The sequence below is a fragment of the Sceloporus occidentalis genome, unplaced genomic scaffold, assembly GCF_023333645.1.
Source record: "Sceloporus occidentalis isolate IW3139 unplaced genomic scaffold, rSceOcc1.0.p SCAF_137, whole genome shotgun sequence".
NCBI classification, from domain to species: Eukaryota; Metazoa; Chordata; class Lepidosauria; order Squamata; family Phrynosomatidae; genus Sceloporus; species Sceloporus occidentalis.
The window spans coordinates 1,777,563-1,849,651 of record NW_028317117.1 but is presented as its reverse complement, the minus strand read 5'-3'; the positions used below and the strand labels follow the sequence as shown (position 1 = coordinate 1,849,651).

The window sequence follows — 72,089 nt, the reverse complement described above, 5'->3', positions numbered from 1 at the left end:
GGGCTCCTTGCCATCTTGCATGCCCACCTTTGGTCTTACATCCTCAACAAAAAGTTGCCCCTATCTGCTCTACAAGCGCTTGACTGTCAATGTCTGTCTTCTTCTAGCTGATGTACCGGTCAGTATAATAAAAACCGCGAGATCCAGGTCTTGGAATCCATAGCTGCTCCATGTATGCGAGGCTGTGACCTTGGCCTTACAGCCAACAGACATGGCGGATCCAGGGGCCACTTAGATTCCGGCCATTGGCCATCTGGATAGGAGAGAATGCCTCCAAACCGACCTGTTGTGTTTGTTTTTGTACATCCCTCATGGTTCAGCTGCCCCGTGACTCCACGGGCAGTGTTATTAATGCAAATAACTCGATTCACTGCAAAATTGGACACAAGTGTTATATTTTTGTCAGCCTGCCTACCGAGGTTCATAATTCTCTCATTTCCCTTTCTTGGCAGTGCCGCGTATCTGTCGGTGCTGGTGACTCCATCTGTCAGCAAAGGCACATGAGGCATAAAATTGTTGATTTTGTGTCCTAGCTTTTTATTTTTATTTTTTAGATAAGCTGATAAATCTTCTAATTTGTTTTTATTGTTTTAGCCAGCAATGTCCTGCTACATTTTGCCCGATGAACTAAAATTTCTCAGCCAACATTCCTTATGGAAGTTATTCCAACCCTTCAAGAAATTTTATCTTTGGAGAAACTGTAAATTGTATCCTGGCCATGAAAAATAATAAAAAAAAAAAGGCAATAATGAAAGCCTTCTGGATAAATATAAATTTCAATCTTATAGCATTCAAATATTTAGTGTTGAATCTGATAACTTTTGATAAAGTGATAAAGTAATGTGTTTAGAACATTAGAAGGTTTCTTCTTTTTCTTCCTGTAGAAGAGACCTTGGAAGAAGGGAGTGGGGAGTGACAGCCGGTTAAAAAGAAGATCGCTGGTCTTCCCAACAGACACGCTAAGACTATGGAATGCTGTGCCAAGTGGTACTCGGCCACCATGATTGTTAATAGATCTTTATGACAGCATTATGGCTTAACTGTATGTGTAATTTAAGCTGACCTTGTCCGAAAGAGCTCCTTATGGCTTCACATTCATATAGATTTGTTTTTATTTTTCCAACTCCTATTCTTACTGTGTAAATACTTTTAAGTTAATATTGATTAGCTGATCATGGGGATATTAATCATGAATATAACAGAACGCATTATAACATCAATACCAATTAACTCGGCTGCTGTCTGCTAAAGAATTAGCAATTGGAGTTTTAATTCAAAATCAATTGGAAGCGAACGGTATTTCCAGTGGCATAAGGAGATTTTGTTGAGAAGGTATAGGGTTTGAAATCTAATTAAACAATCCAGAGATCTTATTATACTGCAATAGCATAAATGAGGGAAACACGTGGCCCAAAAAGTGATTATTCTAAATCAGAGACGAAAATAACGGCGGAAGAATGACATGTAAAGAATAAAAATGTAAAGTTCTAAACATTATTGGAATGTGGAGAAAGAGGTGCAGAAACGCTTCTTGCTTTAAACTTGCAGTATTCTTGCTGCTTAGATGACTTCTGCAAAAGGGCGGAGCCACTTGGAGGAACGCTTCTCCCCTGTTCCTCCAATCGGGGGAGAGGGTCAGCATGGAGGCTCCACCCTTTTTGTGTAAGTACTTGGATAAGGGAGCTGATACAGTGGAGAAGATGAAGAAAGAAGACTGAAGAACGAGAAGAGGCAAGGGAAAAAAAGAGCTGTAGAAGACGGGGACATGGAAGCGGTCGGGGCAGATGGTAGGGGGTCACGTTTAGAGCGAGAGAGCATCTGAGTGAGCAAGTGTGAGAGCAACGGAGTGTCAATGAAAATTCAAAGCTCTCTGCTTCATTTTCATTTGTTCTGTTGAGGGTTCTCATTGAATATAATGGGTGTGGGTACTGTAGATGTCAAAGAGAAAAGTTACATAAAAACATAGAACTTGATGGCAGATAAGACCCATCCTGTCCATCAGCATAGCACTGAAAACGCTTCTATCCTTAAGTGGATACCTGGGAACTTTCCATGGAGAGACTACCCGGAGCTCTCCCTCGTCTTGAGGAGTGGTTTTGTGACGGGACAGGGTTATCCCCAGACAGTCATTAGTTGGGGAGTGAGAGTTGCCAAACAGCCCCCCCCCATCTGTGCCCGGAGAAATAAAATGAACCAGAGACCCTGGAAGGCAGAGCTTCAACCGAGGACTCTAAACAAATGCAACAAAACAAATTGTTTTTAAGTCACCTTCTGCCTCCACTCCGCTTTCATTATACCACAATTTGAAATCTCTTTTGCTGAAAATGTTTTGGAAGCTATGCCCTGATTCTATTGCCACAAAACGGGTTCAATGACGCTTTGAAGAGGTTTGTGGATCAAAATGACGGGATATTCAAGACAATTGTCATCTATTTAGCAATAAAATTCGTGCTGTGGTATAAATCCACGTTTAATCAAACTCATGGGAATCGGCGAATGATGCTTTCTGGTGCAAATTGTTTTGGCTCTGTTAAAACTGCAAGGTGGTTTTACTGATTCCCAATAATCCAGCGCACACACAACTGATGCCATTCAGAAAACGCCTATCTGCGGCCTAAATATTGGGGATTCCGTTATGCTATAAAGCCATATATTGCTTCTTAAAGTACCCCAAGTTTGGTGAGTCTAGTCTAAATCCACCTCATTTTAACCCAAAAGACTCTTCAGCAAATTAAAGCCTTCTCTGGATACATTGATGAGGCTCCTGTGTGTCGGAGGAGACTGTTCCACCCTAACCTTTAGTCAGAACCTGAAAATATGCACAACACAAAAAATATACAGAGGAGCACACAAAAAAAAGTGTAAAAGGCATACACATTCAGATTCCTGGGTTGCTGCTAAAATAATAATGACCAATAAGTACATAAAACAAAGCAAGAATTCCACGCATGTCCAGCACATATCTAAGGTATAAATATTTGGAATTTGTTACTCAGAAAAGTGATGCAAGGTCTGTCAAGGTCAACCAATGTTAGGTAATCCAAAAGAGGCAATGGAGGGCTACCACCTTCTGGTCCGGGGGCAGATACATCAGAGTGGTCTTCCGACCCCTTGAAAAACCCCCGCCGCGACATACATACTAGCACACACCCTAACTCCAAAACAGGAATTTAACTTGGATCAACATCAGCTAAACGTCAAAATTATTTCACTTGGCAATGCCTTAACAATCCTATAAACTAACTAAAAAGAAACCATCTCCATTGTTTAACATCTTTTTTTTTTTTTTCTCTTCTAACCATAAAGGATGCTTCCTCTTTACACTTCTATGGATGAAAGGATCGCCAAACAGCGTCATGTCCTTGAATTTCCTGATATATGCTAATCACATCCCCATGTAGGGATCTTCTCTCTAACATAAGTAAGCTTGGAAAGTCTCTCTCCGTACCTTTAATTTTGTTCAAGTTCCATGGTGTCTTTTTTTTAATTTTTATATGAACTGGTCCCCAAATTACCTATATTATAGATGTGGTCTTACCAATCGTATTAAGGCATATTTATTACCGACAAGTACTCTCAGATCCTTCTCTGTTCAGGATTTACCTGTTAAGCAGTTATTTACCGTATCATTTGCATGTTTTTATTCCTTCCTCAAGTGCATAACCTTACATTTCCCTATGCTGAAATGCACCTGTCGGTTTAGTGTCTGGTCTCCTATTTCATCTAAATCCCTTTTCAGGGAGATGACATTCAGTTCTTATTTGCATACCTTACATAATATGTATATGTGTGTTTGTGTATATAATGTACGTGTGTTTGTGTATATAAGATATATGTGTGTGTGTATATAAGATATATATATATATGTACGTGTGTTTGTGTTTAGAGTCAGTATATATAATTTATACAGACTGACTCTTTAGGAACGCACTTACATACACCGTACTCTATACATACACATACATACACACGCACTCCCTCCCCTACTTACCTTGCTACGTCCCGTCTCCCATGCAACTTGTGCTTGGTGCAAGCTGCTGCTGTCTTTCTACATACATACACACACACAATAACGTACTTACACCAACATTACATTACCTACGCACACGAAGTAGAAATATATATTTTTTTTTTTTCCTTTTAAGGAACTCGGCCTCTATGGTTTTAGGCTGACTATCTTTATTCTTCACCTCCTGCTGCCTCCTAACCTCTGGCTGAACCAGAACAATATCTGTAGTTTAGCGTGTCCTGCAACATAAAGACGAGTCAATTGAGCAATTTCTTCAGCTTTCCGAAACTGCTTTCGCAGCCTTTCCCTTATGCCTGTCAGCAGGAAACTAACTGGGCAGACTGCCACCATCATCCCCGGCACGTACGGGAAAACCGACATGACTGCCGCAGGGTCCCGATCTCTGAAGGGAGGCATAGACTTTACGGTGGCATCTGGTTCTTTGCTTTTTTTTTTTTTTTTAGCTAAATGATAAAATAGTATTTTATTAACTTTTATTTTAAGCGGAAGCAATGTCTAGAAACGGGAATGAAGTCAACCAAGTGCCTACAGATGTACGTCATTGATGTTATAGATCAGCTCTTACAAAGCAAGCGTTAATGAAAACATATGTATTTTTTTGTTTATTTTCTTTAGTTTTTTGTGTTTTTTTTAATTTAAAGATCTAGAAAAATATTAGTATACTGATAATCATTTTTGCATTCTCTTTCCCTCCATATATACCCAAAAAGATGAGTATTACGGGTTGTGCTAATACCTATTGTATTGGCGATCTATGGATCTATGGCCGGGAGGGCGAGGGAACGGTGCAAATTCCTCAAACAGGGGCAAGTCTGAGGGGTAGATGCTTTGGGGTCAGGTAATATAATGGTATGTGGCACGTTCCATGTATTCTAAGTTCGTGTGGTTGCTGGGGCACTTGGCTTTAGTTGTCCCAGGGACCAAAAAATCTCCCTGTGATCTTCTTACAAGCATTGGACATTCTCAGGGTTTTCTTCGTGCCGATGCTATTATGTTCGCAATAACCTTGCTTCTGTATCCTTTCGATTTAAATGCTCTTTAGATGTTATTACCCTCCGTGGTATCCGGGGTTGTCGGGTGCTATCGGATAGCCTGGCTGCGGATAATGTTTTTGTTTTAATGCAGGTTGGTTGGAAACTGGAGCTCTGAATTTAGCCGCATCTTTCCGCGGGTTTCCTGTGTACGGATGAGCGGAGACGGCCGTTTGCCGCTCTCGTGTTCTGTAGACGTTTAATTGATGGGTGAAATTATTTTTTTTTCCCGGAGTCTGAGTTGCCCACCTTTTTCCTGTACGGTTAATAAGTAATTTCTGCAGCAATACTATTTATATCGTATGCCACGACGTGTATCAGAAAATCTCCATCCTAACTCTGCTCTAAGAATGAATAGCTTGGGCCGATTGTGGTTCACCGGCTCCATGAAGGCACCCGCCTCTGTGTGTACTACAATCAGTTTTGTATTCTGGCCTAGGGAGCGCTGCCATATATATATTGTATAGCAGGGGCGTCCAAGTTTTTTCTGCAGTGGGCCACTTTATCAGAATTGTATACATGCGCGGGCGGCACTCATTTTTCACTGTGAGAAAATATGGCCTTTAATAAAATATGCAGATTAAAATAAAGTAAATGACACAAAACCTTTACTCTTCCTCTCACTGATTTCTGGGCCTAGAAAGTTTTGTGACTACAAATGCAGGATTCTGTATAAGTAAAAATAAAATAGTTCTATTTATTTTAGCGATGCACTAAAATGAAAATTCTGGACCAAAACCGAAAATTCAGGGTTCACTTAGCCGAAACTGAAAATGACCCCCCACACACGTTTAATAAAAGTAAGTTACACACCAAAATTGTACAAAAAATTATATATTATGATTGTTAACAGCAATCTCAGGCATACCTAGATTCCAGCATGTACTGGTTGGCTGGGCATTGTACCGGTATTTTTTGTCCAATTTTAGTGTGTAACCACGCTTTTATTAAAAGTGGACAAAAAAAATCAACAATATGACTTGGCATGATAGGAGTGTGATTGCTAACAGCAAACACACTCTTTTTATACCCAGCCAACCAGTAAATGCTGGAACCTAGGCATGATGGGACTGTGATTGCTGTTAGCAGATTGCTGTTAGCTGTTAGCAGTCACACTCCTATCATCCCAAGTCAGCCAGTACATGCTGGTACAGGGTGGCTGTAAGTGCAGACCCCATACTGCTGGCAGCATCCATACACAAGGGGGCAGCTAGCCAGGTTTCAGCATATACTGGCTGACTTGGCATGATAGGAGTGGGATTGTTAACAGCAATCACAGTCCCATCATGCCTAGGTTCCAGCACTTACACATCTATGCTATCACACACACATTCATTCACAGATTCATTCCCTCAATCAGGCATACTCATTCAAACACACTCCCCCGCCCCCTTACCTGCACTACAGCTCTCTCAATGCCGATCACAGACTTCAGCAGGGGGCGCGGCCTCCTTCGTTCTCCCCACAGAGGAGGCAGGACTGGAGCAGAGAATAGACCCTCCCACAAGTAAGCAGCAGGGCTCTTGTGATCCTGGCTGCCGATCTCACGCGGGCCGCACCTCGAGGTCCCGCGGGCCGCATGTTGGACGCCCCTGTTGTATAGCATGTGGCTGTGTATAAGAGTGTGGTGTTAGCGTGTATGAGCGTATAGAGTGGTTACTGTATGCTGTTAGCGTGTGTGTGTATATCAGCATATGGTGTTAGCGTGACTGTGTGTAAGCGTACCTTGTTAGCGTGTAGGTGTTAATAAAAGTTGTTAGTGTTTGTAAACCTGTGTCTGTAACTGTATGGTGTTAGAGTGTAGAGCTGTTAGCATGAGTGTGTGTGTTAGTATTTGGTATCGGTGTTTGTATGTGGGTGAGTGTCAATGTATGGAGTGTATGGCATTAACAAGAGTGTATAAGTATTTTTGTTAGTGTGTGGATGCGCGTGGCAATGTATGGGCTTATCGTGAGACAGTGGGTGTCTGCATATTGTCTTGGCGTGCCAGCGGTTAATGGCCCCTGGAAGATGGGGAGAGAATGTATGCGTGCGCGGTGTCAGAGCGAGCGGGTGTTAGTATGCATGTTAGTATGTATGCTATAGGAGGGGACGTGGAAGAAATACTGCTCCCAGACCCCACTAACTCGAGGCTCCCCTAAGGAGTGCTTATGGGGAGGATCATCAGGTGAGGTAATGGGTGGGACAGTGGGTACCCAGGCTTTAAATATATATATTTGCAAGAACGTTGGTATATTGCCCAAGTAATATTGCTATTACTCATTAATAATGAATTACCATTATAATTCCCTCTATTTCCAAGCCGTGTTTTATCTTACTTCTCAATGCAAGTAGCTGCAGGAAAATTGCTCACACGCAAAATGATTGCTACGTTGGGTACAATTTTCATCGCCTTAATTATCGTGAATTAGTGCACAATATTTTTTGGTAATGTTGCAGTGAAGTTGGAAATCGGTAAGATACCTTTTATATAATGAATAACTTTTTTATTCTTTCATTCCCGTTTGAACTGACGTTAGTTCTGCCGCCGTATCTCACTCTGCAGACATACAGCATATTTATATTCCATTAATTAAATATACACATTTTTTATGATAAAAGTAACAATGTGAAAAAACAGTGGTTAAATACTTTAAATCAAAGACCAGGCTTGGTTTTAGAGCTTTCTTTATGATTTATCACAATATCTCCCAAAACACAATTTTAATAGGCCCTATTAAATACGCCAGCGCTGTACCCTGTAACGTAAGTTGGCGATGACACAAATCCGGTTGTCTCATTTTGTTCCAATAAACTTCCTTTATCTGCAGACCTGAGGGCGGCCATTGTCAGTCATGTGATATTTTAGGGGGACTCGTGGATCCAGAGCTTGAACTCGGCAGAGGGACTTTACATACACACCCAGACCCACTAAAACAACTAGGCGTGCACGCACTCACACTAACACATGCACACACACTAACACTAACATACTCACACATATCGTAACATACTTAGATGTTACAAGACCTTGCTCAACCCTGCCTCCTTGAAATTAGGAGCATAAATGGGTAGTTCTGGGGCTTGAAACTACCTCTTTACCCTACTCATGGAGCATGCTGATGTCTTTCTCTGAGGATGGGGCAATCGCCACGATGTTCCCCCTTGGATTCGCTTGTTTAAAGCTAAACACTTGAAGATAAAATGACCTCGTTGCTCCTTTAATTGAAAAATGTTTTATTTTTCATAAATTCCTGTGTCCATAAGCGTTCATGCCCATCAAATCTGAAACTATGCAAATGCAGCGTCTAAAGAAATTAAAATCTTGCTCTTTTGATATAGTTAACATCTCGCGGCTTTGCTTAATTCAACAGATAATCAGATTTTCCAGCGCAAACGGTCACAGTAGGATGTTTCAATTATAACATATATTGCTTTAAACATTCCGTTAGGAGTAAAAATTATTTCCCAAAGCAGTGGGAACTGTAGACACAAACTCATTCGGGTTTAATGGCGATGCAAATGAGAACGTCTAGAAGGACGTGACTCAAACGATGGCTGAGGTTAACGGCCCCGTCGACCTGACCTTGTAGAATGTGTTCTTAGATATTCATTTCAACTTATAGACCCTGCCTGTAGTTACACGGAAAAAAGTAAATTTAAATGCTTTCCGCTTTTTCTAACGATTTTTAGATCTAAACCCTAAAAAAAAAAAATTATAATAATAAAAAAATCAGTTATTGAAGCTGGAGGTGTATTTACCTCGGCTACTGTCCCAAGCCTGTCCCCTAGGCCGGTGACCCGCCACGGCTGCCCCCTCCATGGTCACCGTCCTTTCTGTGGAGAGCTGTGATATGACATCATACCCAAGTGCTCTGTGACCTAAAAGCACCCGGCAACTTTTAAGGCAGCCGGTTTCCGGTAGATGGGCCTCGCTTGTTTAGAGGCTCAAATGCAAATAACAACGAATCCACCAGCGTAAGGATATGAGTTATTTCCCTGTATGTTTATTTAGAATATAATTTATAACTTTATTTAGAACGTGAGGCAGTCGCAGAAGATTCTTGTGCCGTTTGCTTTGCAATATCGTATCTTTTTCGGTTAACGTGACAGATCTCTAATGGCTTTCTGTTCCGTCCCAGCCTTGTTTTCTTTAGCCTGTTCTGTATGCGCTCTTACTAATGTAATAAATCTTCCCAGCCGGCTCTGTACCGGAGCCGATAAACTCTCAAATCTGCTCTCGGTTCAGTTTCCCTCCGCGCGGCACTTCTCAGAAATAAGCAGATAAATAAGTACCAAAAAAAAAATACCTCTTTTGATTTAAGTTTCATACGTTTTATTATTTCCCTCTCATATCTGCCAAAAGTCGTTCTGTTTTGCGTAGATCAAGACAAAAAAAATAGCGAGTCAGAGGCTTATACGCTTATCACCAAAAGTGACCATCGCACCTCTATGAGTTTCTTGGGCACCCTGTTCCAAAACTGAGGGCATGAATATGTAGTTGGTCCCCCCTTTGCAGCTATAACGGCTTCCACTCTTCTGGGAAGGATTTCCACCAGATTTTGGGGTGATTCTGTGGTAATATTTGCCCGTTCATCCAGTAGAGCGGTTGTGAGGTCCGGCACTGATGTTGGACGAAACGCCCGGCTCGCAAACTCCGTTCCAGGTGTTCGGTGGGGTTGAGGTCAGGGCTCTGTGCGGCCGGCCAAGTTCTTCCACACCAAGGTTTGTGATGTCACTGATTATACTTTAGCAGGGCCTGAGGTCTGAGTGACAGCATGTCGTCATAAGACTCCCTTGGTGGAACTTTGAGACTATTTAACCCTTTGTACTTCAAAAACAGTGTATTTATCCATTCGGACACATGTATTTATGAAGTGGTCTTTGGAGAGGCAGAGGGTCAGGGACCTCGCTGAATTATTGAAGAATGCCGCGTCCTGCTGTACCTTGATCTGTAAAGTAATTCAGTTACTCCTGAATGGCATGATGTCCCCAGGGCTTCAACTATTCAATATTGTTTTAAGGTTTGTTTATTTTCGGTGAAACGTCCCGTCTTTAGAGATAATCCCATTGTGTCGACCTCACCATGAATCATTATTTTTTAGCATCTTAAGCGTCAGGAATTTGGGTTTAAATGGATAAATTAGCCGGGAAAAAAGCACTCCTCCCCACCCCATATTTTTTGTATCCATATCTCCCAAGTCTCCTGTGAATTCCAGCTTCTGTCCCACCACGAGCCGTCCCCCCAACACAGGTGTCCTAATTTGAAAACCAGAAATGCTAGGACACGTTTCTCCCATGTGCCCACTTTTCATAATAGGAGACATTACCTCCTTCGTTTCATGTAACAGATTAGACATATAGAGAAAAAATAATGCATATACTTGCTCCGGAAAAAAACGGGAATTCTTAATTGTATAGAAAGGATTTGAGTCGGACCCTCCTAAACTTTTTGTTTTTGAAAGTCCAGTTGTGTCTTGCATATTGTACAGCGTGTGGATTATAATGGTGATTGTGTAAATCAATAAATCATCATCATAATTAACTAGTAAATAACGAAAATATACCTCGGTATAATTAGACGTTACCGACGTAAACGGTGTTTCCCCAAATACATTGGACACTATATGGACAAAAGTATTGGGACACCTGACCATTACACCAACAGCCTTCTCTGAACTGTTTCCACAAAGCATTGTCCAAAATGCCCTAGTATGCTGAAGATCAGAGGACATGCCCAACCGGCCCACATTCCCTTCCGTTCTCAAAATCGGGGCGGTTCCTGGAATTCGGGACAGTTGGGAGGTATGCCGACAGCAAATGCAGGGGGTCAGCAATAGAGCGCAAGATGAGATTCACATCTGAGGCTGTAATGTCGGCTTTACAGACACAGGCCGGCGATATGGCTTTTATACATCATAAATTATACAAAAATAGAAAATGGGGGTCTTTTTTTCTGAAGAGCTTCTTTAACGTGTGGCGTCCTCTTCACTTGTATTGACTCATACGTTTTTACTTAATCTTATATAATTTAAAAGAAAAAAACTACAAAAGACATGAAAAAGCAACATAATTAATGTCGCTATTTATCACTATCCCTTTTTTTGTTATAATATAGGGTTTTAGTTACGCATCATCCATTAGATTTAGCAAGACAAGGTTTGTCAGACGTAATGCTAATTTTGCTGAAAACCAATTAGTCTTATCAAACAACCCGGAATTTGTAATTTAATGAAAATATGTTGCTAATTAAGCATTTGTGTTTATAGGGATTAACTTTTTTTTACAAAATACATAAAATTTAAAAAAAGCAATTTGTCTACATTAAAAGCGTGAATAAATGATTAATCATTCTATTTTAGCTCAAGATAAAATGACAACATTTACTTTTTTAATCCCTGTAGTTTGTAGCCAGGCATATAAGGGTAAATATTAAAAGTATGTAAAAATAAATGTGAATTTAACAGAATTATGTTGGCTTTTTAAGTAAACCCACAGATTGAAAACTGCCTATAAAATGGAATATTTACGTCCTAATGTAATGGTTTTTGAAAGGCTCTGTACCTTTAAACATGGCATAGTCATAGGATGCCACCTTTGCCCGAAATCTGGAAGTCTGAAGGATTAACCTGTGTTTGGGGGGTACCAAGAGGACTCTAAATTCCGTAATTCATAGTGCCTGCTGTAAAGTTTGGGGGAGAAGGGATAGAATGGTTTGGGCCCCTACATTCGATTAAAGGGGAATCTTAATGCGTTGGTGTACATAGACATTTTGGGCAATTTTATGCTTCCGGCTCTGTGGGAACACCTTTGGGGGAGGAATCGGAACACGGATTGCGAACCAAGCCTTCTCATCGCTACCTGACCTCACAAACGCTCTTTTGCCATCATATAGGTGTGATGGTAAGACCTGATTTTGATCATATAGTGTAGGTTTTAAAATGAACTTCTGTTTTTTTTGTTTAGAAAGATGAAAAAAATCTACTATACAATTTTTTATTCTGAAGTTTGCTCCCTTTTTTTCCTTTCACCACCCTTACAAACACAACAGAGAAAACTTACTGGGGAGGAATAATCAAGAAGATACTGCGAACAGGAAATTAAAATTGCTGCTCTTATAAACAAAGAGTGTATTTGGGGAACGTGACATTTCTTTCAGTATAATATCTACCTTGCCTATATATATATATATAAAGTGAAGTTTCCCCCTGCCGGCAAAATCATTGAACGAACCACGCGTACGCATCGAGAATCATAATTAATAAAACCATTTACGGTTTTGGAGTATGTGGAAGCTGGGAAATGTAATAAACTTTTACGTACAGCTAAAAATAAATGACAAGACTCTTCTTTTAAGTTATGTCTTCTCCAAGCCATTGATGCATTGTTCGCTTTTAACGCATGCATTATTAAAGGACTCTTAGTCTTGCTTGAAAGTAAGTATTAACTTAATAATGTACTAGATAAGGGACGTCCAACCTGCGGCCCTCCAGCTGCCGCAGGACTACATCTCCCATGCTCCCCAGCCAGCCCCTTAGCTGAAAGAGCATTGTGGGAGATGTAGTCCTGCAGCAGCTGGAGGGCCGCAGGTTGGACGCCCCTTATCTAGTACATTTGCCACCATTTAACCTACTGCTCTCTCTGGGGCATCTACTCCTCTCTATCTACACCTTCTCTCTTGGGAAACTAGTCTTTTTTTGGACTCCAGTGCCACCTCTATCCTGATAAGCGGATCTAGCCTTCATCTTCTGATCTCTTGCCTCCTACCTCACTCACGTTTTCGTATCTAAATGCAGTTACTATAAAATTAACTTGCCCGTCGCTTCGTTGAAACCTCCGATCTTGGCGGCACCCGCTCCTGTCTGGATACTCCGATTTAGCCCAGCCTGTGCAGAGTATTTTAGAAAAAACCCGGCAAGAGCCTAAATAAAACTTGACAAGGCATAAAGTCGCCAAAAGCGTGAATCGTTTTCACAGAGGCAAAGCAGATGAGCTCTTATATAGCGCTGTCTAGGAAGGTGAGATCTCGCATATTAATAACTACAGCCATACACGGTGAAGAAATATGACAAACTATGTGTGTGTAGATTATATATATATATAGATATAGATATATATAACCAATTAGTATCCCAGTTAGACAATTAAGTGGCTGGTTTTGTTAGCTGAAGCTATGAAAATATGATCACTCTGGATTTATATTCTCCAGAAAGATAGCAGGTTGGTCTCCATGGTTTTTTTTGATTGTGGAACCATTTCAGGGCTTATTTTACGAATAATTCTTGGTGTGATGACTTTGGTCCTCAGTGGTAGAAGATACAGTTACAACTGGTCTTCGAGTCCAATTACAAGAGAGTCTCGTAGAGATCGTATTACAACCAAGGAGCTTTCTAAAGAAGATCTACACACCAGCCACCTCCAACTTTACAATCAATGGTCGCTGTAGATGTCTTCAGGGCCGGACTGGCCCACCGGGATACCGGGAAATTTCCCGGTGGGCCGGAAGGTCCGTGGGCTGGGCGGCCGGCAGACTTACCATGAAGACAGCCGCTGAGCGGCTGCAAATGGCAATGAACGCCTCCCTCGGTGCCAGGGGCGGGCTGGGCAGGGGGGCAATTGCCCCCCAGGCTTCCCGAAATCTAACCAAAGCGGCCGCTGGGTGCTGATGCGGCCGGCCGGCATCAGCACCCAGCAGCCGTGTGCGATGGCCGTCTAGTGATGGGAGCAGTGTGAGGGGTGAAAGCTCCGCCCCCTCGCACTGACCTTTCACCCCTCACGCTGCTCCCATCACTATGCGGCCATCAGATTGCTGGGAATGTAATCTGAACGGCCGGTGCGTGCTGATGCCGCCGGCCGCCTCTGCTTTAATACTTTTTTTTTACTTTATATGGCAAGCCGATCCAGCTTACCATATAAATTAAAAAAAAAGTGTTAAAGTAGCTCCGGCCGGCGGCATCAGCACGCACCGGCCGTTTAGATTACATTCCCAGCAGTCTGATGGCTGCATAGTGATGGGAGCAGCGTGAGGTGGAAGCTCCGCCCCCACGCACTGAGACTGCTGCAGCACCGGATGTCAGGTCAGTGGCATCCTGTCAGCATAGAGGAGAACAGTGTGCAGCTACCAGGAAGTCAAGAGAAGTAGAAGGTGAGTAAATAATGTATTTTTTATACTGTATAATGTTTTTTGTATTTGTTAAAAACAAAAAAAATCGGCATGTGTGTGTATGTAAGTGTGTCCCCCTATATGCCACTCTGCCTCCAGAAATGCCTTATACCCCCCTATATGCCACTCTGTCCCATGATATGCCTTTTAACCCCCTATATGGCAGAGTGGCATATAGGGGGTTAGAAGGCATATCATGGGACAGAGTGGCATATATTATTTTTTATTTAATATGGCAAGCTGGATCGGCTTGCCATATAAAGTAAACAAAAATGTCCCATGATATGCCTTTTAACCTCCTATATGGCAGAGTGGCATATAGGGGGTTAGAAGGCATATCATGGGACAGAGTGGCATATAGGAGGGTTGAGGCATATCAGGGAGGCAGAGTGGCATATAGGGGGGTATAACACTTTTCTGGAGGCAGAGTGCCCCATGATATGCCTTTTAACCCCCTTTATGCAACTCTGCCTCCAGAAATGCCTTATACCCCCCTATATGCCACTCTGTCCCATGATATGCCTTTTAACCCCCTATATGCCAGAGTGGCATATAGGGGTATAAGGCATTTTTGGATGCAGAGTGACATATAGGGGGTCAACGGCATATCTGGAGGCAGAGTGGCATAAAGGGAGTTAAAAGGGATGTCATGAGGCAGAGGGGCATATAGGAGGGTATAAAGCATATTGGGGAGGCAGAGTGGCATATAGGGGGCATAAGGCTTTTCTGTAGGCAGAGTGCCCCATGATATGCCTTTTAACCCCCTTTATGCCACTCTGCCTCCAGAAATGCCTTATACCCCCCTATATGCCACTCTGTCCCATGATATGCCTTTTAACCCCCTATATGGCAGAGTGGCATATAGGGGGTTAGAAGGCATATCATGGGACAGAGTGGCATATAGGGGTATAAGGCATTTCTGGATGCAGAGTGAGGGTATAAAGAGAGGGTATAAAGCATATCAGGGAGGCAGAGTGGCATATAGTGGGGCATAAGGCTTTTCTGGAGGCAGAGTGCCCCATGATATGCCTTTTAACCCCCTATATGGCAGAGTGGCATATAGGGGGTTAGAAGGCATATCAGGGGGGCAGAGTGGCAAGCCTGGGGGCAGAGGTGCATAACTCGGGGGTAGGTTGTCAAATGAAAGGAAATAAAAACCAAATATGTCTCAATCATAGCTTTTATTAAATATGGAAAAAAATAGTCTACATGAATTAATAAAGAAATAAAAGTTTCTTACCAGAATATCGTGAAGAATAATGTGATCAGTGTTTTGTTCCACTAAATAAAATGGAACTCTTTCATCTAACAATGTTCGCAGTAGTAAATGTTTTGATCCTATTATGTGTAATGTATTTAATTTATTAGGGCCTTTTAACACTTTTGCTTTCTGGCATTTTAATACAAATAATGAGATAAAAAGAATTGCACATAGTGTGACTCGGGTGTGTATAAGGGGTGCGTGTGGGTAGAAGAGCTTCACCGTGAGATAAACTATATGGGGCTGGTCTCCAAATTTTTCCAGGGCTGCTTTTCAGTCCCAGTCCGGCCCTGGATGTCTTCCTTCTATAATAACCGATTGATATTGTGTACGGATACATGGCTGCTTATTCCATTAGTTGTAATCATGACAAAAAATCCACAAAAGGGATTACTGATTGGATAAAACTGGGCCTTTGACTTAAACAGAAATACAACCCTTGGCTTTTTAGAATGAGACATAGTCAATGTCCCACCACCACCCATCCAGCTGGTCCTCTATAGACCACTGTTGAATTCTAAAAAAATGTATGTAGTATCTTGAAAATATACCAAGCGTCATCCCCTAAGTACTTCTACCCTAAGTAAGAATAAACCAAACTCTTTACTACAGCAGATAGTAAACATAACATTTGGTGGCAGATAAGAACCATTCGGCGCATCTTGTCTGCCCATCGATATTTCACCTCTCCTCTGGGGTCTCTAGTTGGGTAGCCAACAAAACTATTCATGAGCAATGTAAACAGCTATATCTGTGTGTGTCCGTCCTTATAGAGCTTTTTTGTTGGGAGGACGGTGGTATCGTGACAATGTAACCTCAATGTAACAAAAAATAGGTTGTTATAATGACGTATCAAGACTACAGGTAGAAGACGGTATCAGATTTATCATCTCATCGTTTTATAAAAAGGTTCCGTAATGTAAATTGTATTTCAGAATTCTCTGCCAGTAAAATACCATAATATCTTACAGCTTTACATTTCATGTACAACGTAAACACATTACCAGGACGAGAGTAAGGAATATATATGGATATCCTGAAGCACAGTGTAATTAGAGCATTGCATGATTTCATGGACAACACTGTCCATCCACTGGTATTTGCTCGTACGTATTGGCCAACGTAATAACTGGATATCTGCAATTTAATATCTCAATCAAATGAAATTGTAGACAAACATCTTCCGCATAGCGCAATTATGCAAACGCAGAAGGCATTCAGGATGCCCTTTGAGGTCAGGGGAATTGCAGTACATTCCAGGGTCTTTTTGCGACCGATATATTCCAAAACGTGATCCAATGGTGGGGAACACGGCTTCAGAGACTAATCTAATGCCAAGAGATAAGCAGCAATAAAGCCCATTACATGTAACATTTTAACAAATAGTATCTACTCTTATCCTGGAAAAAACATGTTTTCCAGGTAGCAGCTCAAAGGATATGTTCTGCCTCTAACGTGATGCTCACCTAACACAATTCACAAACAAAACGTTTGATCCTTTCATTAAACCCATTGAAATAACTGAATTGGGATTTTCAGTATTATTATAGGAGGATCTTTTTTGGGACAGGCGGACAAGGGCGTCACTGGGTGCTTCTTGGACATCGGTGGTCAACTGGGCCAGTATGAAGTGAGCGGATATGTTTCGGGTTAAAAAGTAACCCCTGATTTAATGTGGGCATGTTTAACTAAGTTATGTCTGGATTCTATAACGTTCAAAGAGTTACGGCATAAGCTTTCTCGCGGCTGGTGAATTTTAGATCGGTAAGTCGGTCAATTTTTGGTCCCAGACACCACAACTCCTTAACGTATCAAAAATTGTTTAAAACATAGTCTCTTCCATCAGCCTCCATCGTGCCGTGAAAGCCCATCACGTGTTATCGCACCGTGACCGTAACATGTAATATTGCATCTCCCCGTCTAAAGTCCCAGCATTCAGGCATCACGCTTCTCTTGTTATAGTTTTTCCACCAGCTTGTGTTCTTCTGGGCCTTCTGCCACTTGTTTCTCCGGCTGCTTATTGTCTTTGTGACGTAGCACGCAATAAACGGCAATAAAAAATATCAGGGCTCCGATCTCAAAGAGGACCTGCAGCCCCATATACCTGGGGGCAAAAAAATGACTTCAAGTGAGAGAAGGACGTGGAATATATACAAAAAATATCTAACAATATTATTTTCTGATAGAAGAATTTCTAATGTTTGGGGCTTAAAGAATAATTAAAATCTAATACAAATGAATTATTTTTATAAAATGACAATGAATCTGTGCCTTTGATATGTACTTGTTACTAGGAAATACAGTAACTCCCTGATATTACCGTATTTGCTCGATTATAAGACGACCCTGATTATAAGACGACCCCCCAAAATCTGAATATTAACTTAGGAAAAAAAGAAAAAGCCTGAATATAAGACGACCCTAAAGGAAAAAAGTTTTACCAGTAAATGTTAATTCATGTAAACTATTTTTTTAAATAAAAGCTATGATTGAGAAAAATATTTTTTTTGTTTTTATTTCCTTGTATTTTCCAACCTGTCCCCCAGTTACGCACATCTGCCCCCAGGCTTGCCACACCAATATGGCACTGTGGCCCATGATATGCCTTTTAACCCTCTATATGCCACTGTGCCCCATGGTATGCCTTTTGACCCCCTATGTGCCACTCTGCCTCCAGAAATGCCTTATACCCCTATATCCCATTCTGGCATTTAGGGGGTTAAAATGCATATTATGGGGCAGAGTGGCATATAGGGAGGTATAAGGCATTCCAGGAGGCAGTGGCATTAAGGGAGTTAAAAGGCATTGTATAGAGCACTCTATAAGGCATTTCAGGAGGCAGAGTGCTCTATTAAATGCCCCCTTAACGCCACTCTGCCTCCTGAAATGCCTTATAACTCCCTATATGCCACTCTGCCCCATAATATGCCTTTTAACCCCCTAAGTGCCAGAGTGGCATATAGGGGTATAAGGCATTCCAGAAATGCCCTATGTCCCCCATTTAACACACACACACGCACACACACTTACCGGTGCTTCCAAATTCCTGCTGTATTGCCGGGGCAGCGGGTTGACGTCTCCTTCCGCTGCAGCCGGAAGGAGGTGGAGTTGGCAGCGGGGGGTTGTCTGCGTCCGTCGCGGATACCTTTCCCGGCTGTCAGAGATCAGAGTTCCGGCACCTGTGCGGGGAACTCTGATTTCTGACAGTCGGGGAAGGTATCCGCGACGGACGCAGACAACCCCCGCTGCTAGCCACACCTCCTTCCGGCTGCAGCGGACGTTGTCTACGCGGATCGCGTAGACGTCAACCCGCTGCCCCGGCAATACAGCAGGAAGCACCGGTAAGTAAGTGTGGGGGGGGGAGACAGGAGGATCCAGGTCCCCTGCAGCGGTGCGGGGGATCTGGATCTTAGTCTCATAATCAGACTCTATTTGAGGTCTGATTAGAAGACGACCCCGATTAGAAGACGAGGGGTATTTTTCAGAGCATTTGCTCTGAAAAAAACCTCGTCTTATAATCGAGCAAATACGGTAATCTGCATTATAAAGGGCCAATCGGCTTCTAGTACACGAAGGGTTAAACTGGCCTTGCATAATGAAGAATTTACCCCACAAATACGTATTATACGGCCAGTTCCTTGTTGCAGGATAAGCTGATTCCGGTTGGCACGTAATAATCAGACCTGGGAACTCATGATTCTCAGGGTTTTTGCCCCAATCCCAGGGTCTCGGGGGGAAAGGGCAGATTCTCGGGGGTCACACAGTCTGGAGCCGACCCCTTCCTTCCTATTCTACGCCCCTATTATCGTATATGACTCAAAGTTGGTGCTTTTGCTACCAGTATGTTGAAGGTGATATCCCTGCTTGAATGCAGGTGACTCAATTAAGCGTATCTTTAATGACAAGCCAAAGCTTCCATGTTCGGTATTTCAGCAATTTGGTGATATTAAAAAATATTACAGCATTTCTTTTTTTTTAAAAAACATTTTTATACTATGTTTTCAGGCAGCTCCATCTACATAAAACCCCTGATTCCTTATCATACTGTCTGTGCTAAACACTAGAACGGCTTGGTCTTAATCACCCAGGCAGACAACTCTGACTAATGAAAGTCAAGCCTATTTACATTGCTCCAAAACATGTAGAGAGACAAAAAGTTATTTTAAATAATTGTCGGAAATCAGAACAAGTTTGGACCTCACAGGTACCCCGAAAATCAGTGCCCGGGCTTAGTCTCCCCTACACCTCGGCTAACGCAGGAATCTTGTAACAGAATGTTACTTTCGCCGTAAATGTATTATCTTACGTTGTTCTTTTTTCCGTTCTAGAACATCGGGTTTAAATTAATGCATCTCGTGGGGTCCCCCGGGGGTAGTTTAAGTGGAAAGAAACCATCACTTTATTCCCAGATTGTAACAGATGAACGCGTCAGTGTTTTTCAGCGAGAGAGTCTCGGGCGATGGTTACCTCTGTCGTAGAAGATTATTGTCGTAATATAGACAGGCGGCCTTCCTCCCGCACTTCTTACCCCAGAGAACACACGTGCTGTCAATCATACTCCCGAACATCACTGGGCCCGGCAGCCACGCTGCAATGAGACATAAAATCAATGAATAGAAGACCACGATGACGTACTCTGGGAAGCCAACACTCAAAAACCCAAACTGCAGCCATCCGCAGAGTATTTCTCATTGGGGAATTTCTGTTGATAAAGTGACAGATCCGCTTTTTTCTTTCTGATTTTACTCTTGGTTTCCTAACACAAAATTGTGAATAGAATCTGATACAAAACACCTAACGCAGGGATTATACGTGGCCCGAGGAGTTAAGTCCTACATGTGCCATAAACCCTTTTTATATGCTATTATTTGGAAAATAAAATAAAAAAAAAAACCCCTACATCTGTCTTAAATTGATACTTTTTTCCCAGATTTTCCAGGCTGTTATAGCCTACTTAATTATCTATGTATTTAGAATGTGATGTCATCAAAGTTCCTGTTGGTGTAATGGTCAGGCGTCCCAATATTTTTGTCCATATAGTGTATGTATGTATACCGATCAGCCATAACATTGACCAAAATCAAAAGCAGTGGATTCCCTGGAAAGGGAAAACACATCGACAAGGTGCAGCTGGTGGGGTGGGTAGGCGCTGGTAGAGTCACTTTTGGTAAAATTGTGTATAACATCACCGCCTGCCTAATATTGTGTAGGTCCCCCTTTTGCCGCCATAACAGCCCTGACCCGTCGAGGCATGGGCTAGACCTCTGAAGGTGTGCTGTGGTATCTGGCACCAAGACGTTAGCAGCAGATCCTTTAAGTCCTGTAAGCTGCGAGGTGCGGCCCCCATGGATGCCTCCCGGTGCCGCGTGTTCTCCAGGTAAGCCACGCACCCGGCCATCCACGTGATGTAAGAGAAAACGTGATTCATCAGACCGACCACCTGCTTCCATTGCTCCGTGGTCCGGTTCTTCTGCTCGCGTGCCCATGGTAGGCGCTATCAGCAGCGGACGGGGGTCAGCATGGGCACCCTGACTTTGTATTTCTTTGAGATAGGTATCTCTGATAGAATCTTAACATTAACTGGCTGCTACGCAAGAGTTTCTTAACGAGCCTCAAAAAGAAAACTCCATTAAACCATCTTCAGGAAAACGTATTTTCAAAATGAAAAAAGGGCCAAAAACATCAATTATATATCAAGGGCATCAATCACCATGTCTTACTCACCAAGTATTCTGAGAAGCATAAACTGAATTCCAATTGCCAGGGACTTTTCTGTTGGATTTACGCTCCTTTAAAAGAAAAAAAAAATTTAAATCCTTAGCGCAGTTGGTGTGTAAAATTGCTTTGTATGTGATAGGGGGGGCATCTATTATATAGAGTAATGTTGGCCCAGGGGCCATAGTGTATGAAACTGATGTGCCGCTTGGCAATTAAGTGTTCGCAGAAAAAAAAATGTGTTTTTTAAAAAAAAAAAAAAAAAGGGTTTCTGGGATCTGCATTTAGTAACAAAAGTGCTAAATTCCACAGGGTAGGCGGAACAGCACCTTTAGTCTTGCGTAACGTGAATATTACCTGAGTATAAGCATGAAGGACGGTGTCTGCGAGGTGCTGGCGAGAGCCCCAGCAAGACATGAAAGTACCATGAACGGCAGGAATAGATGGTAACACGCGGTTCCGCACGACCCCGGAGTGGCGGTACCATCCCCTCCGGGCGACGACACACAGCTGCACTTTGTGTAATTCTGCCAAGAAAGCACGAGAACAGTCAACATTTTCTTTAAAAAAAAAAATAATTTTCAAAGAAAATGGAATGGAAAAAAACATTTTATTTTATATTTCGAATATTTCACAAACCCGTGATCCAAATTAAAGTAAAAAAAGTAAAGTATAGAATGCTCTATAATACCATCTCAAATATATGGCAGATTTAATATTTGATTATTTATATATATATATGTGTATATATTATATTTATTTATTGATCTGGCCCTGTATCAGTTGTAATTATAAATTGTCATTGTCCATCACTTGGCGCCACCCTTCGTTGAGGAGAAACTTACTGAGGCTGACCAATCAGAAGTAAGTTTTTTTTTGTTTTTTTTCTTATTAGTATCTGATAAAAATTTTAATCAAAAATATTCCGTGGAACATCTCCTTTAAGCGAAATATAAGGTTTCGTTTCAACTCGACTCACAAACATAACGTTTACTAAAGTACCAAGTAACCTCACAACATGTGAAACGTGTCGGCAAAAATATTCATACATAATATTTAAATTCTACTCTGACCATAGTAAAAAAAAAAATTGATCTAAATTTGCATCTTTAGCACGATATCGAAATGACGCCTCTATTCCTGGCTAGCTTGTCGGTGGCCGAAGATCTCCGGAGAGCTTCACCCTATTTAAAACACAAAAACGTTCTCCAAATGCAATGTTAAGGACCGGAGTGTAATTAATCCTTTTTGCACATTTATCCTTTTTTTTTTTTTTTTTGGTCCCCTGCGGTCTACATTATTTATAGCAAAATCTAATCTTTTCAGAAAATGTTGGAAACCAATTATTTCCAGTAATTGGAAACGTCTGTACTCTTGAAAGGTTGGTTCTAAGTAATCTACTTTTACCTACTGTTCTTCGACTTCAATAAAGAGAACGCTGGGAACGCCATAAGATTCTGATGCCGACAAAATCATTCAATTATTGATAAAGGTTCCAGTTAAGAATGGCTGTCCAAGAAAGATACATAGGATCTTTGTCAAATATGGAGTCGGGGGGGGGGGGGGGTGATATTAAAATGATTACAATTTTGAATTATAATTCGAATTCAGGTACATTGTCTACTATTTTAAAAAGAAAATCACGTTGTCTCCTCAATATCTCTTGTTAAATTCTGCATACGCTTGACAGATCTGATGCCCCTGATATGTATATAAAAAAAGGCATATGCTGGTTTTCAAATAATAATGATATTTAGAAATCATGGATGGATGATAGACGTATTTAGAAAAGGATCATACAGTCGTTGTGTCGGTACTTGGCAGAACCTTAAAAATTGGGCATAAACTTTAATTTTTATTTTTTATTTTTTTTTTCCTTGTTTTATATTTTATGGTATATATGTCCTATAAATATATTTGCACATGTCTGGACTTTATTAGCTCAACTGAGACTTTGTCAGCTATTGATACATGTTTTTTGTATTTTTTTTTTTTTTAAATGAAGATATTTGGGTTTGTTAACCCCTTAACGACAAAGTTTTTGCCATAGCCGGCGGTTTTGCAGCATCGACGGAAGCCCTCCCCACAAAAAAACGGCCGCTAAAACAGCTTAGGAAGCGTCTTGTCATTAAGGGGTTGAACTACTAAGAATTAACGTGTGTATATATATATATATATATATATATATATATATATATATATATAAATGATAATTCAAACAAAGGCATGTGTTATAAAATATTTTACTTTTTTTTATATATTTTAATGTCATCGGCTGGATTCAATTCCTAAGATAAATATACGAAAAGTAATTAAATAACCATCCTCACATTCACTGCAATGCAAAAATCTAATAAAAAACCCATATATGGGTAAAATTTATACACGACGGGGAAGACGTTTTCAAAAGTCCTTTTTGTAACGTCATTATTATTTACTTACCAGAACTTTATTCTCTTTGTAATCGAAATGCACCTGTTCGCAGCCAGCGTAGCACGGGGATATGTATTCGATTCCATCTGCCCCGCAAATTGGGTTGAAGGCGTTGTCTGAACAGCTACATCGGCTGCTGCATTCGGTGACGTTCTGCCATATCCCAGAACTGAAACGGGACAGAGCGAGATACGTGACCCCGGTTCCATGGACATCTTTTTTATCCAGACCCCGAGGTGGGTAAACGATACTGCTTAATGCTATTTACTAATATACATGCTTCAGGACTCTCTGGGGTCTCCAGGTGAAATGCTCCTACCCCAGGTCTCCGGGTCATTTTCCTCTCTCTCATTTTCCTTTTTTGGCGATGCCCCCTCCTTGACCACTTCCCATTCTCCTTCTGCTTTTAACCAATTAATGGTTGTCTGAGGCTACTCTGGTCAATCTATGTACACTAGCCTCTTGCCCCCACCTCTGTGTACACTAGCCTCTTGCCCCCACCTCTGTGTACACTAGCCTCTCCCCCCCCACCTCTTTGTACACTAACCTCTTGCCCCCACCTCTTTGTACACTAACCTCTTGCCCCCACCTCTGTGTACACTAGCCTCTCGCCCCCACCTCTGTGTACACTAGCCTCTTGCCCCCGCCTCTGTGTACACTAGCCTCTTGCCCCACCTCTGTGTACACTAGCCTCTCCCCCCCCACCTCTTTGTACACTAACCTCTTGCCCCCACCTCTGTGTACACTAGCCTCTTGCCCCCACCTCTGTGTACACTAGCCTCTTGCCCCCTCACGAAGCCAGGTATGTTAATATATTTGCTAACATTATGGAGTTAGGCATATAATATATAACTGGGTCACAGTGGTGTCCATCCAATGAAATTAGAAAGGAAGTGCACAGAAGGAGCAAAGAAAGGATCCAGTTGTGTTACAAAACGAAATCTAAAAAAGTAAGGGAAAAAATAGAAGGGAATAATATGTCCCTATGTCAAGGATTTTTTTTCTTTCAAGCACCCATGTTTTCAGCCCTCAAATACCCCTAAAAGAGCATGCTTTCAGGATCTCCTGAGAGCTGGCGCAATTAGCCATCGGGAAGCCAAAAACCTGTGTTTTTCAAAAAGTGTGAGCTTAGGGTACAGGTGTAACCGAAAATAAAAATGGTTACCTCGCTTGATGGACATTGTGTGGACTTGCAAATTTTTGAGTCGAACATCCCAAGAAAATCAAAGGGAAGGCGATGGTAATGCACAACGCCAGCCCGACGACGCACATCGCTCCGCACTGCCGCGCGCTCAGGTGAAACCGCTTCATGACGATCCCACCCAGCACGATTCCGGCCATCGCTCCGGGAATGTTAACGGAACCTGCGGAAAGATGAGAAAAAAACCCAAAACAACATTGTTAGATATTTTTATTTAATCTGAGACTCCTGTTTAACACCCTGTACAGTTAATGTGCTTTGCTGATTTATATTTAAATATAAAAATATCAAGTCTTTAATAGCCTATCACAAATAATGTAGTCAGTTGATGAACCAAGTGGTTCTAATAACAGCCTTTCTACCCCCCAAAAAACTACAACTTTTCAGGAGGTAAAGGTATTCTGTATGACGTCACCTGTATTCAAGCAGAATTCAGTAGAGATATAGCAGGGGGGAAGCACCAATTGGGATTCTATTTTGGTTTAACCCCTTCGCGACCTTTGCCGGTTCAGGACCGTCATAACAAGAAGGTCACTAAATGACCTTTGACGGTCCTGAACCGTCAAAAAATTAAATAAGCTTAGAAAGTGATAAAGGATCACTTTCTTCGCTTAAACGGCCTTGCTGCAATGCCTCGATGTCGAGGCATTCAGCAAGGCCGAGATCGGCATCGGGGGCCATGTCTGGCCCCTCCCCGGGGCGTCAACAGCCGCCATACATTGTATGGCGGCGGACGCCCGTTTTAAAAGCGTTTAGGAGGCGATCAACGATCGCCTCCTAAACATAAATGGTGTCGCTGGAATGCCTCGATCAGGAGGCATCCAGCGACACCAAACACTTACCTCTGGGTGGGCTGTGACCGCTCCGGAGAGCGGTCACAGCCGCCACTGCCGGTGATCTTCGCCATCAAGCAAGATGGCGGCGGCCCGGGAAATAAAACAATAAAGACGAAAAAGTTCGCTAGAGGGTCCCCAGACCCTCTAGAGAACTGGCTCCACTTGCTGGTTGAATACAGGTACTGCATTCAACCATGCAAGTCAATGGAGCCCAGCTTTCTAATCACTATGTGATTAGTAAAATATTCAAAAAAAATAAAAATAAATAAAAAATGGAAAAAAAAATTTTAAAAAAATGTGCTAACATTTAAAAATAATTATGCAGTGATGTCACTAGATGAACCATCCAGTACCAGCAAAATGTGTAAAAAAAATATAAAAAAGTATTAAAAAAATAAAATAAAATTAAAAAATAAAGTTTATTATTTTGAGCAAGTGCTAAAATTTCTCAAAAATCTCAACAAAGAGTTAAAATAAAAGCACTTCAAATACCCAAGGGGTGTCTAATATATAAAAAAAATGGCTGATGGGGTAAATTGGAGTGGCCTAGCTCAAAGATAGGGCATAGGTACAGACTGACCAAAATGGCGAAAAAAAGCGCACTTCCCAAATGTGGCATTTTAAATCTGAAACAACCCGACAAACCCATGCCGGTCGGGTATCACTGCACTCAGGAGATGTTCCTGAACACACATTGGCGTGTTGTTTGACAGTGGCATATACCAGGACCTGTATATCTATAACTAAAGTACAATTTGTGTAAAAAAAAATAAAAAAAATTACTATTACAAAGTTTGACAAAGTGTAGTTCTATAATTGGTGCATGGAAAGGGTTAAAATAACAGCATTTGGAATACCCTGGGGTGTCTAGTTTTCAAAAATATATGGTTTGAATGGGTTAAATTGAGTTAACCGGCTTCAAAGATATTCCAAAGAGGAGAGGGAGGCACAATGACCAAATGACCACCTGAATTACGCATGCCCCAAAAGTAGCCTTTTACCAGCCAAACAATCTGACAAACCCATGCATGTGGGGTATCGCTGTACTCAGGAGATGTTGCTGAACACATATTGGGGTGTTGTTTGACAGTGACATATACCAGCACCTGTATATCTATAACTAAAGTACAATTTGTGTGGAAAAAAAAATAAAAAAAATTACTATTACAAAGTTTGACAAAGTGTAGTTGTATAATTGGTGCATGGAAAGGGTTAAAATAACAGCATTTGGAATACCCTGGGGTGTCTTGTTTTCAAAAATATATGGTTTGAATGGGTTAAATTGAGTTAACCGGCTTCAAAGATGTTCCAAAGAGGAGATGGAGGCAGACTGACCAGATTTGTTAAAAAAGATTTGGAAATCATAAAACGCTGCTTGTACTTATTGCCCTATAACTTACAAAAAACAGCAAAAAAACATAAAAACATTGGGTATTTCTAAACTCAGGACAAGTAGTAGAATCTATTTAGCTAGTTTTTTTACTTGCTTTTTTAGGTGAGTAAAAGATTTTTCAAATAAAAGTCATAAAATGTGGTTTTTTTTCAATTTTTCACCATGTTTTTTTATTTTTTTTTATAGTAAATAAGATGATACGATCAAAATAATGGTATCTGAAGAAAGCCCATCTTGTCCTGAAAAAAACAATATATAACTTATGTGGGTACACTAAATGGGTGAGGAGAAAATTACAGCTGAACACAAGCACCACAAAAGTGTCAAAACAGCCTCGGTCCCACAGGGTACAAAACGAAAAATGAGCCCGGTCCTTAAGGGGTTAATAGCTGAGATTGATACTCTGGTGTGCGCCTCAAAAGACCGCAACGACGGAGATGTCCTTGAACCGTTGCCGCTACTAACCTGGCCCTCAAAATCGTCATCAGACTGAACCTCCTGAAGGTGAGAACGGCCTTTATTTGCAAATTACTGTTTATTATGCTTCCGGCCTTGGAATGGATAGATTCAATTGCCTTTTTTTTTGCGTTTTCCCACCTAAAGTAATCAATTCTATTGGAGCTGGACCTGGATAAGTACAACATTAATTCTGGGCAGACGATGTTCTGTCTACACAGAAGGCATTAGAAATAATAGTGATTTTCGTTGAGTCTCGTTGTCTAGTACGAGCAGTTGTGTGTCTTGCCATAAATACACTGATTTCTCCTCGGTAATGCTTGTGCTAGATTAACCCTTTAGGTAGGACGTTGAGTAGGCTGAGGTTGAAAAAGAATGCTAAACGCAAGACTATGGGGTCTGTGTCCAGAGGAGGCTTTAAAAAAAAAAAAAAAAAGACCCAGGATTATAATATCCAAGAGCAGGGCCGGCCCCTAGGCAAAATGCCGCCTGGGGCGAATTTTAAAATGCCGCCCCCCCCTTATCTACCCTTCCTCTCCCTCCGTACCTGCCGCCCCCCCCTTATCTACCCTTCCTCTCCCTCCGTCCCTGCCGCCCCCCCCTCTTATCTACCCTTCCTCTCCCCCCCCCCTTGTACTTACCTTTCAGCAGTCCTCGCTCTCTCCTCTGCGGCGAGTCTCCCTGTTCGGTCTCGGTGCCGGCTTGTAATGCTGAGCACCGGAAATCTTCCGGCACTCAGCATTACAAGCCGAAGCCGGCACTGAGACCGAACAGGGAGACTCGCCGCAGAGGAGAGAGTGAGGGGCACCGAGCGGGTACTGACAGCTTGGTAAGCGAAAACCACTCGCCGCCCCTTTCTCTTTCTTTCGCTTTAAAAAAAAAAAAGGGCTTGGGGCGGCAAAGTGCCGCCCCTTCAAAAGTGCCACCTGGAGCGGTTGCCCCACTCGGCTCCATTGTCGGGCCGGCCCTGTCCAAGAGTTTTCCCTAAAAATTATTTGAAGGATCATCTATGACTCTATTTGCCCCAGAAGTTTCTGTGGGGTCGGTTGAAAGTATATGTGATGCCCCAATTGCAATGTTTCAACGTGGAGAATATATACAAAAATGTGAGCTCTTAAACGGTTTGATCGACCAGGAGTCCAACTAATCCTCTCCGCCGTCTCTGCACAAAGGACCCACCGACCCAAAACCTCAGGTGCCTTGACCCTAAAGTGCGATTGATATTCTTCTAGGTATAATGGGCAAGCAAGTCCACCTTTTGGACTCAGCTTTTACTCTTAGAGACAGACCATAGACTTTTCTGAAGGCAATTTCAAACAAATACTGTAAGAGTCGCCCGGAAAGAAAATGCTTGGGGGGGGGTCAATGTTTCAGCTGTAGAAGATTCCAAGACAAGTGCGAACGTCAACAAGCTCTTCATCTTGTGATACCTCCAAGTTGCTATAAGTTCCTCCAAAGCTTTGGCCATCGATAAACCTAAATCTAAGCCTTGACCTTGAACACCCTAAAAGTTTGAGATGAAGATGGCTTTCTGTAGAGCTAATTCTTTAATTTTGGCCAGTGGACCATCATGTCTGTCTCCTCAACTTCAGTTTGTACATAAGCGACTTTCCTATATCACAAAAAAAACAAAACACATTTGGATTACGTATTATGACTTCGCAGCAGTGCTTACCGATGAGCAAATTGGCCAAGGAGGCAGTTATGGAGAATTGTCTCTCTAGGAATTTAGCCATGAATGTCGCCAGGCCGCATATCATAGCGGACAGATTCGCCTGAGCCAAAACCACAAGAATGTAGATGGGGTTCTTCAGCGTTCTGAGAAGAACTTTTGGAAACACTGGAAACGAAACAAAAATGGATCACGATTTTGGCGCGTATCAACACCCACTGTGAATCGCCAACATCTTCATAAAAGATCTCGACTATGGAATACCGAATTGCTACTTTATTTCAATGTAAATGGGACAATGTAACATAACTACTCTCCTTTACCTTTTATTGAATTTTTTTGCAGGATTATGTTTTAACTTGAAAGAATTTTTATTTATTTTTTTAATTTTTTTTTTTATAGCAAAGGCTTCAGAAAATAAAAATACCATAATAGGTGCTATGTTATTGATCGGTTTGATCCTTTTTCTCACCTCTGTTTCAGTAAAAGGATAGATGGACGGACGTAGTTAAATAAACCATCCAAGTGCTGTTAAAGCCTAAGGCTGTTTGCACGTTTTTATCCTCGGGGATTTAATGCAAACACAACCTGTTTCCGAAGTGTCAAATCAAGATGTTCTTCACACATCAAGTGATCACGGAATGGGAGCCAAGGACGTTTCTTGAAAGGTGAAAGAGCTGGGGGTGATGAGAATCCTTAAACTGTACTTTAGTGCTGACTTTAGTATGCGAGGATAATGTTGGGTTGCTTTGTAAAAAGCCATAATTATTTAGAAGATGCTACTGGATTTTGGAGGAAGCCCAAAATATTGGACTGGAAGCCAATCAAGGCTTTAGAAGAAAAAAAGACTCCTTGTTCTCACCAATAATTAACAGAAAGGCTTTAGCCAAAAGCTTTGGCACACATACATGTTTAAGTGTTCTTCATACGTAGAACTTAATTACTTATAGCATATTTGTATATAATTAAGCTTATTTTACCTTTAATAAACTGTGACAACGTCAGGGACTCCTTCGAGTCATCAATCAGGCTGGGCTTGGCTTCTGGTGTAACCTCATTAGAGACCTGAACAAAAATATGGAAACGCTGAAAAACGATGATATTGAGATGCTGTCCAACTTAATACAAATTAACTAAATACGAGACAATTTTTACCACAGTCTGTTGAAGCTTAAAGCTTTCAGAACATCGTAAACAACCGGAAAGAGGGTGAAAAGGAGGAGAAAAAAATACCAGAAGGTGTTAGAAACCAGGAAAGAGATGGAAAGTCATCACTGATGGATAAAGAGGTCACCTTGTTAGTAGGCGAGGCCGTTTTTAACACAAGGACACCAATCCTCGCCTAAGGATTGCAAGCTGTCACGGAAGGAGTAATGAGGTGGAAAAGAGTTTCAAGGTGGAGGTCATAAGGTCAACAGGAGAAAGTATGGACAATCCAGGATTAAGAAAAACGTTATACAGGTCTACGCAACAGATAATCGGGAATGAAAAAAATAAATATACAATATTATTTAAATGGTGCCATCAACAGCTAATACGGTGATGGATTTAAAAATACATGTTATTTGTAGCTCTGTGAATAGGTAAAGAGGACATATAAGTAGGGCATCACATAACAATTTGGAGTGACAGAAACAAAAGGTAAGGAGGGTCCTGCTCACAGGAGCTTAAAATTCCTTAATCATTTATTGACTTAAACCAAGTATAAGACATCTACGCTTAAATGTATACATGAATATAAACCGCATCATAAAATATGTATCTCTAGCTAATCTCCACTAGATGGCGGCATTTCACAGCGGTGCGACATACATCATTTTATTGGTGTAATAAATCACTGCTAGGAGTTACTTTTTATCAATACATATTTATTTAACTCTAGTTTACTTCAGTTACGTTATATTTGGTAAATCTCTTTGTTCTGGTGATCTGAACAGTTTGGCAGACGAAACTTAAATATAACTCCAAATATTTGGAATTGTTCTAAATGTTTCCTTTTAACGAAAATAGGGTTTTCTATGGTTGCAATGAAGCATTTTCTGTACGTTCGTACCATAGAAAGGAGGTGAGAGTTGGCAACTTCTGGCGCAGGGAGCCGGTGAAGTTGAGTGCCCCCTGCCGGTCCCTTTTCCATTTCTGGCCATCACACAACACTCTCATCACACCTACCACGTAAAACTCCTGACTCCCTCATATCTATTACACATTTGCCTCCCCGCCGCTGCCTGCTCCAGGTAGAATATAGGATCGCTCTCTGAGCTTTAGTCAGGCTGTTAAATTGCTTGCTTTGTTTTTTGTTACTGTTAAGGCCAGTAAAGGTTTCATCCGGTCAGGGTTTCTATGGCAGTTGGAGAGCAAGAGGGTATGAATTCATCTGGCTAGCTGTATAATGATAGATTTGTGGGTATCAAACATGTTTAGAAAGGGCTGAGTTAATAGCTTTAATAGCTTTAAAAAAAAAAAAAGAGAAAAATAAACATTAAACACCCAGAGTGGGAAAAAAACTAGTTTGCAAATGATCTTATACCATGAGACGTCTTTGTTCAGTTTTATAACACTTTGTGTTTATGCAGACCTTCTGCCCACAATGAAAACATTCCTGTATAAACATGTTTTTCCCATTCTCTTTGTCATTTTTTTATGGTTTCGAGAATTGCCACACTTCCTGTGAATTTTCCTTTCTTTGCAAAAATCTAATTTTACCCTTAAAATAAGGAAGCGATGGACAGATGGGGCATATTGCTTCCTCTTACATGTATGTAACGTGTGCCTAAACCAGCCATGTGCTGGAACCTGGATTGTAGATAAGCTCCTCCAGTGGATCTGGTTTTCTGGAGTGGTTAGTGAACCTTGCATGATGGAGGAGATTCTCCGGTATGATGACCCAGAACGCCCTTGCGTTCTTGGAGCTCGGAATGTTTGCTGGGTATGAGGGGATCGCAGGGTTCTACAGCCCTAAAAGCCCCGATAATGTGTATAGAAACAGCAACCCATTTACAAATTAAAAAATCTCATGTAAAAATAAAATGCATTCTTCACAAAGTGACACAAAAAGTTGATAAAGCTCTTCATCCAGCCACCCCATAGCCCTGAAAACTTCAGGTGTCCAAATCCAAATCAAGACACCTTTATCGGGGGAGGGGAAGAGTGGACATACCCACCCCACCATCTAGCTATGCTAAGCTTCAAAGCATTGCCAGATGACCACGTGCGTCTTGCAATAGCGCGCACTTCTATCGATATCACAGCAAGGTGGGCCAGTCGGGGAAGATCAGCGGGATGGTGGGACAGTTCCTGACAATTGAGACTGTGCAGTAGAAAACAGGTCTGTTGGGAGGTATGCTTAACCTTATTGTTAAATAAATATTACCAATATATTATCTAAATTGTTGTGTTCTACAAAGAAGGTCATTTTAGCTCAAAACAATCAATTCATGCAGTTTCTTTCAGTGGAAACAAATGTAACTGCTTTGCGACCTTGGAATGTACAATTATGCAACAGTACGCCATCGCTCTGTGATCAGCAGCAGATCAAAGTGAACTTTAAAAAAAAACAAAAAAACTTTTTTCAAAAATGTAAAAATAGTTCAAAAACCTTAAAATTAAATAAAATCAGTCATGAAATCATAAGGGGTGCCATCCAGTTTCAAGAGAGATTAAAGACCTCAAAGGGATCTCCAGTCAAAAGTGTATAAAAAAGTAAATAAAAATAAAAAATAGGAAAAAAAAAAACAAGTTTCCAAACACCATGTGCCACTTCCACTAGAAATATGCATTGAAAATAACACCTTCTTCGCCCTTTAATTCAAAGTTCAAAATAATTTAGTATGTAAGGAAGGAAGAATAGAGGTAGAGTTAGCTCCAGGCAGACTCTTGTGGGCAGTGAACTCCATTGCTCATTGAAAGACGAAACCTACCCAGAGACCCCCGGAAGAAGCCCTTCACCCGGAGCAGGAAGCAGACGGGAATCGCCCCGCAGTTACCTATCGACGCGTTTCGCCGGTCATCCCTTTGATATGAGATAACATCCGTCCCAAGTCAAACGTTTGTCCTCTATCCTCGTGTCCTTAACTGCCCTACTGACAATAAGTCTTACGGACGTAGGCGATGGAATTAGAATTGTCTTTGGGGTCTTTAATGGGTTATTTATCTGTTAGTTTAGCTGCACCAGCGAAGACAAAAAGCCCTGATATTTGAGTTACTGAGTGATTTATTCCCCATTTACTAAGATTGTCACATTATTACGCATGCCATTGTTTGTCACGCTGCAGTCACTTCCCGTGTATCCGGTTTAAAAGGGACACTTTTATTTACCCCAGTTGCTTTTGCAGCTCCTATCCACCTACCTTTAGACAGCTCATCCAGTAGGGCCCCGCCCTGACCCTGCCTCTAACCCACCCCCCTGAACTCAGACCCTGCCCCTCACGGCCTCTGGCCACACCTCTCAACAAAGGTATACCAATTTATACACCTGAAATATAGAGGGGAGGAATAACATAATGTGGAACTGTCATCACAGAGATCATGTAACGTACATGCCTGGGAACTTTCTAAAGGAGCCGACCGTGAGTCTCTTGAAATATTAAACCTTTTAATAGCCCATCATGAAGATTCATTGTAGAGACTTGCCTAATGTGTTACCCAATTAGCTCTGATACCAGTCCTCGTAGAAATGCTGACTTATCATTATTTAAAGACAGACTTAATTGAGTCACCTACATTCAAGCAGGGATATCAGCCATAGCATACTGGTAGCAAAAGCACCAATTGTGAGTCTTAAATATGATCACAGCAGGGGGAGAATAGGAAGGAGTCATCTCCAGACTGTGAGACCCTATGATATAATATAATATAATATGACCCTATAAAGAATATGCCCCTTCACCCTGGGGCAAGAAACCTGGGACTCTGGGGCAAACCATCAAAGTTGCCAGGTATGGTACTATGGCTGCCCCTAGATTGGCTTGTTTTTATGGGGTAAGTTTATGGGGTATTCTTACCTCTTTAGGCATCTCTTTAGGGAAGAAGAAATATGGTACGGATGCTATAGCCACGACACTAGCCGCTACTATAAAACCGAGCCACCAAGCGCCTATCCATCGAGGATCTTTAGGAGTCAGAAGGATTTCATCTGTAAATAGAGTGAAAATGTAAATATACAGATTAATTATCACGGAAACATAGTGGAAAAGTTGTAGCTGTAGCCAAGCGAGCTGCACATACAATGCACAGCTGCCCATTAATAAATAGGTACCCATTCCTGAGGCCACCGGTGATTTTAGTGGTTTTGTCCAGTCCTAGCAGAGAAGGGCTCAGAAGGGCAACTGACCCGTGACTTGCTCTTTTTTTTTCCAAGATTTTTCTACACATAACAACTTTCTTTTCCTGTTTTTTTTTTTACCTGCATTTCCACATACAGCCACTAGGGGAACACAGTTCTTTAGGCAACATTTACAACATGGCTGTTTGCTGATGAAACTTATTTCCATAATTGTTGTATACGGACAACGACCGCTTTTTCTCAGAAGTTTTCTTTTAAGGTATGATTTCATCAATCATCTTTATTCTTGGCACATTAGTCTGCTCACTACAATATGTTTCACAAGTAATTGAGTTTAAGTTGCATTGCTGCAATCATTTACAGTCGTGCATTACTGGGGAAAGCCAAACACGCTGAGATGACAACATACGCTGCATTAAGCGGCTACCCGAGTGATGACAGGAGGTTTCTGCGTAAGCAGAAGGTAGTGAAGCCTTCCAGAGCTTGGCTTCGTTTAACAGACATCCGATATTAGGAATATCAGCAAAATCCTGCTTTGCTTGGCTGAAAAGCTGCATGTATCACATAGCATACTTCCGCAATAGAATGGAAAAGCGACCTGCAGTTAAAGTGACAGTACAGTCAGACCTGCACATGCGCCAGCCGACCCCGGAAAACACAAGAGAATACTCGTTCGTAAAGCAAACTAAATATATTCATTCCAGTCCTTGGACTGGATCAAAAGCAACAAGGAAAAAGGCATTAGGACACTTAAGGTCTCTGTGTGGTGTGGCTTTTTATTTAATCCAAGGACTAAAATAAATCCTATTTTTACTTTACGGATGAGAATCCTTATGTTGGCTGGTGCGTGTGTTTGGTTTGTGTTGGATCGTGGAGGGTTACACTGACCGAGGGTTACACTGACCGGCTACATGTTGTTTGGGGTTCAGAGCCAGCTTTGACGTTTACCTGCAGGAACCTTGTCAATGTCAACATAATATCGCAACATCGCAGATCCGAGAATGAAGGCCACGCCAGGTCCCATCACAGTTACGGCAAACAAGATCCCTGCAAAGAAAAAAAATACATGATTAAAAAAGCAAAATTTTCTAAAAAAAAAAATAAAAAAAAAAATGAAGCTATCAATGCCGTATTTGTTTCTGTAACAATCCTCTTCCCTTTATGTTGTAATAATTGATGCCAAAATAAATGTTATTTTGTGTGGTTAGTTCCTCACTTTTCTAACAAAGTTCCTCTGTAGCTTGGTGCAAAAGGTTTCTCCAAAATCTAAATAACCTTTTGTATTGGATACCAACTCAAGTTTTTTTTTTTTTTTTATGCAAATAGGCCAGTTTAGAGATCTATAATAAAGCGTAGAATTAGTTATTTTGTTAAGAGTGCAGTGTGGAACCGTATTAACCTTACAGAAAGCAAGGCAATCATATTACCATAGATGAACTGACATGAGCAGCATGTCGCAACAAATAACAAGTGTTTCTAGAGCTCCATCTAGTGTTCAAGGTGCTACTTACACTTTAACATACATATATCGAATGCTTTTCCATTACTGCTACAGTTTGTAGGGCGTTCCCGATTACCATTTAATATCTTTATAACTAAAAGCTGCATTCGTTACATCATTCCTAATACCATTTGGATGTCTAAATAAAAATAAAAATTTAATTTTAATTTTATGGAAAGGACAGTATTTTTTCAGGAGATGCTTAGTTGTAATGTGACACAAATACAGGCAGTGATAGACTGCTGTCTTATAAACTTCAGACTTCTCAAGTTTCCATGTTTTTTTTTTTAATGTGATTTCAATTTTTTTAATGCTTAAAAGATCTGTTGAGGATTATTTACTTTTTACCCTGTTGGGTGTAATTAATGTTTTTTCTTGAAATTCTTCAACATGTCAAGTACTTATTGGTCGATAGAATTAAAACTATTTTATACAAAGTTGCAGATTGAGATTTTTTTTAATTTTTTATCAGACATCATTATGAATGATGAGCTTCCTTGATGGAAATATGTAATTAAGGTTAGGAAAAAACTTAGAATCGGGCTTTAAAAAAGGTAAAAAGCTGTGCTAAACCCACAGCTCTTCTTGTGGAGTACCTTCAGGTGAAGGCAGAGCTGACCTTGCATGGGGCAGGGCTACGGACCCACAAGGTTGGGCTACCGTTCTGTGGGACAGGGCTAGCTCAGGGCTGTCTTGAGAGATGACAGTAGAGTGTCTGGGAGTGGGTGAGGAGCGGTTGTAGCAGGAGTGTCAGTTCACTAGAATATCATTTTCAGGAACTGTATCTTTCCTCCGTGCCAGCTGCCTTGATTATTTCATCATTACATAGTAATTACATAATAATTCAGGTTAAAAAAAAACCAATGACCACCTTCTGACCACATTCACAACACTTGAAGTTGTGCAAGCATGCGCGAGATGCGGACAGACAGCTGAGCCAGCAGGCAACTCAATCAGACAATATAATGCAAGAGGTTACTAGAGAGTATATTATAAAGTAACAGTTTAACAAGAATCAGATGTGATGGTCATCTCTGTGCGATGAGCTACCTTATGCTTAAAGAGCACCAATTAGTCTTAATTTAGAACTTGGTCCCATCCCTGTGTGTGAATATAATTATATATATATATATATATTTATATATATATAATAAAAATATAATTCTCTTATATTTCAGACCATACAGTAAATTAAATCAAATATTTTCAAAACAATTGAACTGACGACAACCCAAAAGTTCTCTCCCTTCTCCTTTCTTACAAAGGCTGCTTGAGCAGAATTAATCAGCAACTTAACGACCGGGCAGAGATAACCTAATTGGGAGGAAATTAAGATGGCTTCCATTATATACACACAGAAAGCTATTATTATTATGTATGATTATTGTTGATGTGACAGTTCCCGTTAAGTAATAATTCTAGCTCACCTATATAGAGTGGAGAGTTTCTCTTGCTGGCATAATCATCGATGTACGAAATGCCAAACGGCTGGATTGGGACACCCCCTATCCCCAGCAGAATCTGCCCCAGGAACAGTATGGAGAGAACATTCCAGTCTTCCTGCCCGGCGTTCACCATACACTGCTCGTTAGTAAGGCTTTGGCTCGATCCGTTGGGCTGACAGATGTCTGTGTTGTTGGTGTAAACATCTGGAACCGAGAGAACCAACATCATGTTTTAACCCGTTAAAGCACCGGGAACGTTATTTTTTTTTTGACACCCAAAACACACTTACTTGCGACTGATTTGTCGTATTCGTAGGGTCCCATGATAAAATGAGGCAGACACATGAGAAATCCGGCTGCGCTGACAATCAGAGCGCCGACGCCGATGAAGCGCGGTCTGTGGACACGACTTCCGAAATAACTGACAAACACGATAAGCACCGTGTTTCCGATCTGCGAACCAAAGAAATCAGCTTAGGTGCTTCTGTGTTGGGTGACGGTGCAACTACTTGAGCATCCCCATTGGTTTTTATCGTTTAAGTAGCTCTACCACGTGTTGCAAATATGACTACTCCATACAAGCTCACCATTAGCAAATGCATGGTCAAAGCAGCCAAGTACTGGTGGGAAAGCTCTCCATTGCTGGTGGGAAAGCTCTCCATCGCTGGTGGGAAAGCTCTCCATCGCTGGTGGGAAAGCTCTCCATCGCTGGTGGGAAAGCGCTCCATCGCTGGTGGGAAAGCTCTCCCAGCTCCCCCGCTTATTTTAAGGGGAGTACCAAGTGTGCCTGTATGTCAGACCACTTGGACATGTTGAGTAGCCATGAGTGTCCGTGCGTGCGCACTGCGGAGCAGAACATTGGTGTGATCGAAAATGTCGCCTTTTGGGCAAATAGCTGGGATGGTGGATGGACAGACCAAATAGAGAAGATTTTTATGATTCTCTCTATGTATTTGGTTTAAGTTAACACTCAACCATCAATATGCGCTAAACTAGGACCAAGGCAAACGGGGGAACGTCTGGTGTAAATGGCTATATTTGGCGCACTGAGCTTTAGAATAGAGCCCAGAACTCTCCTGGTTTTGTCTCGGTAAGTATTAGTCAATGTTCCATTAATAGATTTTTTTCCCTTTTTCCTACTTCTCTTTTCCTTTTGTAAGTCACCCTGAGGAGTGATTCGTATTTTCTACCATAGTGGGGGGAAAAAAACACGCTTTACAACACCCAGAGAGCTTAATAAAAAAAAAATAAAAAAAGCTGTGAATATTTTTTATGATAGTGGTAAATATTGTCAAATTTGCTCTTATTTATTCTATAATCTTGGGAATCCAACGCGTGACTCTAGCCACGGATAAATAACCCTTCCAGAGTGTAAAAAAAAAAATTCAGACAACAAAAGAATTTCAACAAAGTTCCTTATTTTTTTTTTAGGACAGTTTCCCCCAAATATTAGCTTCAATGAGATACATTTTTTTTAAGACAAAACAATTCTACTTCTTGACAAACTAAAAGCAAAGTCTCTCTGTAGCTTGAGTATATGGTTAACCCATGCTAAAGAGACAGAAATCTATGTGTTTGGTACCTATTGTTAATAAAAACATGAAATATGAGATTTCCTTTTCTTCAAATAAGGTCATATAATATAAAATGTCAATAGAAGCATCAAATATGATCCGGGCGAGTATGTGGATCCCCACGGCACGATGCCTGGCACTGTCCTTGGCCTAGTATTTTGTTATTGATGGCCCTATGTCAAACCCGTGGCTTTCGGGACGCTCTTTCTGAATTAGGCTCTGGCAGCCCAGCTCGGCGGGGAAGCTGTTCGTGCGACCAGAGAGCGGAGCTGCAATTTAAACAAATCTATAGAGCCAGAAATGCTTCAGGGCCAACAAAACGCCTCGTTCACCTCTTACATTGTTATATGACGTGTTCATGAAATATATCACCAATTAGAGCTATGACACCCATGGTAAATATATAGGGAGCCGGGCCCTCCTTACAGTTGGTTTCTAGGCATAAATGCTACAAGGACCATATGACCCCTTACAGGTGGAACCTGTTACTTCCCATGAATGAAACCCCCTCAAAAATTGATAGACCACCAGATTCCACCATTGTCCTCAAAGTAGTCATCAGTAGTGAAAGATTTAGGAATTTACCTAAACGTTGGGCTGATGACGTGTCATGAAGACCAGATCTTGAACCAGTGACCTAGACGCCTACCCCATGTGCCGAATGGGGTACCTCCTCATGGCTTCCACCACACGCTTTAGCAAATAGTATTCATATGGACACGTGATGGGAAGGCCACGGAGACTAGTATAAAACCCAATACCTCATTAAACGAAGCGAGGATCCCAGAGGTCTGGCTGGAAAGTCCAAAACGCTTCTCGATTGTTGAGATGGAGCTTTTAAGATAACCAGACAGGAGGAGCTGCGAAAGCTGGAGAAGTCCATGGCAGACTACAAACACCTAGGCGAAAAATTAGATGAAAAAAAAAATTAAGATTTTGCTCTAGAGTTGCAGACATTAATAAATATTAAGGTTCAACATATAAAAACATGGAGCATCAAACATATCTTGAAAATCAGGACTGTCCTGCAGAAACCGGGACTGTTGGGAGGTATGGTAGTACCCAACAGCCTAACTTCCATAGGAAGCTGGAAAGATCACATCTATTTACAATGTATTTCATTGATTATAGTCTATGTAGCTTTTACTGCCAGTTTATTTTATTTTATTTTTTTTAAATGTTTTTTTGTCTGCAGATACAGTTTTTTTTTAATGGCGCATTTATTTTTATTGTTTGTGTATATTTCTATGCCAATTTTTTTTTTTTTGCAGATACAATTTTAACATTTTAAAATATTAACTTTTTTTTTTTTTTTACGTACAACTACAAACTACTCTATTTTGTGACCACATGATATCAATTCTTACTATGTGTATTTCTGAATGCGATAGTAAACACGCATTTAACCCGTCACCTGGTTACACAATTGCGATCTATTATATTTTTTTCATTCGCACGTACGCACCCAACTTTACAAGCTGAAGCTGTTATTTAACGGTGAACTTTATCACATGCGACGATGTTTCCCTGCGTTTCAACATTCTTTAAATATTCCGGATTTGTGCTGTTCACGTGAACACCTTACGGCATATTTATAAAGGTTCTCACCAAATGCAAAAAACACAGAATACAGTGGTGTGTTTAGCGCTGTGTGTAGTTACACATGTGTTCAATTCAGCAGAGCAGGTGGAACGGCACCTTTAATATGGAATGACAGCTTTGCGAGAAGGTCTGTGGCTCCGGATGATATTAATTTATATTTACGTTCTGAAATGTTGAGCTCGGTAAGATGGCCATTGTGTTGACCCAGGGTCTCCGGGTGAAGCTCTGCTTCCCTGAGTCTCCGGGTCAGTTTCTTCATTCTCCACTAAAAGATGTCTGGGGCTAGCTCCAAAGCCACTTTTTCTAAAGAGTGCCATGTACCCCCTCTCTAGGAAATTCCCAGCTCCTTTTCTCCTTACCCTCCTTGTTATTATTGTACATTGCCAGTTTTAATGTTAATTTTATATCCACACCTATTGTCATAGTCTTATAATATCAGCTGGGACACAATAAATTTAACGAGAAAACATGACATTTCTCCTTGTTATCTCTCTCCTATTGTTTAGTCGCTGATTGTAGTTTGTTGGTTCAGGCAGCCTTTGAAAGGGTGGCATATGGAGAAGAGAGGGAGCTGGTTTTAATAGCAGGGAAAAGGGGGACTTATAGATTTATAGACGTCATAAATTATTCAACACCAAGATAGATACCTTGATGGTTCCCCTGACATGCATGTGAATTTTGCACATATGGCACACATTATTACATCTGTTTTCCAAACGGGATGACTCAGATTCGCTACTTGCCATTTTAACTGGGATTTATCCAGGGATGGTTTACTGGTTACACCCCATAGCGTCAGTATAAGCATTAAAGGACCAACCATTATAATAATCAATAATAAATTCTATGATCTCCCATTGACCAGCACCAGCCATTTAACAGGTTTCATACATATGGTAGTGACAGGCCGCCGTTGAGTTCGAGCAGGACTATGCGCATGTTTGAACACACGTAGACATCTCTGGCCTTCCAGAATGGTTGGAGTATCCGAATGCGAATGTCACGGGGGGCTGTTGGGATGTACGTATCTGAGTAGCATTTCCTACTAAAAGGAACAATGAGATGATACACCTTACGAGCATCTTTAATGGCACTCATTGCCTGCAAGACAAGGAGTGAGGGGATTCAGGGGGGGTCTCTGGGGTACTGAAAGCCTTGTATTCCGGAATAGCATAAAGTAGGGAGGGGGCACTGAAAACCTTGTATTCCGGAATAGCATAAAGTATCCCCAAAGTAAAAAGTTTCCCGATTGGTTTCTTTTACCTTGATGTTATAGAATGGATTTCTGCATCGTGTGGTCCCACGCGTTTCACCCGCATGATTCGTTTGCGTACTGGTGGCCGTCATCTTGTGGATCTTGTTTGCACACCAGATAAATAAAGGGGAAATATTATCTGTAAAAGAAAGTCATTTATTAATGGATGGATACATCAATTATTTAACTTATTCAATATTTTTTTAGACCGAAGAGTAGTTGCATACAGGACACAGGTGACGTCCCCAGTTTTCTTCTTCTGGGATCACCCTACCCAAAGGGATATGTGGCTTCTTCTGTCCCACCCTGGCCAAATGATCTTAATAGTAATGGTCACAGCTCTGAAGAGGGGAGTTGACAGCCGAAAAGTCCACCCCCCGCCCCCCGCCAAAAACTCCTATTATCATTCAGGCAGCTTTTGTAAGGGTGGGTTAGGAGAGGACAGAGATTGATTAGATAATGATGGCTCTGCCACAGGCTGCCACCTATCACCGATTCCGTAAGATACACATTAACCTTAAATACCCCCCAAAACGGAAATTATGTTACGTGACAGAAACACAAAATCTATAGATTTAACTAATAAATGTAGTTATACTCAAAGCCATGATGGTGACCGTCCATCCTTAATGATTAAAAAGAATGAAGCGATAATAAGTAAAAATAGATTTAATGCAAAGAAATAGACCATTTTTAGGGGTTTATATTGGAAATGTTGGCAATTAATGTTGCAGTTAAGAAAATGACTATGCCTCAATATCAACAACCTTATTATTTTTTTTATTTTTTTAAAAAAAACCATAATCTAGCTTGTTTACAGATTGGTGTAGAGATAGATCATTTGAGAACAGGGTCTGTTTATTAATTACGTGACAATTACTGCAAAATTTCCTAATTTAAGTTTTAAATAAAGCAAGTTTATTATGTTTAAAATTCCTCAACATATAAGTATACAAAATACTGTTCTTTAAGGCACAGGAAATCTAAAGATCTTTTTCTCCTTGAGCATAACCCCCCAGCCCCCCAACACACACACACACACACACACACACACATGCTGTATAGAGTAATGTCGGTCGGTGAAAAAAATCCAGTTTTATCTCATTTTGTCCCAATAATCTCCCTTTATCTGCAGACCTGGAGCTGCCGTAGCTGTCAGTCATGTGATATTTTGGGTGACTTTCCCGGCTCAATCACCACACTGAGCTGATGCTTTATGGCAATGCTAATGAAGTACGTTCCTTAATAGACTTTTATAAGTCAGTGAGTCCAGCTGGATGATTAAGACTGAGCCATTCTATTGTTTCCCACAGGACGTATGATAAGGAATCAGGGATGTTTGTCTAGTACATCGGGGATCAGATAACCAAGCAAAAACTCTTACCAATGGTTAATATGCAGCTGCCTGAAAATATTGTATTATGGGGTAAAAACCCAAACGATTTTCTTAAAAAAAAATTTAAAAATAAAAATAAAATATATAATAAATAAAAAAATAGTAGTGATAGCACAGATTCTGGACTGATGCTTTTCAGGGAAGGAGGAACACGGTGCGCTGTGATAGACGCGTGTATTTACTTTGGGAATGGCTAATGCTTTCACCTAATTGTTCTTTTTGAAGCAATAGATTGTAATGAGACTCGGAAAAAAAATGGGGTAAGTGAAAACTTTGAAGATCGTAAAGCGGGAGTTCCCGGCTAACTTTGTTTTGACCAGAACTGCTGCCGATTAAAGTACAATCCCTAAGAATGTTTTATAATTGTAAAAAAAGGCTGACTTTGATAAGGATGAGATAAAGCTGTATAATGTTTTACCAAGTTCCATGAAATTCCATGTATTCTGCTGCCAAAAAAACAGTGTCTTGATTCTAACCCAAAAGTTTTATATTTATTTTTTTTTTTGCTGATTAAAGTGACATTTTTTTCCTTTTTTTGTTTGTTAAGACAGCTATTTTTTTTTTATAGTTTTCATTATAAAAGAAAAATTAAAAAAATACAATGAGAAACATGTAGAATAAAATGTGGAATTACACCGGGGTACAGAGGAACACGTTACTTTTAATCACAGGAATTGGGGAAAAAATTAAGGAAAAAAAACCCAAAAAGCTTTAAACTTAGTCCTTACCGAGCCGGCTAGAAGCCTTGGGGGATGCATTCATTCACAAAGGAATTTATGGGAGAATTTAATGTCTACCTGATACCGGATACCACTATATTTTTTGTGGCCAACTCATGCCTTCTTGCAGCAAAAAACGACTAATTTGTCCAGTCTAGTTGCTTAGATGGAATGGAAGGAAGTGTTACTTTACTAAGAGGGTGGTAGATAAGTGATGCAGCCACCCAGCAGAGGTGGTAGAGGGTAATACAGTGAGGGTATTAAACATGCATGGGATAGACATACGGCTCCTGAATCTAAGACGAGACCAACGACTGATTAAGGTTTGAGTCTTTACAGCAGGAGGAACGAGCAGACTCTGTGCCGCTGGCTATTTATACGATGGTTGGTCCTCTCTGCTAAGTTGAGCGACATATATAACACCCTAAAGCAGATGTTAAAGACATGTTGAAATATATTGTGTTGTCTGAGTCATACCCACGATGGACTTTAACCGTATGAAGGCTGTGTGAGTATTGTGAGTCCCAATCGTCTGGCACCCATAGGGTTAATGAGGTTGGTGATATAGGTGGATAAATCGAATTCTTACCCTTTAACGCTCGTGTCTTCTACAGCTTTGCATCTCCAAGGGAAGGCACACAGATGTAAGCCCCGCACGCACGGCTCCGGTGGCTTTAAAACGCTCCTGAACTCTGTTCTATGGTTTTATTTGAGGTTTTGTAACCTTTAGACGCAAACCAGAACGACAGCATTCATCCCAACAAAGCCACCCCGAGGCTAGAGGACGGTATAAGCGGGGTAGGCTCACCACGGTCCAAGCACGGTCAGGATTCCAAATTGCTTATAGGATTTTGTTTGTATTTTTTGGGGGGGGATTTTATTGCATAGAATGAAGAATCAAATTAAATAAACTATAGGTGGCTAAACCGGCCTGATCCAGACCCCCCGTTCAGCATGATGATCCCTTTGGAAGCCGAGGTCACTCGGACTCGCCCAACAATGTCCGTACGGATCAAGATCACTTTGTATACAGAACCCCAACGGTTGAAGATATTACCCCAAAATATGATGATATTGAGTGTGTTCCGGAAGCTCGGCAGGATTCCCAGACTGTTAGAATAACAATTAGTATGTATATAGATCCGCTAGCTGGATACGTATATCTGATCATTGGCTTTACGATGCAGGACCCGATCTGCCACCGGACTGGGAGTAAGGATAAGTACGGGGTGCTACCAGCCAGAGGTCCACTAGGCATGTGGCCAACTGGCCAGTCTAGGCCTGGTTACTCTATACAATGGGTATTTGTGTAATAAGTTGAAATACTGGGCACTCTGATAACATATACAGTAGAACGGGTCTAATGGTTGGTTACTTTTATTTCGTAAACCTCTTCTGTGTCTTTGAAGATAACACAAGATGCTGGGTGACTTCTGCGGGCCGTTTTGAAGAGCTCTCCTCAATGCTTAGATCGTGGAATATATGAATTCTATACGAAATCCATACTCGTTGCTTGTGCCTGATGATAATTGCAGAAATTGCAGGTGTCATTAGGAACCTTTTCTGGTTGCCCCCTCTATAGACCTATGGGTACCGTGAACCACAGGGGATCCAGGGACCTACATTATGCCCCTTCTTGGAATTGCTTCACTGTAGAACTGTAACTAAGTCCTGAAGACTGTCTTCAGCAAAAGCGGGACAGTGGGGCAGCTACCCAGGAAAGCAGGACAGTGCCCAAAAATCGGGACTGTTGGGAGGTATTAGGTTGGCAACATTTAGACTGGGGGGGGGGGTTGTCAAATCAAATCAATTGGCCCAGTAATAAAGCAGATCAAAATACATCTGTCAAAGAACATGCTCTGTGCTATAGTTCCTGTCCTATAGACATTTGGAATGTATAGAGAATCCATGCAATGATCCAGAAATCGAAGAACCGCCGCCCAAAGCCCTTCTTACTGTACACAGCGTGGTGGCTCCTCTAGAATCGCCTTCCAGCAGAGGCTCAAAAATCTTTTGATGAGACCAGCCAGGGGGGCTATTGCTCTCCTGCCCTTCTTGCCAGCCCCTCCCTGATAACAATCATCGAAAATCTGTTACTATTGGTTATTATCTGTTCTATAAAATATCACAACTTTTGCCCGTGTTCTATTAAAATACAAACGGCTTTAAAAATAACTCCTAAAACAGTGTGTTTTACAACAAAGTGACAGATCTGTTACTTTCACTGATAGAATGTGGTGTTAGGCGAGTCCGTCGCAGCTTCGCGTGGGTTGACCTCTGTCCTCAGCACCTCGGGCTGCCACGTTTGTTTCACAAAAGTAATTAATATAGCCTTTTTAGTTGTGTATCACGCTAAATAAAGAAACACGGAGCTGTTCTGGAGTCCAAAGATGGAAAAATGGTATTATAACATGGATGTGACTAATCTATGTGTAATATGTGCCTAGTCTGTATGTAATATGTGCCTAGTCTGTGTGTAATATGTGCCTAGCCTGTGTAATATGTGCCTAGTCTATGTGTGTAATATGTGCCTAGTCTATGTGTGTAATATGTGCTTAGTCTGTGTGTGTAATATGTGCCTAGTCTGTGTGTAATATGTGCCTAGCCTGTGTAATATGTGCCTAGTCTATGTGTGTAATATGTGCCTAGTCTGTGTGTAATATGCGCCTAGCCTGGGTAATATGTGCCTAGTCTATGTGTGTAATATGTGCCTAGTCTGTGTGTAATATGTGCCTAGCCTGGGTAATATGTGCCTAGTCTATGTGTGTAATATGTGCCTAGTCTGTGTGTAATATGTGCCTAGCCTGGGTAATATGTGCATAGTCTATGTGTGTAATATGTGCCTAGTCTGTGTGTAATATGTGCCTAGTCTGTGTGTGTAATATGTGCCTAGCCTGTGTGTAATATGCGGCTAGTCTGTGTGTAATATGTGCCTAGGCTATGTGTAATATGTTTATACTACGTATTATTTTTATTAACAAAAAGTGTTGGTACTAATATACGGTCGCACGCAATCCTTTTTACGGTGGAACTGTTGAGAGCTTTAAGACAGAATTACTTAATATATAAATATCCGCTTATAAGAATAACAATAAATAACAATAAAATATGCTGAGAAATACAAAAACCCATGTCCTCAAAACCTTTCACATAAAAAACTGAACAAAATAAGAGGAACCCCCGACGTGAGTAAAGGAACGTAACAAACACTGCAACACTCATACAGCACGATATATAGCCCTAATCGTAGAAGACCAGAGGCTTAGGTGTAATTTAAGGACTATTTACTATGCTGAGGGGGTAGTGGATAAGAAGAGCAGCCTCCCAGCGGATGTGGTAGAGATTATAAATGTATGTTTTATATATATATATATATATATATATATATATTAACAGCACATAATGATGTTCCTCTGTTGGGTTAAACATCCATCATACTGTTCAGATGACATCTTTGTCCTACTCTGGGTTCTTTATTCACAATAAATGGTTGTGGTATCACGACGGGTAATTCTTCCTGGGAAGTTTAAGACAAACTCACTTACCCCTGAAGCTTTCGCGGGTGGAATCTGGTTTGGCCGGGTAACATTCCGTCCCGACTCTTTTGTAATGATGATTCTGTGGTTTTTTTTGTTGTTTCGTGTCACCTCTCACCCTTTTCTCATGCCGAGCTCTAAATAGAGATTGTCTATCTATCAAACTTACACAAAACAAAAGGACAGCCCCGCTAAGTGGTGCGATCAATAGTTTGCACACAATGACACGTTACTGTCTGTGGACGGTGTAGATAAGGCACAAGCAACTTCCAGTTAAGTCGGCCCTTTTAGGGGTTAATGAGCTTACATGTTTAAGAAAGCTTACGCAATTAAAGGGACAGTGACACTTTTTTTCTGATCAGCAGGCACAATATGTAAAAATCAATTAAAATGTACTCTCATACACAGACATATTTAATTTGTACCCCCCAACCGCCCCCTCCGCAATCACTTGGTTTTCTCTTGTATTCTCCCTATTAAGGGCACCTGGGAGACTATATGGACCCTATATAATTTCCCATAGCCCACCATAGCCTCAATGGGCTGGTTTGGGAGGTCTCCCTTGTAGTCATCTAAATATACATTGAAGAGCTTGCAAACGTTGTGGGTTATATCATCAGAAGATATTCTTCTGGGACGGGCTCATGTGCTGACCAGCCTGGGTGGGTCTAGTTTATGTGTTTTTTGTTAGAATTGTCATCAGCTGACCACATTCATATTTTGAGGTTGGCTGTGCGTTCAGATAATAGTAAACCGAGGCTTTAATGAAAGGGTGGTGGATATATGGAGCAGGCTCCCAGCAGAAGAGTTTAATACAGTGAGGGACTTTAAACATAAGATGGGGCCAAGGACTGATCGGGGTCTGAGTGTTTATAGCAAGAAAAACAGGCAGACCTTATGGGCCAAATGGGTCTGAACTGCCATCAGATTCTATTTCTATGACCTGTTTGGGGAAGACAATTGTTACTGATAAAGAAGGCAAGTTGCCATCATATATATTCAAGCCTAGATCTACTGTAGTCCTCCTGCAGGGTGGCCCAAGTGATGCTAGTAACAAGAGATCTGGGATCTGCACCCCTCCGCACCGCTGCATTCTACAGAGTGCTGGGAAATTGTCAAATTCCAGCGCTCCGCGCTCTGCAGCCACTAGAGGGAGCCAGTCATAGATGAACAGAGAGCTTTACCGTGCACCGCCTTGGAGGAGCCGGCGAGTACACGGTCTGTTTTGAGAGGTGTTCTCTCTGGTCAGGCCTAGAATGTCTACTGTAAGAAATCCAGAACTCTGAACAGAACCGGTCTCCATGAAATAACACCCAATGCCATAAGCCTGTTTTTTAACCCCCCCCAACTCCATGTCAATACTTACATGTATAATGCCAACGTATGTATTGACCTCGTGTGCATGTCCCCCATATATTGTGAGGCTTCTGTTTGACATCACATTTGAGGACATTTCTGGAGCTCCCCACCCCACTTTAGATGGCATCAAAGAGGCAAATGAAATACTTAGCGGATAGACTTTCTTGGAGACGCTATAAAGACCTATTGGTTGGGGAGCGATTAGTAGAGCTTGGTAAAGCATTCCCTCAGATGGAAACGACGTATATAAGTAGGTTAAGGTTTGTTTTCGAACGCCGTGCTTTTAATTGGCGATTGGATTAAGTGCTAATTCCCACACCGCCTCTTCTATCGCTTTGGGAGATATTTGGCTGAATGGCATCCCGTGATAACCAGACTGTGAATGCTTAACAAAATATACAGAGGCCCACGGCACTTAAACAGTTAACCAAAGTGTCCCAGCTGATGTGCCCCAGTTTTAGTTGCCTGTTATTGGCCATAAAGGCTGACCTGATATTTTCCAAGATTCTGGATTTTAAAGTCCAGCGCAACAAAATAAACTTTAGCGTATATATGTGTAAGTGTGCGTGTGTGTGTATACATTTATATACCCGTGCATGAATGTACGTGTCACGGTTTAATGATGAAAAGCCAAGGTTTTCATGAAGACACATGTAGAATCTTTAAAGGGGTTAATATTTCAAGAATCTCAGGGTCCGCTCATTGAGACAGGTCCCAGGTATGGTTATATATTATGGGACTGTCACTTTAGCTTGCTGATTGTTGTTGTACTGCAAATGACTGGCCGCAGGCTTCATGAGCAGAAAAAAGTAGTGGGTAGCCACACATATCCTGCCGTTGGCTGCATTGACAATATGGTAAACTCAGATTCAGAGTTGCCTGAAAAGCTTTACCCATGAAAATCGGGACAGTCGGCACCTATTGTGAATACTTGCTCTATGTAAAAATCAAAGTTTGCACTCTGTTATCTTAAAGAGACACTCCGGCCACTGCCTGCACTTTCATACATTCAATATTTGTGTGGTCCCTTTAAATGTTTCAGGTGTCTCCCTTGTGAATGCTAGAATCCCCCCATATGCATTTACCCCCCACAGCTATTTCCCATCCATATGATGTATTGAGCTGAACACATCTCCTTGCACATCATTTACTCACCTCCAGTCAACTTTCTAGCCACTGATTGGTTGGACCAAGCAGCCAATCAGTGGCAAACAGTGTCCGACTTTGGAGAAGGAGGGCAGGTTCAGGGCTGCAGCTTGTACCTCTTGTATTTAATTTTTTTGGGGGGGTATTTTTTCTGAAGGATGCACATTAAGGGACTGTTTGAATACTTAAATATTAATTCTTCTGCCCATTTACGTATTTGAATAACAAAACCTTATTGTCCATCACTGTCGCCGTCGGTCTCCATGTACACTGTCAGACCTCCTCTTCCGACAGTGTGCCGCGTAAATTGCCTGCGCCCATACTGTCGGAAGGAGGGAACGGGCAGCAGAAACGGAAGGTAATGTAATTAATGCTGATTTCCTAAATACAACTTTAAATATATTTGTTATTGAGATATTTGCTTCTATGGATTTTTGTTCTCCCTCTTTAAACAAAGAGTTAAAGTTAGTAATTCTCTAAATAGTTAAAAACAAAGCATGTATTTTCACATATTTGACAAAATTTCATTTGTCGGCCACATTATTGGGGCTTTTACGGCTGTAGAACCCTGCGATACCCTCATACCCAGCAAACATTCTGAGCTCCGAGGAAAGAGGGGCATCAGGGGAGGAAAAAGGGACATCAGGGGAGGAAAGAGGGGCATCAAGAGAGGAAAGAGGGGCAGAGGGGTTTGGGCACCGAAGAGGGGGATCAGCCCTTCTACAGATGGACACTTGGGAGGTCTCGTATCACAAATATATGAAATAAAAGTGATTTACTTACCTATGATCCTTTAGAACCCCACAAGGCTGGGACGTACTAAACAGCATATTGGGGATGATGGGATGATGGGATGATTGGCTGCAATGTTCAGCACTATCAATAGGTGTCAGTATACTTTTTACACTCATGGTAAATCAAAGTATGTTCTTTTTGGTAGTTCTTGATACTAAGTTGCAATGAATACATTGCAAAAAGAAGCTGCAAATGTTTAACTGTTTACTTGCTGAAATATATACAGTTTTATAACGGAATCATGGTAAATTATATAGAAATAATAGAAACATTTTAAGTAATCAACATATTGATATAATATGGTACATGTATGTGCAAACACCATATTTTACCTGTTTTGATTGGCACAATATGGGAATATATATTATTATTATTTTTACATGGGGATTATGGGTGGAATATTATAGTTACACATGCTAAGGAACATATTTGACCCATTTCTGATAAGAATATGGGTATAATTATTTTTTTACATGGGGATTATGGGTGGAATATTATAGTTACACATGCTAAGGAACATATTTGACCCATTTCTGATAAGAATATGGGTATAATTATTTTTTTACATGGGGATTATGGGTGGAATATTATAGTTACCCATGCTAAGGAACATATTTGACCCATTTCTGATAAGAATATGGCTATAAATATTTTTTTACATGGGGAATATGGGTGGAATATTATAGTTACACATGCCAAGGAACACATTTGACCCATTTCTGATAAGAATATGGGTATAATTATTTTTTTACATGGGGATTATGGGTGGAATATTATAGTTACACATGCTAAGGAACATATTTGACCCATTTCTGATAAGAATATGGGTATAATTATTTTTTTACATGGGGATTATGGGTGGAATATTATAGTTACACGTGCTAAGGAACACATTTGACTTGTTTTTGATAAGAATATGGCTAGAAATATTTTTTTACATGGGGATTATGGGTGGAATATTATAGTTACACATGCTAAGGAACATATTTGACCTGTTTCGGATAAGAATATGGGTATACTCATATTTTATATTGGGAAATATGGGTGGAATATTATAGTTATACATGCTAAGGAACATATTTGACCCATTTCTGATAAGAATATGGGTATAATTATTTTTTTACATGGGGAATATGGGTGGAATATTATAGTTATACGTGCTAAGGAACATATTTGACCCATTCCTGATAAGAATATGGGTACAATTATTTTTTTACATGGGGATTATGGGTGGAATATTATAGTTACCCATGCTAAGGAACATATTTGACCCATTTCTGTTAAGAATATGGGTATAATTATTTTTTTACATGGGGATTATGGGTGGAATATTATAGTTACACATGCTAAGGAACACATTTGACCTGTTTTTGATAAGAATATGGCTACAAATATTTTTTACATGGGGAATATGGGTGGAATATTATAGTTACACATGCTAAGGAACATATTTCACCCATTTCTGTTAAGAATATGGGTATAATTATTTTTTTACATGGGGAATATGGGTGGAATATTATAGTTACACATGCTAAGGAACATATTTGACCCATTTCTGATAAGAATATGGGTATAATTATTTTTTTTACATGGGGATTATGGGTGGAATATTATAGTTACACATACTAAGGAACATATTTGACCCGTTTCTGATAAGAATATGGGTATAATTATTTTTTTACATGGGGATTATGGGTGGAATATTATAGTTACACATGCTAAGGAACACATTTGACCTGTTTTTGATAAGAATATGGCTACAAATATTTTTTACATGGGGAATATGGGTGGAATATTATAGTTACACATGCTAAGGAACATATTTCACCCATTTCTGATAAGAATATGGGTATAATTATTTTTTTACATGGGGATTATGGGTGGAATATTATAGTTACACATGCTAAGGAACATATTTGACCCATTTCTGATAAGAATATGGGAGTATTATTTTTTTTATATGGGGATTATGGGTGGAATATTATAGTTTCACATGCCAAGGAACACATTTGACCCATTTCTGATAAGAATATGGGTATAATTTTTTTACATGGGGATTATGGGTGGAATATTATAGTTACACATGCTAAGGAACATATTTGACCCATTTCTGATAAGAATATGGCTATAAATATTTTTTACATGGGGAATATGGGTGGAATATTATAGTTACACATGCTAAGGAACATATTTGACCCATTTCTGATAAGAATATGGGTATAATTATTTTTTTACATGGGGATTATGGGTGGAATATTATAGTTACACATGCTAAGGAACACATAATATTCCACCCATAATCCCCCCGTAAAAAATAATTATACCCATATTCTTATCAGAAACAGGTGAAATACGTTCCTTAGCATCTGTAACTATAATATTCCACCCATAATCCCCATGTAAAAAATATTATACCCATATTCTTATCAGAAATGGGTCAAATGTGTTAGCATGTGTAACCATGATATTCCACCCATAATCCCCATGTAAAAATAATAATACTCCCATATTCCTATCAGACAAAGGTCAAATTTGTTCCTTGGCATCTGTAACCATGATATTCCACCCATAATCCCCATGTAAAAAAACATATTTATAGCCATATTCTTTTAGAAAAAGGTCAAATGTGTTACTTAGCATGTGTAACTATAATATTCCACCCATAATCCCAATGTAAAAAAATAATTATACCCATATTCTTGTCAGAAATGGGTGAAATATGTTCCTTAGCATGTGTAACTATAATATTCCCCCCATAATCCCCATGTAAAAAAATAATTATACCCATATTCTTATCAGAAATGTGTCAAATATGTTCCTTAGCATGTGTAACTATAATATTCCACCCATAATCCCCATATAAAAATAATAATACTCCCATATTCCTTTCAGAAAAGGGTCAAATTTTTTCCTTGGCATCTGTAACCATGATATTCAACCCATAATCCCCATGTAAAAATAATAATATTCCCATAGTTTTATCAGAAATGGGTCAAATGTGTTCCTTGGCATGTGAAACTATAATATTCCACCCATAATCCCCATATAAAAAAAATAATACTCCCATATTCTTATCAGAAATGGGTCAAATATGTTCCTTAGCATGTGTAACTATAATATTCCACCCATAATCCCCATGTAAAAAAATAATTATACCCATATTCTTATCAGAAATGGGTGAAATATGTTCCTTAGCATGTGTAACTATAATATTCCCCCCATAATCCCCATGTAAAAAAATATTTATAGCCATATTCTTATCAAAAACAGGTCAAATATGTTCCTTAGCATGTGTAACTATAATATTCCACCCATATTCCCCATGTAAAAAATATTTATAGCCATATTCTTATCAAAAACAGGTCAAATGTGTTCCTTAGCATGTGTAACTATAATATTCCACCCATATTCCCCATGTAAAAAATATTTATAGCCATATTCTTATCAAAAACAGGTCAAATGTGTTCCTTAGCATGTGTAACTATAATATTCCACCCATATTCCCCATGTAAAAAATATTTATAGCCATATTCTTATCAAAAACAGGTCAAATGTGTTCCTTAGCATGTGTAACTATAATATTCCACCCATAATCCCCATGTAAAAAAATAATTATACCCATATTCTTATCAGAAATGTGTCAAATATGTTCCTTAGCATGTGTAACTATAATATTCCACCCATAATCCCCATATAAAAATAATAATACTCCCATATTCCTTTCAGAAAAAGGTCAAATTTTTTCCTTGGCATCTGTAACCATGATATTCAACCCATAATCCCCATGTAAAAATAATAATATTCCCATAGTTTTATCAGAAATGGGTCAAATGTGTTCCTTGGCATGTGAAACTATAATATTCCACCCATAATCCCCATATAAAAAAAATAATACTCCCATATTCTTATCAGAAATGGGTCAAATATGTTCCTTAGCATGTGTAACTATAATATTGCACCCATAATCCCCATGTAAAAAAATAATTATACCCATATTCTTATCAGAAATGGGTGAAATATGTTCCTTAGCATGTGTAACTATAATATTCCACCCATATTCCCCATGTAAAAAATATTTGTAGCCATATTCTTATCAAAAACAGGTCAAATGTGTTCCTTAGCATGTGTAACTATAATATTCCACCCATAATCCCCATGTAAAAAAATAATTATACCCATATTCTTATCAGAAACGGGTCAAATATGTTCCTTAGCATGTGTAACTATAATATTCCACCCATAATCCCCATGTAAAAAAAATAATTATACCCATATTCTTATCAGAAATGGGTCAAATATGTTCCTTAGCATGTGTAACTATAATATTCCACCCATATTCCCCATGTAAAAAAATAATTATACCCATATTCTTAACAGAAATGGGTGAAATATGTTCCTTAGCATGTGTAACTATAATATTCCACCCATATTCCCCATGTAAAAAATATTTGTAGCCATATTCTTATCAAAAACAGGTCAAATGTGTTCCTTGGCATGTGTAACTATAATATTCCACCCATATTCCCCATGTAAAAAAATAATTATACCCATATTCTTAACAGAAATGGGTCAAATATGTTCCTTAGCATGGGTAACTATAATATTCCACCCATAATCCCCATGTAAAAAAATAATTGTACCCATATTCTTATCAGGAATGGGTCAAATATGTTCCTTAGCACGTATAACTATAATATTCCACCCATATTCCCCATGTAAAAAAATAATTATACCCATATTCTTATCAGAAATGGGTCAAATATGTTCCTTAGCATGTATAACTATAATATTCCACCCATATTTCCCAATATAAAATATGAGTATACCCATATTCTTATCCGAAACAGGTCAAATATGTTCCTTAGCATGTGTAACTATAATATTCCACCCATAATCCCCATGTAAAAAAATATTTATAGCCATATTCTTATCAAAAACAAGTCAAATGTGTTCCTTAGCACGTGTAACTATAATATTCCACCCATAATCCCCATGTAAAAAAATAATTATACCCATATTCTTATCAGAAATGGGTCAAATATGTTCCTTAGCATGTGTAACTATAATATTCCACCCATAATCCCCATGTAAAAAAATAATTATACCCATATTTTTATCAGAAATGGGTCAAATGTGTTCCTTGGCATGTGTAACTATAATATTCCACCCATATTCCCCATGTAAAAAAATATTTATAGCCATATTCTTATCAGAAATGGGTCAAATATGTTCCTTAGCATGTGTAGCTATAATATTCCACCCATAATCCCCATGTAAAAAAATAATTATACCCATATTCTTATCAGAAATGGGTCAAATATGTTCCTTAGCATGTGTAACTATAATATTCCACCCATAATCCCCATGTAAAAATAATAATAATATATATTCCCATATTGTGCCAATCAAAACAGGTAAAATATGGTGTTTGCACATACATGTACCATATTATATCAATATGTTGATTACTTAAAATGTTTCTATTATTTCTATATAATTTACCATGATTCCGTTATAAAACTGTATATATTTCAGCAAGTAAACAGTTAAACATTTGCAGCTTCTTTTTGCAATGTATTCGTTGCAACTTAGTATCAAGAACTACCAAAAAGAACATACTTTGATTTACCATGAGTGTAAAAAGTATACTGACACCTATTGATAGTGCTGAACATTGCAGCCAATCATCCCATCATCCCATCATCCCCAATATGCTGTTTAGTACGTCCCCACAAGGCTGCCCTGATCAGAGATCTCCGGACCTGGTCATTAAGATCTCTTTAAATCCCCCGGCTGTCATCCTCCCCCATACACATGGAGAGCACCTCTTCCTGTAACCGAACACACTGACATCAGCTCGTCCCGCACGGACAGGCGTATAATGCAATATATAACATGCTGGAGCAAGCCGCTGATTTTAACCATTAAATACCAGTTTTCCCACATTTCAGTCCTGTGCACTCAATAAACCATTGACATGTAATGTGATCTTCCTATTCTCAGGATCTGCGTGATTATTCCTCCCCATTTCGCTACATTCTGCCCCATTTAAAGTTGAAGATTGTTGTTGAATGGTCCAGTTCTTATGTTGGGGGTTATCGTAAGGACAGAAAACTGATCAGATAATGCAAATTATGCCCAATTTGCCACAGATCTCTGCTTGATTGAGATCAAATAGTACAGGGGTGTCCAACCTGCGGCCCTCCAGCTGCTGCAGGACTACATCTCCCATACTCCTCAGCCAGCCCCTTAGCTAAAGAGCATTATGGGAGATGTAGTCCTGCAGCAGCTGGAGGGCCGCTGGTTGGACACCGCTGAAATAGAACCTTGTGAACTAATTATATGTCCAAAAACCCTAAATTAAGGTAACTTTGGCCAATATTTTTTTTTCATGAAGGAATAATAACTATAATCTCTACTTATATTAACCACAATTAGGAGCAATTTATACCACTTTTCAAAGGTTTTCGGTCAATTTGCTGTTTCATGTGAAACAAGGACATTTCTGGCTGTAACATAATTTGCAAAAGGGTTTTCTGACCGTAGAAAAGCACCTTTAAATACCGGGATTTATAACCTTCACCCGTCTGGCTTTCCTTTAACTACTACTCGTCGTATGAAACTCCACTTGATGTTATCCTTCTTTCTTTCTCTTTGTTTCTGTTTTCTAGTTCTCTCCCTTATTCCTTTTTTTCCAGATGCATCGACTCAATGCCAAATCCTTAATGCGAAACAATTACTTGTATGCTGACTATTTTGGGACTCTGTCAGTATTCGATAGTTCTAAAGCAGGGGTCCTCAAACTTTTTAAACAGGGGGCCAGTTCACGGTCCCTCAGACCGTTGGAGGGCCGGACTATAGGGGCTGGCAGTATGTTCCCCCACAGGCATACAGCCTCCAGCCATACAGTATGGCTGGAGGCTGTATGCCTGTGTACTGCCCCATTTCAGTGTTCCGACCACCGCTCCGGCCATAGCAGGACCGGAGGATCGGTGGTCAGAACACCGAAGGGACGCGCCGCTGGTAAACACTTACCTCCAGCGCGCGTCCTTGCTTCTTCGCTTCTTTGCTTCTTTTCTTTGCTTCTTCGCTTCTTCTCCGCTTCTCCGCTCCTCCGCGCTCGGTTGCCATGGGTGCACGCATGGGACGTCAGTGACGTCGCTGCGTGCGCCTGCTCCCGGCGGTCCCCGTGTTTTTAACGTAAACGCGTGCCACAGGAACTTCACAGAGGCATCCTTGAGGCATCCTTGTGTTCCGAAAGCATCTTTTCGGAACACATGGATGTCCTGAGGCAAAAACACCCGGCGGGCCGTAGTTTGAGGACCCCAGTTCTAAAGCCTGTATCAGAGGGAATATTATGTATATACAGCATGCCAGAGCTGTTTAGGCCAAACTGGATATAGTATAACTGCACTGGCAGACAGGGAATGATGCATAAATTGGGTAAAATCCAAAGAATTATTTTATCTTCAAGTAAATCAGTGCCAGACAGAGAATAATAACACCAGTAGTTAAGGGGATAGTTAAGAATTACTTTGTTTGTATGATATGATTTCCTGGTATTTCAAAATGGGGAATGAGTACAAATGGATCTTCCTCTTGGCGGTCTACATCCTGTGACAAAAACATATGTCTGCACACCGGGACAGTATAGGGAGGTATACACTTCATGCTGGCATAATAATTCACTGTGTCAAGTAAGGGTTGAGACAGTCCCTACTCCTCAAATTGTGTCCTACATGGGATACGGCAGGGTGTGTTACACGTTATTACAAAAGATCAATCAAGTTGAATGGGTTTGTTCTGATGGGTGCTGGGGTAATTACAACTTGTCTAGAGGACTCTATTGTGGGGATAAGTTGACTACTTTAAACATTTGTGGCATTCTATTTAGGGTTCCATTCATCAGGCGATATTCTGTTGAATACCTCCCTTCTATGAAAATTTCTGTGATACCTCCTAACCTCAGGGATGCTAATTATTCCTCACATTGATTCTATTTCCACAAATAATCATTATGTAGAAATGTTGGGGGAACAGTTTGTGCAAAGGGGACACATTATAGCAACACTAACTCAGAACCTAGAAGAGAGAAACAAAGAGAAAGAAAGAAGGATAACATCAAGGTGACAGGGACACCCCATCCTTACATGCACACATAGAGTCACTAGCATAGTGTAGTTAGAGTCATAGAGCCTTGTATTTCAGACGCTTTTCTCTGTATACTCAGATACATGTATTTGTTATTTTAATAAACCCATAGTTTTAAGCCACTGGTGTAAGTGGAGTTTCATACGACGAGGAATCGGTAGTAGTTAAATGAAAGCCAGACGGGTGAAGGTTATAAATCCCGGTATTTAAAGGTGCTTTTCTACACTGACCATCAATTAGCCTTTTAAACTTAAACTTGGATCAGCGAACACAACGTGCCATTGGAACACAGGAGTGATAAAGGGCCATTGGAACACAGGGGCGATGGGAGTGATAAAGGGCCGTTGGAACACAGGAGCGATGGGAGTGATAAAGGGCCATTGGAACGCAGGAGCAATGGGAGTGATAAAGGGCCGTTGGAACACAGGAGCGATGGGAGTGATAAAGGGCCGTTGGAACACAGGAGCGATGGGAGTGATAAAGGGCCGTTGGAACACAGGAGCGATGGGAGTGATAAAGGGCCGTTGGAACACAGGAGTGATGGGAGTGATAAAGGGCCGTTGGAACACAGGAGCGATGGGAGTGATAAAGGGCCACGGGAACACAGGAGTGATGGGAGTGATAAAGGGCCATTGGAATGCAGGAGCGATGGGAGTGATAAAGGGCCGTTGGAACACAGGAGTGATGGGAGTGATAAATGGCCATTAGAACACAGGAGTGATGGGAGTGATAAAGGGCCATTGGAACACAGGAGCGATGGGAGTGATAAAGGGCCGTTGGAACACAGGAGCGATGGGAGTGATAAAGGGCCATTGGAACACAGGAGTGATGGGAGTGATAAAGGGCCGTTAGAACACGGGAGTGATGGGAGTGATAAAGGGTCTCTGTCCACCTTTGAAGAGATTCTATTAAAAATCAGCTGTTTCCAGCTACAATAGTCCTTTACAGCATTAACCCCGTCCGCGCTGGATTTCTAATCCATTTCATGTTATTTTAATGGACAAAATTAGCTTTTCTTTCAAAAACGAGGACATTTCTAAGTAACCCCAAACTTTTGGATGGAAGTATTTTATTTAGACCACTTCTGCTAGGAGGCTGTTCCCTTTATCTACCACCCTTTTAGTAAAATACAATTCAACTATCCAATAAAGGTAGACTCTTTATCACATGTGAATAGTTAATACAGTTAACAGAAAAAAATATTCAAAATGCCAATTTTCAGAATGGGAAATCATTTCCATTTCAGAAAAAATATAGGCGGACCTTTAACAGGAAAGTTGCATTTCCTGTAACTGCGACTGCAACCTCTGCTTATTGTTCAGCAGACTAAACAAATCTCTCCTCGACCTCGTACCGATATCTGGGTTGTAAACATAGTGTCGGCACGCTATAATCTGCCTGCTGAGATATTATATTTGTCTTTTTTCTATTTTTCTTTTATTTCCTTCGGCAAAAATTTAAAAAGAGAATTTTTTTTTTCCCTGTATTATTTTTCCTATATTATTTTTCCTAAATCCCTTTATCCTCTTGAATGATACGGTGTTATTATAAATGGGAAGTGTACCGTAAGAAAAGTCTTTAATAAAGAAGGCTCGTCTATTCTACAAAAAAAATAAAAAAAGCCAATGGCAGGATATCGCATTCCAAAAGTGCAGATATGTGTCTCTGTTAGTAAATAAGTGTTTTTACTTAAATAGCCTGGTTCAAACCTTTAACGGTCTTTAATTCCTAAATATACATTGCCTTTGCAGGCAATGGGGATCATGGGCCTACAGTGGGGAACATGGGCCAACAGTGGGGAACATGGGCCAACAGTGGGGAACATGGGCCAACATTAGGGATCATGGGCCAGTTGGGAAGAGCACCAAATAAAAGCAGTAGCGGGAAATGGAACTACTGAAACTTCATCATGTGCTTTCGGAAGATATGAGAAAATCTATGCTATTTGTCTAAAAAGACAAAAAATTTGGACTTAGGATCAAGGTGGCTTTGCCAGAGATATCATGACATAAGACTTGGGAAGAGATCAACTCTCTAGGGCTACAATGGCCAATGTTGCAACTACATTTATAACTAGGCCTATAAATCAGAATTAATAATATTTTAGAGCTTCTTGATCCAAAGAGTCAAGAAGGAATCCCGCCCCCCCTGATGGCAGAACTCGAAGTAGCTTAATTATGGGGTTTTTTGCCTTGTTTTTGATCAAGAATAGGAAGGTTAGGTAGAAGAGTTGAACTTGATGGATTTAGGTTTTTTTCAACCTTATTTACCTCCCTCATTAGGATCCACAGTCCATCTTTTAAAGCCCTAATTATTCCTGATGCCTCGTTCTTCCTCTGATGTTCCTCGGAATGTTTGCTGGGTATGAGGGTATCGCAGGGTTCTACAGCCCTAAAAGTCCTAATGAGAAAAGGTCCCAAACGAAGCATGCTTGCTTACTCTCCTAACGGGCTATGCAAGGTAGGCAGAGCATGACATAAAACCATGCCGCGTTCTCCAAGAACTGGTTCTTCAAGACTACCCACAAGTCCAAGTGGAAATATTTTTAATATCTATCAAGTTATAAAAATAATGATAATTGTGAACGTCCGTAAAGGTTGACTAGATGGCCCAAATGGCTTTTATGTAGCACCACGTTTTTGTACTTAGTCATTCCCAATAGTCTTACACAGGGCAGATGTCTTCAATAACTTGCATATTTCATAGAAAAAAAAACCATTAGCTCATGGAACAGGAAAGAAAAAGTAACAGATGCAGGATTTAGACCTCATAATAAATGACATATTTATTTTGGAAACTGCCTGTTCCTTCTTAGTAAAGTTATGAGCCATGATTAGTCACAATTCTACATTAAATTAAAGAGAAACTCCCACCAAAAATGTTTATTACTAGTATCAGATAAAAAATGTTTTCAAAAACATTATTTTTTGAAACATTAAAAATACAGGTTTTATTTTTGCCCTGACTCCTTATCATACTACTGATAAGATAAAAGAATGTCTCACTCTTAATCACCGGCACAGACACTCTGACTACTAAGTCTAGGGAGTAATGGACTCCATTAGCATTACCATAAAGAATCAGATCACTGTGGTGACTTTCCAAAGTCAGGGTAAGACTTGATGCATCCTGCCCAACTAGAATTATCTAGCTAGGTCGCAAGGAAAGATGTGAATGTGTCTCCGATACAATCCTTGCTACATTTTCCCTATAAAAAAAAAATAAAAAAAATTACATTTAAAAAAAAATTAAAATAAAAAAAAAAAAGGAAAAAAATAAAATAATTACCATTTTGAAAATCAGCTCTTGTGTTATCTGGTGGAATTGTTTGGTTTTTTTTTAAATTACAGGTAATTTTTTTGTTTTTTAGATTGTATTGAATGATAATGCTGGATAGTATTAAAAGGTAAGTTGTTTTCTAAACAACCTTTAGAAAACGTATTTAGAGCTAGGAGAGATTGGTAGGGATTTTTTTTTAATTATTTATTTTGTTTGATCCCCTTCATCCATAAGCGTGTAGATGAAAGTTAAGGCGTTGTGGTTGGAGTCAATATCTCCTCATATAGAGTTTTATTTTATTCTCTCATTCCACCTGGCTCGGTTTCAGGAATGAGTTGGGGAGACATGGATAGAAAATAAGTAGCCCTCCCTCTCATCACACTTGAGGTGGAAGAAGGACAATCAGTGACCCCCCCAGCCCCCCCAGTTAATGAGGTCGCGGGAATCCCTATTATAGGTTTTACTTAACTATCCTTCTAAGGGTAATTTTAGGTGTTTTTTAGAGGAGGTTTTTGCCAGGTGCAATCGAGGATGTGCAAGTTTTAGGCAACTTGGCACAAACTCTTGCTTTACAAATTGTAACCCATTGGCTTCTTCTTACCAACAATAGCTCCAAATAATTACTTTTACAAAATTCTTTTGTATAGAATTTCCACTAAAAAATTATGGTTTTTAACATACGTATTAAAAATTACATGTTAAAAGGTTACAATTTGGCTAAAACATTGATAATGGTACATAACAATAACTTCACTTCTAATTCTTGTAACCAGAATTCTAAAACAATATAAAGGGGGGAAAAATTTTGGCTTTCAGCTAGTTTTTCCAACATGGAACCAGCTATATCTTCACTTTCTAATGTTTTATTTAAAAAAAAATAAGGAACGTGATGGCAACAGAGCATCAGGATACAAAAACTGGAGATAACATTCGTGACTTAAGAGAAGAAAACAGTATTCTTTTTATATATAGTTCTTGGAAATCTAGATTGAATCCAGACCGGAAGCTTGGAGCAGGACACACAACCTCAGGACTTTTTCTCTAAGCGTTAAAGCGATTACGCGGAGAGGTACTCACGGTTATCGGATCTCTTCACAGCCTCACGGAGCTCGAATCACGGCTTTTTAACTTCATTCCATTTAAACGGAAGTGAAAGTAAACTTTCCCTTTCTCTTTGGGAGGAGTTCTCAAAGTTTGGTAAAATCATATAATTATGAGGCATGAGCAGGTCTGGGTGTTAACGCTAGAATGTTATAAGCTGACCCCTTTCATTGAGTTTATTTTTTATCGTGCGCGGTTCTGCTTTTAGACCGACTCGCAAATTAAAGGCCAGGGGGATAAAGGCTGGACTGTGTTTTTACAGATATGTTGTGTTTGCCGCTGCCAGGAAAAAGTCGACAGTGTACACTGCGCGTGATTCATGTTTCCACTAAAAGTAACTAAAACCATGTTTGAGTTGGACACAAAAAATAAAAGGGATCTCCCACTAGTATCAGATTAAAATACGGTTTTGCAAATTATTGCGCAGGTTTTTCCTTTCTTTCTTTTTTTTTTTTTAATACCGCTAGTTTTTGCCCCCCAAAAAATATTTTCATGCAGCTGCATATCAGTCATTTGTATGAGTTCTCTCTCTCTGAGCCCCAATATCCTGCCTTTAGCTACCTGTTTTTCCCCCTTATCTCTGTTTTAGCCTAGTACAGTCTTTTTTCCTTCTGTTCTATTCTCTCCTCCTTCTTTGACAATTATATTCTATTCTGGACCCCTACATAAATCTACGTACATGTACACACATATACAAGTGCACGTACATATACACACATATACAAGTGCAGGTACATATACACACATATACAAGCGCACATAAATATACACACACATATACAAGTGCACGTACATATACACACATATACATGTATGTAGGTAGTGTGTATCGTGCATTGTAAACCCAAAACCAGTTTAACCCACCAAATAACGACACGGAGACCGAAATTGGATAAAGCAGGCCACAGCACAATTTTATTATAAAACCATAAAACACTGTGTTGGCCCAAAACACCATAAACCAATAAGAATAATATACAATAACCGATAAATAATAAATACAAATATACAAATATACATAACACATTACCGTAACATATTCAAAACATAACCAACACAGGAACCGAATTAACCCCGTCCTTGCCGGCCTCTCACACTGCACAATCCAGACCACAGGTACTCACCTCCCCCCTCGTCCAAACAAAATTGACAGCTACCTTTCGCTGCCCCACCACCAATGCTAACCACCAGCCGTCCAACAAGCTCGGTGGGCACGTCCAATAAAACACCAGAGGTTAGGGGAGGATTGAGCCTTCCATTACACCAGCATCCAAACTCCATCACTTACCAAAACCAGACCGGCAAGGACACACAAACCGCCAGCTGTGACAAAAGAAAGAAAGGTAGTACACAAGAAATAGGGAGGGAGGGTGGGAAGCAGGTAAGACTGTTGGCCGTGCCTGTAAAAAAAGGACAGTGACCGGGGTCACCCAGAGGGCACCTTATATCACCTAGGGTCTCCCACCCCTCAATTAACATACCCCAATCAAAACACGGACATGCCCTGAGCATGCACTAACCCACACACATACATGCTCCCTGTCCATTTAGCTACGCTGATTCCCAGGGGCCTAGTGCACCTACATATACACACATATACAAGCGCACATAAATATACACACACATATACAAGTGCACGTACATATACACACATATACAAGTGCACGTACATATACACACATATACAAGTGCACGTACATATACACACATATATACAAGTGCACATAGATACACACATATACAAGCGCACGAACATATACACACATATACAAGTGCACGTACATATACACACATATACAAGTGCACATAGATACACACATATACAAGCGCACGAACATATACACACATATACAAGCGCACGTACATATACACACATATACAAGTGCACATAGATACACACATATACAAGTGCACGTACATATACACACATATACAAGCGCACGTACATATACACACATATACAAGCGCACGTACATATACACACATACAAGCGCACGTACATATACACACATATACAAGCGCACGTACATATACACACATACAAGCGCACGTACATATACACACATATACAAGCGCACGTACATATACACACATATACAAGCACACGAACATATACACATATATACAAGCGCACGTACATATACACACACACACAAGCGCACGTACATATACACACATATACAAGCACACGTACATGTACACATATATACAAGCGCACGTACATATACACACATATACAAGCGCACGTACATATACACACATACAAGCGCATGTACATATACACACATATACAAGCGCACGTACATATACACACATACAAGCGCACGTACATATACACACATATACAAGCGCACGTACATATACACACATATACAAGCGCACGAACATATACACATATATACAAGCGCACGTACATATACACACACACACAAGCGCACGTACATATACACACATATACAAGCACACGTACATGTACACATATATACAAGCGCACGTACATATACACACATATACAAGCGCACGTACATATACACACATATAAAAGCGCACATAGATACACACACATATACAAGCGCACGTACATATACACACATATACAAGCGCACGTACATATACACACATATACAAGCGCACGTACATATACACACATATACAAGCGCACATACATATATACAATTCCCCCAGTTTGTGTGAGAAGCTCCCCGTTCACAGAGATATCCTGAGATTGGGGTAAAAAACCCTGAAGCTCTGGGCCAAATCTGACCATTGCAATTTGCAAAACTGCGATTTTAAATTCCAGCGAGTGATTTATTAATAATAAAGCTGTAATTAGTGTGGAATTTTATTATAACAGCTCCATCTAGTGAGTTTAAATAGTCAGAAACCCACAAGGTGCTCTACATGTACGATAATCTGCTTCCTTTGTAACATAAACCATATTTCCATCTCATTTATTTAGGAAACGTAATATTTTGTTGGGCGTTGAAGCAGTAATGCTTGACCTACTAAGCATGTGTAGAATCAGATTGTTAAAACATGTCTCTTTTTTCTTTAAAAAAGCTGCCCCACATAATGACCAGGTTTTTTTCCCTTTTACATACAAATTAACCTATTTTATTTTTTGCTGTGCTGCGAGAGCTGCCAACTTGCTGCCACGTCTCGTGTTAAATTGCTGCCTTTCCATAACTTTTTTTGTAAAAATAGCTTTACAGAGAGTCATCTGTATACAATGTCTATCGCAAACCTGAAGTACAAGAAAGCTCTCTGTATTCATGTTCTCCTTTTTTGGGCCAAGCATGGAGTTGGCCTTGAGCCTCGATGGAGCCCACATGAGACCTCCAAGTTTTATGGAGGTCCGTCCATCCATGTGTTGCATCTAGTAACTCTCGATAAGGTCAACAGTAATGTGTTACCAAGCTTTTTAGGACCCTTCATGTTGACTGTAGACCAGAGGTTTTGGTTTCCAGGCCTCTGTTCACACCATGCATGGTCTGATTCTGATCCTCTATCGTGACTTAGGGACCCTCATTTACAATACAGGGTTTCTTGGCATTACAGTCTAGCTCTGCAAAATGAATGATTGACATGATATAAATGGTATGAAACCCATTGTCATCTGAAACTTTGAAAAATTTTCTTTAATAAGACCTGACGTTTATATGGAAAGAAGGAATAAGTTGAGTTAGATAACCCCCCGTATAGTATTAAATTCTATAATACGCAATATTACTTTTGCCAGAAACTTTTTATTTTGTATTTAAGTGAGCGGCTCAATAAAACAAACGGATAGCGATACTAATTTCCACTTGCAGCCGTTTCCTGGATTTATACTCTGCTGATTTGTGCAGAAAAGTAGTAAGTTATTGGCCGAGCTCAGCATTATTTCTTTTTTACGGTGCAGTAAGTTGTAAGAGAGAGGATGAGTGCATCGCTTACAAAATAGTTCAGCGGCACTTTTACGCATATCTGTTTTTCCCAAATAAAAAATGTCTATTTTGATATATTACATGTATACACAAAACAATGCATAGCAGGCACTCATAAAATAAAAAGAATACATTTACAGTTGCCTGTCATACATACCTGAAAACTTTTTTAAATGAGATGACCGAGATAAAATATTAACCCTTTAGTAGCCCATTGTGAAGATTCTATGTAGGATCTCACCAAATGTGTTAACCTAATGTGGCTCTAATACCAGCCCTCCATGGAAATCTTGAAATCATTATTTAAAGATACATGTAATTTAGTCACCTGTTTTCAAGCAGGGGTTGTTAACCATAACATACTGGTAGCAAAACACCAATTGGGAGTCTTATAAATGATCACAGCAGGGAGGAGTCAATGCCAGACTGTGTCGCCCCGGAGAGTTCCCAGGTATGGTCACATGCCCATTGCCATTCGATTTCACATGTCATTCTGATAAACTTGACTTTAATTGCCTTCAGATTTAATTTAACCCCTTTGCGACTGCAAAGATGGTCCTACAGGACCCATGACGTACCTGGTATGTCATTGACTAAAATTGATCTCACGTCACCGGGATCGCAGGGGCCGCGCTGTTGCTGACTGCTCCACGACCAGAGCAGTTGGTCTACAACAGATCCCCTACTTCTATAGCCAATCACAAGCACGGATACCATCAGTTGACAATCACGTGTACCATCAGATGACAAAGGCAGTGCTTATAAGCACTTTCTTTGTCTCTCTTCTCTGCCTCTCTTTTCTACTGACTGTGATCATGAGCTGGAGAGAGACAGAACAGTTAGAATAGTGGTTCTGAAGCCACAGGCATAAAAAACAACCTTTTTTTTTTGTTATCTTTCTTAAAAATATATATATAATTTGCGTGGTTAGACCAAATGGGAAAGACGGAAATAAAGGTTGAAGAAACACAAAGCAAAAAAAAAAGCATAAAAATGGCTCTGTTCCTGTAGCATAAAATAACCCTGGTACTTAAGAGGTTAAACCTTATCCCCCATATCCCCATTTTAGTGATCAAGTGATAGAGAAGTGCTTTAAAATGCAAAAGTGTCTCAATTGAGAATGGACTTTGCTAAATAGCTTGCCCTACGATAAGTCGCGTTTAGAAGAGTCTCAAACCTTAGCTCACGTTTGCCGTCGAAGGGGAAAAGTCTCCATCCGGATTGTAGACTGATCTTGCACGCCATGGCAACTAAAGACAGCGATTGTTCCCTGTACAAGGAGTTAACAACCCCGGATGCATGTTTTGACCTTTGTGAGCTTCTTCAGTGATGTGCTTTTGGGATCTTTCTATACTATTAGTAAGGAGGTCCACATCGTGATTAATCTCTTTTCTCTAACTCTTAGAAAAAAGGCCCCTAGAGTCTTCTCTAACGGCAAAACACTAGGAGACTAGGTTCAATGAGAATAGACAATGGCAAATACCTTGCCCTATGGTCTCTCGTGACATTATTCTGAATATGAATGTGTCAAACGGGAGATCGCAACAGTATTTTGACAAAACAGTATAAATTCCCATTATACGAGTCCCCGTTGGGGATTCCCATCAAGACAAACTCATCCATCATCTAACTCTTGTCCAGCTCTCTACAACCTTGACCCACCCTTTTTCCATCTCAATGACCTCTCATAATTCCCATCCCCATTTTTTGTTCTTGCAATCTTCACATACTCATTTAATCTCCGCGCAAAGAATATGCCGAAAAAATACTCACAAATGTCCAAATAAAGTAAACAAAGCTAAAAAAAAATTGCTAAAATATTTCAATAAAGAAAGGCAAGTGTCAGGAGAGCTGGTCTGTGGATATCAACCCAACGTTTCGGCTCAAGGTCGTTCTCAAGGGTGAGCATTCATGGGTTCTTATGCCGTTAAACTTTTAGTGATGTTGATAGAGGGAACCCCAAAATGAGAGAGCACTTTTAACCAGTGACCTACTATCTTCTGCGCTCCTCTCTCCCCTAGATGTATTTCTCGCTCTTTTCCCCGTATCTTTAATTTCAAATGAATCTATATTAAAAAAACACGTGATTTACTATGGCTGTGAGTCACTTGGGCATGTCCAAAAACCCAGTGGGATGTCACCGCTCTCATCATCCAAATTCTAACACGTTATTTCATGGACAATACATTTTACTCTGCTCTAGAACATGCCATACAGTACAAGAGATTACATCATATCTCGGCGCTCTACATTGAGTAGTCGGACCTAGAACAAGGACAACTCCCAGGGTAAGTACGTCTCTCATATACAGGTGGCTTAAATGGCCAATTTGTGACCCAATCTTATATAATTGGTTGCAAAATCTCATCTGCGGCATGCAAGGTTTCAATAAGTAGCTTTAATAATTGGTAATTCTTTTTGTTTACCAGCAAACGGTCCATAATTAATCCCAACAGGACGTTCTAATCCCAGTGCTACGTCTATTAATAATTAGCATCAAGAGAGAGAAAATATTTACTGTTTTAGTTAAATCCGCTTTGTGCAAACAAAGATAATTAGATTCACATTACCCCAGAAACGCTCGTTATTCTGGCAAGCTTTATTCTCCTTGCAGAACTAAAGCGTTTCGTGCGAGGACATGTTACACGCGCATCACAAGCGGCTGCTAAAACGATTACATGCAAATTCTTGTGTCATTTTGTTAGAATAAGTGTTTTAATTAGAGAATAATTAGATTTATTTGTGTACTATTACATTTGCTGATCTCAAATTTTTTTGCCCATTTTTGTTAAAAAAAAAAAAAAAATTAAAAAATATTGCGCAATTAATTTACTGTAGTAATTCATAACTCTTAAGAAAATACTTTTTTACTGGCTTGTGCATGTGCGCACCACACGAGGCAGGAACGAACTGTGGAATAAAATTGTCCCTTGCCCTTAATTGGATGATGGGCACTACAGTATACATGGGAGGCGCCATCAGGCCCCAATGGACAGCCCTGCTGGACTAATCCTTCAGTCTAGGTTTTAATGACATTACAACAGGGGATCGCTAGTCGATGCTAAAATCTTTTGTTCCTTTGAGATTCGCTGAGAGAGAACAAAAACAGAAAGGCGACTGCATAGAAACTGCCTCAATTTATCAAACTGGTTTATCAAGTGTAACAAAATAGATTTAATTCATAATCAATTTACTGGACGGGGGCGAATGGGCCTGATCTGCCGTCAAAGGGTAATCCCTGATGAGTAGCTCTGCGATGGGCAGACTAGATGGGCCGAATACTTCTTATCTGCCATGAAATTTTATGTTTCTATGGTACAAGTGCCCTTACGCAAGCCTGCTGCCCTAACAGAGGATGGCGAGTATGTGTAATAGCGTGACACCAGAAGCGGTCAAGGCTAACATAGCGTGGGATAAAAAAAAAATCTGTGTGGGTTAGGTATAAGGCTATAAGAATGAAATCTGGACCGTGGGATTGTGATTCCAAATACTGCTGTCCTGCCAAGCTTTACCGAAAAGCCGGGCCGAGGTAGAGCTCCGCCCGACAGCGGGCAAAATCGGTGCTATCCTGTCCAAAGAATGGGAGTCACGCCAAAGGATGGGTCTTACAGCTACCCAAATGGGCCATGTGTCTCTTATCCACCGCAGCGCTCCTGTAAATTCTGCCTTTAGGGAATAAACCAAAATTTATGGATTGTTTGATTGAACTTGGAATTTTTTTATGCTGGAATGGAATGGGAGGCATTAATAACAGTAATGATCAAGCTGTTTTCAAGCTATACATGAACAAGCATAAATTATCAGTTTACGGTTTGCTTCCTTGAAGATAAATAAGCAACATCTGCCCACAACATAGTTATTTTTTTTCCTTTTCCTTTTTATTCAGCCATCTCTTTAGATAGATAGAGGAATAAGCTATGTTCCTTCTTCCATAAAAAGAAAGAAAAACATATATTTTTTAAAAACATAGTCACTATGACATCACTAGCGTCGAGATTTGAGAGAAGGGGGTCTATATACGTTTTGCAGACGGAACAGTGCCAAAAACAAAAAAAAAAATACAAGGGGAAAAAAATAAAATAATGAAAACTATAAAACATGATCCAATACCCTTTACCTCTACCATTAGAAGCAAAAATAAAAAAATAAAAAACTTTGTCTACCACCAAACCCTTTAAACCAGAGGCATTAAAAAATGTAAGGTATTATTATTATTATTTATTGTTTTATATAGCGCCATCAACATAAATTGGGTCATCGTTCAGCAAAATTGCCAAAAAAAATGTTTTGTATTTTAGTACAGATTGTTTTTACATAATAACACTGATCATTATTACATTGTATCTGTTGCTATGGTTTCCAAAGATATCCCTGCATCTCCTGAAAAAAAAATATGATTTGTGTTTCAATGAAACATGGAAAAGAGGAATCTTGAGTAAACCAACGCAAAGTAAAAAATGGCCAAAAAAATATTAATGACAATTAAGTGTTTTCGGACATGAAAAGCCCTCGGTAGTGAAGGGGTTAATGGCCAGTCTCTTTAATTCATCATTCCGTATTAAACTAATTGGGCCGTGCTTGTGAAGACTATTAACACCTAAAATAATACTCGGAGGTTGATTCGTCTGTTTTTCGTAACCTCGAGGGGTAATTTCTCTTTAATGAATGGAACGATTGTAACGAGCTGCTTGAAATTCATATTCATCAGAGTTCAAACGTTATTAGAAAGTCGCTCAGCCGCGTCTTGTTGCTCTGTTGTTATTCAATCAGCGGAATGACGCCCGCTCGATGGAACGATATATCGTAGCATCTGATCTGAAATGAACGAAATGAGGCTGATAATAACGTCTAGA

At 40.1% G+C, this 72,089-nt stretch overlaps 1 protein-coding gene across 1 annotated transcript; it reads right to left on the bottom strand.

The window, feature by feature from the left end:
- Window positions 1–17,420: 17,420 nt before the first annotated feature.
- Window positions 17,421–41,920, bottom strand: SLCO2B1 (solute carrier organic anion transporter family member 2B1). The gene is made up of 14 exons (XM_089499569.1): window positions 41,837–41,920; window positions 39,733–39,870; window positions 37,688–37,850; window positions 37,380–37,601; window positions 35,400–35,498; window positions 34,171–34,301; window positions 30,151–30,235; window positions 29,174–29,338; window positions 24,778–24,976; window positions 23,622–23,781; window positions 21,537–21,706; window positions 21,189–21,253; window positions 19,932–20,052; window positions 17,421–17,568 (listed from the first exon to the last, which is right to left on the bottom strand). The coding sequence occupies exons 1-14, from the start codon at window positions 41,918–41,920 to the stop codon at window positions 17,421–17,423; spliced, it is 1,950 nt and encodes a 649-aa protein (XP_089355695.1).
- Window positions 41,921–72,089: the final 30,169 nt, after the last annotated feature.

What these genes read in the sequence shown, in the direction of transcription:
- SLCO2B1 (XM_089499569.1), bottom strand. Translation starts at nt 41,920, where the DNA reads ATGACGGCCACCAGTACGCAAACGAATCATGCGGGTGAAACGCGTGGG. An exon ending in ATCCATTCTATAACATCAAG is followed by an intron (nt 39,871 to 41,836) that starts GTAAAAGAAACC and finishes TTTTTCGCCTAG; the next exon opens with GTGTTTGTAGTCTGCCATGG. An exon ending in AATAATCTTCTACGACAGAG is followed by an intron (nt 17,569 to 19,931) that starts GTAACCATCGCC and finishes TTTTGCCCCCAG; the next exon opens with GTATATGGGGCTGCAGGTCC.